General features: G+C 38.6%; 1 protein-coding gene across 1 annotated transcript; it reads left to right on the forward strand.

The window, feature by feature from the left end:
* The first annotated feature begins 15,612 nt into the window (after window positions 1–15,612).
* On the forward strand, window positions 15,613–36,141 carry LOC140841259 (cytochrome P450 71AP13-like). The gene is made up of 2 exons (XM_073208538.1): window positions 15,613–16,590; window positions 35,418–36,141. The coding sequence occupies exons 1-2, from the start codon at window positions 15,664–15,666 to the stop codon at window positions 36,033–36,035; spliced, it is 1,545 nt and encodes a 514-aa protein (XP_073064639.1). The 5' UTR covers window positions 15,613–15,663; the 3' UTR covers window positions 36,036–36,141.
* Window positions 36,142–72,089: the final 35,948 nt, after the last annotated feature.

Consider the following 72,089-nt stretch of genomic DNA (forward strand, 5'->3'; position numbering starts at 1 on the left):
TATTTTTATTTGAAAGGGGAGATGTGTGGGAAACAAATTCATTTATTAGAAAAAATAATAAATTAAATTAAAAAATATAGAATTTTAAATGAAAATTGGTGTAAGAGAAGAAGTGGATGTCCATGGCATGAATAATACCCGAATTTTTTTATTATAAAAAGATAATGGTTTAATTCGATGATATTTAAAAATAGGTAAGTTAAGAAAGTAGGTGTGAGAGACGTGAATGACTTATCAACAAATTTGATATCAGAGAACTCTCGATTTAATATTAGTTACGGTTTGTTCGACTCCACCGACATGGGTAATGCCTCAAAATTATTGAGGTGTTCACATATATCAATTTCTTTTCCATATTTATTTATTGGGAAATTAATTTTATAGATCTATTAAGTTATTCAATGTTGACTTTTGGTTTATCAGGTTTTCAAAATTAGGTTGTAGTACACAATCTTTTGATTTTCTATTATTTTGCTCTAATTAATAACGTGCAATCGGACAAATCAGTAATTTTTAATATCGTATCTATAAATTTTCAATATGTAATAAACATTTTTATTTGAATTAAAATAAAAAGAATTTATTGAACCAAAAATTATTTTCCCATATTTAAATTATTTTCAAACATTTATTTGAACACATCACATCACTAATTAAATTGAGATATGACATGTTGTCTCAACTCATAAATCAACATAAACAAGATTCAGCCTCCTTGATAATTAACCCTATTACCTTTGCTTCTGATCAATAATGAGGGGGAGTGGTAGCATTTACAAATTTCATATTTGACATAAATTGGGCAAAATCGGATGTTATCTATGCCAAACCGTTTACCTTTGCTTCTAATCAATAATGAGGGGGAGTGGTAGCATTTACAAATTTCATATTTGACATCAATTGGGCAAAATCGGATGTTATCTAGGCCAAACCGTTCACTGAATGACCAAATTGATTGCACGAAAATAACAATCAGTTGGATATGAGCTGTTGCGGTATTTTGGCCATATCTCTAAGCTCGGTTATTTGAATGAAACATGTAACGTACCGTATGTTGAACTACTTGAAATTTTGCGGAAAAATAAAATTTTCTTAAATGAGTAATCAACCTTCAAATTTCAATGGAAATAAACTGTTCATCCAAAATATTTACGACAAAAGGTGTCGAGTAAAGTTTGCTAACAAAAGTATTGGTTTAACCATCATAAAACCAATCGTTAAATCATAGTAATTGAAACATTTCATAAAATTTAAAAAAAACATGAGCGGTCCTCGGGTTTAGCCACCCGCTCAGTCCAAGCCAGCTCACTGGTCCCCACCTTTCGTCTCCTCAAACTCCTTCTCACCTGCATCGATCAACTCAAGTGAGTCTAAAGACTCAACACATATAAATTGGAAGTAACGAGTAATACGTAATAAAACAACATACAAGTTTAAAATAGAGCGTACATACTTGGAACTTGAACTTGCAATTAAACTTGAACATACATACATACATAGACGTGCCATCAACATAAAGCTTTTCTTAAACATGCTTGCATACTTGTACATACATAAACTTCATCATTTGCGTAGAGATATGTTTCAAAGCAAGTGACCCATACATAAATATGACTGATCAGACTAAACCACAGTACTGGGCTGACAAGAGAGATCCATTGCCACATACATGAGATCCCCGTTCATGCTTTAACGGGTGGATTGGTCCCTGGTCATGCTTTACCGCTTTCCAATCATTATCTAAACCTGTTCATGCTTTAACGAGGTGGATTGGTCACTGGTCATGTTTTACCGCTTTCCAATCCCATACGTAATTTGGTCACAAGACATTCAGCATACCTCAAAAACTTAAAATATTTTCTTTGCACGTCGAACATACTTACTTGGCATTGAAGGATTCTTGGATCTCGCTTGGGGGCCACTGCTGCAACATACTAACATTAGTTCGAATACTTAACTTGCACAAGTTAGACGTAGGTACTCCAGCTCACCACCAAGTGATTAAGTAGCTTATGACGTTCTAGTTCGTCGGGACTTGACCTCGTTTAATCATCGTGCTAACCATGATCTTGAACCCCAAAGCAAGTCTTAAGGTGAAATTATAATTCACTCCCAAAATTAAGGTACACGGACCCCGTGTCCAGGTCCGGCTCCGGGTCTGTGTAGGTACTAGAAATACACACCGAGTAGAAGGAAGGACACGACCCCGTGCTAGTGTCCGTCTAGGGGTCTGTGTAGGCACTGGAAATGGCACTTCGGAAGAAACAAAGGCACGAACTCCTTGTCAGGGTCCGTGAAGAGGTCCGGGTACCTACTGTAAATGCAAACCCACGAAAATTCAATACCGGTGTTGCTTAATATTCTTAACTCGATTGAATGGACTATGAACTGACACCTCGAGACCCATCCTAGGATGCTAATACATTGATACAACCTGTAAAAACACCCAGAAACAACGACGCCCCTCCTAACACAATACAACTCATAAACACGGAAATTGGACACCAAATCGATTCCCACAACTTCTAATTAATTCAATTGCCTATCGACACTAACCGACACACCAAGAACGATCCCCACATCATCCTCACTATATATAAATGCAGCAGCGATCACCTGTCGATCCTCAACGAAGCCTGCAACTCAAAAACTGCAAGAATGCATCAATAACATATTTTCAGAAAACGCAGTTTGAGCGGTCCCACAAAAAAACACAATAACTCACTCAATGTTTATCCAAATATATCGAATTTTATATCAAATTGAAGGTATAAAAAATTTCTACGTTTCATATGTTGAAAGTTTTTCAAGAAAGGCGACCGAAAAATCGCAGTATTTAAAAGAACATCAAAACGAGTTTTAGATCTAAAAATTTCTTCCAAACACATCCAATAAATTTTCTGCTCCAACTATTACATAACATACACATGTTTTCATACAAAACACATTAAAATTACTACTATGACAAGATCGACGCAGGAAAAACAGAATATACGTGCCTTTAGATAATTAAAAATACCGAAACGTCGATGCCGAAGCGGAAATGGTGCAAGGCTTGATCCGGGACGATCGTGGAACGATTTTCTTGCAATGAAAATGTCGAAAACTCGTTGGAAATAATCAGAGGAATGGGCGGTTGTTGTTCTTGCAAAGAACCCTAGTTTTCTTTTCTAAAAATATTAAAATTCTGAATGAAATAGGTGTGTGTGTGAGTTATCGGTTTCCAGTGTGTGAAAAAGTGTGTGTGGGTGTGAGTGTAGTATTAACGTGTGTGTGTTTTTAATTAGGAGTAATTAGTGCTAATTTAACTAATAAAAATACTAATAAAAAGGTTAACTCACACTAATTTTAAACAAACTCCTCAATTAAATTAAAATGCGCACCTGCTAGACTTTAAAGGTTTTAAAATCCTAAAATCACTAAATAAATAATTTAGGCTTTAATATGTTAAAACTTAATAAATTATTTAAAATGTCACATCTTTAATTTTTAAAAATAAAATACCACATAAAAATATTTGCCAAAATCGTCACCGGTCTCCTTTCCTCGATTTCGCATCGAATAATCGCCTGAAACATGAAACTCGAGAAAATATTTTAACGTGCATCACATAAACATTAAAATAATGAAATTGAATAAATCATGCATCACTAAAATCATTTTAAATTTAAATAAATGATTAATAGTTAAATTAATGCATGGGATTTACGTGTACTGATTTTGGTCTCTACAGTTCCTTCCTCACTTATATAAATTTCATCCTCAAAATTAATCTTACCAAACAACTCTGGGTATCGATTTCTCATATCCTCTTCTGTCTCTCAAGTGGCTTCCTCCACATTTTGATTCAACCACTGAACCTTGACCAACTTGGTTACTTTGTTCCGAAGCATCCGCTCCTGTCTGTCTAGGATTTGGAGCAAGCTGCAACAGCTCGTAGCTCAACACATGCGAAGGATTAGCTAGGTACTTCTTCAACATCAAGACGTGGAACACATTGTGTACACCGGCCAGATTCGATGGTAGGGCTACACGATAGCTAGTGTCCCAACTCCGTTAAGAATTTCAAACGGCCCAATAAATATTGGACTGAGCTTGCCTCTCTTCCCAAATCTCATAACACCCTTCATGGGTGCTATCTTTACAAAAATGTGGTCACCTACGGCAAACTCTAGATCCCTTCTCCTCCTATTAGCATAGCTCTTTTGACGACTCTATGCGGTCTTCATCCTTTCTCGGATCTTGACCACCACATCTGCAGTTTGCTGAACTATTTCTGGACCAAGTTCTGCTCTTTCACCAACTTCATCCCAATGAATCGGTGATCTGCACTTCCTTCCATACAATGCCTCGAAGGGAGCCATACCAATAGATGGTAGGAAATTGTTGTTGTAGGTAAACTCCACTAGAGTAGCTTCGATTCGCAAGCCTCCTGGAAATCGATCATACTGGTTCGCAAAAGGTCCTCCAAAATCTGAATCACTCGCTCAGACTGGCCATCTGTATGAGGGTGAAAAGATGTACTGAATAGCAACTTCGTCCCCATTGTTGCATAAAAACTCTTCCAAAAGACGATGTAAACCCCGGGTCCCTGTCAGACACAATAGTAACTGGGATCCCGTGCAATCGGACTATCTCCCAGATATAGAGCTCCGCATACTGCGTCATGGAGAAAGTCGTCTTCACTGGCAAGAAGTGTGCCGACTTGGTAAGTCGATCCACTATAACCCAAATAGCATTGGATCCTCTGAATGACCTCGGCAAACCGAAAACGAAGTCCATGGTAATATTCTCTCATTTTCACTCGGGGATAGGGAGTGGCTTAAGCATCCATGCTGGTCTCTGATACTCTGCTTTCACCTGCTGACAAGTGAGACATTCAGACACAAACCTACGGATTTGTCTCTTCATACATGGCCACCAATACAAGATCTGCAAGTCTTTGTACATCTTGGTACCTCCTGGATGAATGGAATACGGAGATGCATGTGCCTCTGTCAGAATATCTTCTCTGATCGAATCAACACTAGGCACCCACATTCTACTTCTGTATCTCACAATACCATCAAACACTATGTAAAGTACACTGCCCTTGGTCTCATCCTTCAGTATCTATTTCTGAAACTGCTCATCTGAAGACTGTCCTCTACGGATTCGGTCTAGCAAATAAGACTGGACTGTCAGATTAGACAGCTTAGGAGCCCTGCTCTTAGAATAAACCTCTTACCCAAATCTCTTAATCTCTTACTGAAGAGGTCTCTATACTGACATTTGTGCTACGACTGCAACTTTTCCTCTTAAGGTGTCTGCCACAACATTAGCTTTTCCCGGATGGTAGCTAATTTCACAATCATAGTCTTTTACCAATTCCAACCATCACCTCTGTCTCATATTCAGCTCTTTCTACGTAAAGAAGTACTTGAGGCTCTTGTGATCAGTAAAATATCTGGCATTTCTCGCCATACAAGTAGTGCCTCCAAATCTTCAACGCAAAGACAACAGCGGCTAATTCAAGATCATGGGTCGGGTAGTTCTTCTCGTGCACCTTCAACTGCCCAGAGTCATAAGATGTAACCCGACCCTGCTGCATTAACATTGCGCCTAACCCAAGCTTAGATGCATCGGTGTATAACACAAAGTTTCAATGCCCCGATGGCATGGCTAACACTGGCGCTGATTAAGAGCTTGCTTCAAAGCATCGAAGCTCTTCTGGCACTCGCCACTTCACACGAACTTATCATTCTTCTTAGTCAATGAAGTGAGTGGCACTGGTATCGAAGAAAATCCCTCAATAAATTTTCTGTAGTAGCCTGCTAAGCCTAGGAAACTTCAGACCTCTAACGCATTCTTTAGCTCAAACCTGTCCTTGAATGCTGCTACCTAAGCTGGATCCACCTCAATACCGCTGCTAGATATTATATGACCCAAAACGCTACCTTCTCATCCAGAATTCGCACTTACTGAACTTCGCAAATAGTTTGCGACTCTGCAAAACCCCGAAAAATGTAATCAGATGTTGACTGTGCTCTTCATGGCTCTTCGAGTATATGAGAATGTCTTCAATGAACACTATGACGAACAGACCTAAGTAGGACTGAATTACTCGTTTCATGAAAATCGCTGGAGCATTCGTCAGTCCAAACTGCATCACTAGAAACCCGTAATGCACATATCTGGTTCTGAAGGCTGTCTTATGAACATTTGCATCTTTCACCTTCAGCTGGTGATACCCCGATCGAAGATCTATCTTAGAGAACACTGTGGCTCCCTGCAATTTATCTAACAAGCTCTCGATCCTTGGAAGTGGGAATTTATTCTTGATCGTTACCTTGTTCAGTTCTCGGTAATCGATACACAGCCTCATGCTCCCATATTTCTTCATCACAAAGAGCACTGGTGCGCCCCACGGTGAGAAACTAGGGTGAATGAATTTCTTGTCAAGAAGCTCCTGAATCTGCTGCTTGAGTTCTAAAATCTCAGCTGGAGCTAATAGGTATGGTTTCTTAGAGATTGGCACTGTGCCTGGCATAAGATCAAGTGCAAACTCCACTTCTCTTTCTGGTGGAGGGCCTGTGACATTGTCTGCAAAGACGTCAGGAAAATCTCTGACTACTGGTACTTCAGATATAGACAGAGTGGGTACGTCGGGTGCAGAAATAACACTGGCCAAGAAAGTCTGACATCTTTTTTGAATTAGTCTCTGCGCCTGCATGCAAGAGATCATGCGAGGGAAACTACTCCATCTAGCTGGCTCGAAGAGGAACGGCTCCATACCCAAAGGTCTTACTAACACCGACCTTTTCTGGAAATTAATAAGGACTCTGTTCTTTGTCAGCCAGTCCATTCCCAAAATGATGTCAAATTCTGGTATCGGCAGCACAATCAAATCGGTGTATACTAGGTGGCCCTGCAGATCCAGATCGATGTCTTTGACCACACTAGTAGCTGACAATTCTTCCCCTGATGGGACTGTCACTGAATAGCTCACGTCGAGTCCAATAGACTTGACGTCCAGGTGACTAGCGAATGTCTCTGAAATAAAAGAGTGAGTGGCTCTTGAGTCTATCAGGGCCTTCGTGGCTAGTCTCTTTATGAATATATTTCCTGAGAGATGTTAGCACAACACAGAGCTTATTTCCTCAAAATTCTAAACTTAATCTCAAACATAGAGGAAATTTATATCCCATGACACCCAAAAATATTAGTAGCACACTAATAAACCCAAATGAAATTCAACACATGCATGGCAATTAACATGGTGCTTAATTAAATAAGTTTACCAGTCAAAAATGTCGTGTCTGGGTTCGCCTCCTGAGCATGCATGGCGAACACCCTGCCCTGGGTCGGCTGCCTCCACTGTAGGCAGTCCTTTGGCATGTGATCACAGGCTCCACATTTAAAGCATTTGCCTAATCCGTATAAACAATGCCCCGGGTGTTGGCGATTGCATTTAGGACACACTGGGAAATCACCGGGCTTCTGAGTCGCCCTCTGCTGCTGAATTGGACCCTTGCCCTTTGGCGGTCCCTGATATAGCTTATTCCCTGGCTGCCCCTGGAACGGACTCTTAAATTGAGGTCGATGTTGCTGCTGTTGTGGCTGCTGTGGAGCCTGATAGAGCCTCTTGCCCTGTCTGTCAGCCTCAATATCCCTCTGATCCTGTTCTGCCGCCAAAGCTCTAGAAACGGCAATTGCATATGTAGTAGGACCAGCTACTCGGACATCTCGGATCAAGATCGACCGCAACCCATCCATGAAGTGCCTCAACTTTTCCCGAGCATCATTAGCTATCAGGTGTACAAAGTAACACCCCCTCTCAAACTTTCAGACAAACTTTGCTACATTGTTGTCTCCATGTCGCAGCGCCATGAACTCCCTGGTCAACCTGGATCGTACTTCCTCAGTGAAGTACTTGGAGAAGAACACTTCTTTGAATCCATTCTAGGTCAAAGTCTGCAGATTGACTGATACAGACGCGCTCTCCCACCACAGTCTGACATCCACTACTAGAAGAAACATGGCAAACCTGACTCGGTATGCGTTTGTCAGCTCCATAAAATCAAAAATCACTTCGATGGACTTAATCCATCCTTCAGCTATCATCGGGTCAGTAGTCCCCGAAAACTCCTTTGGGTTCATCCTCCTGAGCCTCTCATACACCGTCTCTGGTCTGGGCCTAGCCCCCGTATCAACTGCAGCCTAGTTCCCCACAAACTGTGCGAAGAACTGAGTCATACCTGCAAGCATCTGTGCTTGCATATCTGGCGGTGGTGGAGGAGGAGCGTCTCTCCCCTCAACTCGAGCTTCTTTATCCTCATCCCTTACTTCATGGTTAACCAAGCGTCTAGGAGACATACTGTTCCAACAATTTACCCAACACGCAAACCCAATGTGAATGAACATAATATCAATAGCATAAGAAGCACGTAACTTGAACTTAAAACATGGACATGCTAAAATCATGGCTTAATTCTTAATACATAACATAATTCAAAACTTTAAAACTTACAGACTTGAGGTGTGGCTTCGTGAGCTTCTAGCAACTGGCAGTAGGCATAACCCTTTACAAGAACACCGCTCTTATACAAACTTTAACGAATCATATTTTAAACAACTTGAAATTTTTCAGAAACTATTCATCCAAAATATTTGCGACAAAAGGTATCGAGTAAAGTTTGCTAACAAAAATATTGGTTTAACCATCATAAAACCAATCGTGAAATCATAGTAATTGAAAAATTTCATAAAACTTAAAAACATGGGCGGTCTTCGGGTTTAGTCTCCCGCTCAGTCAAAGCCAGCTCACTGGTCCACACCTATCGTCTCCTCAAACTCCTCCTCACCTGCATCGATCAACTCTAGTGAGTCTAAAGACTCAACACATATAACTGGAAGTAACGAGTAATACGTAAAAAACCACATGCAACTTTAAAATATAACGTACACACTTGAAACTTGAACTTGCAATTAAACTTGAACATACATACTTACATAGACGTGCCATCAACATAAAGATTTTCTTAAACATGCTTGCATACTTGTACATACATAAAATTCATCATCTTGCGTAGAGATATGTTTCAAAGCAAGTGACCCATACATAAATACGCCTGATCAGACTAAACCACAGTACTGGGCTGACAAGGGAGATCCACTGCCACATACATGAGATCTCCGTTCATGCTTTAACGGGTGGATTGGTCCCTGGTCATGCTTTACCGCTTTCCAATCCTTATCTAAACTCGTTCATGCTTTAACGAGGTGGATTGGTCCCTGGTCATGTTTATCGCTTTCCAATCACATACATAATTTGGTCACCAGACATTCAGCATACCTCAAAAATTTAAAATATTTTCTTTGCACGTCGAACATACTTACTTGGCATTGAGGGATTCGTTGGATCTCTCTTGGGGGCCACTGCTGCAACATAGTAACATGAGTTCGAATACTTAACTTTCACAACATAGACGTAGGCACTCAAGCTCACCACCAAGTGATTAAGTAGCTTATGACATTCTAGTTTGCTCGGTACTTGACCTCGTTTAATCATCGTGCTAACCATGATCTTGAACCCCTAAGTAAGTCTTAAGGTGAAATTATAATTCACTTCCAAATTAAGGTACACGGACCCCGTGCCCAGGTCCGGGTCCGTGTAGGTACTGGAAATACACACCAGAAAGAGAGAAGGACATGAACCTCGTGCTAGTGTCCGTCTAGGCACTGGAAAATGGAACCTCGGAAGAAACAAAGGAAGGGACCCCGTGTCAGGGTCCGTGAAGTGGTCCGGGTACCTACTGTAAATGCAAACCCACGAAAATTAAATACCGGTATTTCTTAATATTCTTAACTCGATTGAACGGACTATAAACCGACACCTCGAGACCCATCCTAGGATGCTACTACATTGATACAACCTGTACAAACACCCCGAAACAACGACACCCCTCCTAACACAATACAACTCATAAACACGGAAATTGGACACCAAATCGATTTCCACGACTTCTAATGAATTCAAGTGCCTATCGACACTAACCGTCACACCAAGAACGATCCCCACATCATCCTCAATATATATAAATGCAACAACAATCACCCGTCGATCCCCAACGAAGCCTGCAACTCAAAAACTACAAGAATGTATCAATAACATATTTTCAGAAAACGCAGTTTGATCAGTCCCACGAAAAACACCATAACACACTCAATTTTTATCCAAATATATCAAATTTTTTATCAATCGAAGGTATCGAAAATTTCTATGTTTCATACGTTGAAAGTTTTTACAGAAAGGCGACCGAAAAATCGCAGTATTTAAAAGAACATCAAAACGAGTTTTAGATCTAAAAATTTCTTCAAAACACATCCAATGAATTTTCTGCTCAAAATAATACATAACATACTGTTGGGATCGACTAGGGGGGTAATCGTTGAGCTACAATAGCTCGGTTCTTGAAATATTGAACATCGATGAATTAAATCGAGTTTGGTGTTCAAACCAAGGGGAAGATACTCGAAATTATCCTTCGTAAAAACCGATTAAATATTTTGTAAACAATTTAAAATATATGCAAGTTGAATGAGTAAAAATATTTTAGTTGAAGCATTTTATCAAACATTTGGTATGCAATATTTTGGTATTTGAAGAACACGTAAAATGCTTCAACAATGCATCTTTAAAACTATGAAATGATAAGTAAATGAAATAAACAAATAGACACGAAATTTTTTTATGGATGTTCGGAGATTTAAATACTCATACGTCACCCCTTCTTCCATTTGGGAAGAATTCACTAGAAGACTTTGATTTATACAACACTTTGTACAAACCCATTCAACTAGGACTTTCCTACTATCTAAACTGAACTCCTAGCACTCAAGATTGTAGGCAGCACCTCACAATCAGCATATTGTTTAATATCTCATATGCAAAGACTACATACACAAGTTTTACGTCTTTGTACAAGACTCACTCAACTAATCTTTGAACTTCAACTCTCTTGTATATGTGTGAGTGATCGTGTGTGAGGAATTTATCAGTTACAGTTTACATCTCAAATGTATCCTCACACAAGGGCTTGTGCTCTCAACTAGCTGATATATTCATGCTAAGTGCCAATGCTTTGAATCCTCTTCAAAAGCTCTTGTTTGATCTTCAATAGGTTGTATTTATAAGCCCCAACAATGATATATACGATAGACACAAGAATATGACCGTTTGGAAAGTTTCTGTACTGTTTCTGAAATTGCAACAGTCAAATTCAGCTTGCTGGGCATTTTCCCGACTGGTCAACTCTACTGGTCGTTCAGTTCAACTGGTCAGCAGCTGGTTCAATTCAGTTCAGTTGGTCAGCAGCTGGTTCAGTTCTGGTGTGCTGAAATCAGCCTAGCTAATTTCAGTTTGAGCGGAACCAGTAGCTTCATTGTCATTTATCAGCATCGTAAGCTTCGATTCAGACTTTGACTTCTGAATATGATTTGTAGATCTTTGTCTTATATTTCCAACGCATACTGAATCGCTTCATTTCAATAACCGAGCTGAGAGATATGACCAAAATACCGCAGCTGCTCAAACCCAACTGATTGCTGTTTTCGTGTGATCAGTTCGGTAATTGAGCGATCAGATAGACCATGATAACATCCGATTTTGTCCAACAGACGTGAAATACGACTTGTTCCAAATTGCGTTTTCTTATCAGTATAGTTGGCGGATTGTCATTTGAATCATCCAGTTGGGAGATATCAAAACACCGAAACTCGCCAAAAATTCAGTTTGTACAGAATTCGGTTTCTGTTTGCTTCTTGTGTTAACAACTTCACACTTGAGTAAATATGTTAGAAACATAATAATAAGTTTTGTTAACATCAAAATCAATATTGGGAACTTGAAAAGTTCCAACACATACACATGTTTTCATACAAAACACATTAAAATTACTACTATGACAAGATCGACGCAGGAAAAACAGAATATACGTATCTTTAGATAATTAAAAATATCGAAACGGCGATACAGAAGCAGAAACGGTGCGAGGCTTGATCCGGGACGATCGTGGAACAATTTTTTGCAACGAAAATGTCGAAAACTCGTTGGAAATAATCAGAAGAAGGGGCGGTTGTTGTTCTTGCAAAGAAACCTAGTTTTCTCCTCTCAAAAATAATAAAATTCTGAATGAAATAGGTGTGTGTATGCGAGTTATCGGTTTCTAGTGTGTGAAAAAGTGTGTGTGGGTGTGAGTGTAGTATTAACGTGTGTGTGTTTAATTAGGAGTAATTAGTGCTAATTTAACTAATAAAAAGGTTAACTCACAATAATTTTAAACAAACTCCTCAATTAAAATAAAATGCACACATGCTAGACTTTTAAAGGTTTAAAATCCTAAAATTACTAAATAAATAATTTAATCTTTAAAATGATAAAACTTAATATATTATTTAAAATGCCCAATCCTTAACTTAAAAAATAAAATATCACATAAAAATATTTTCCAACATCGTCACCGGTCTCCTTTCCTCGATTTCGCATTGAATAATCGTCTGAAACATGAAACTCGAGAAAATATTTTAACGTGCATCACATAAACATTGAAATAATAAAATTTAATAAATCATGCATCACTAAAATCATTTTAAATTTAAATAAATGATTTAATAGTTAAATAAATGCATGAGATTTACGTATACTGATTTTGGCTTTACCAAACGATTCAGTATGTTTGAGAAGATAAGACAATGATCTAAAAATTATCTTCAGAAGTCAAAATTTTAATCGAAACTTAAAATATCACTACAAGAAAAAACGCGAAAGACAACGGTTTTTCACCGTTGTCGTAGGTCAAAAAAACTGTTGTTAAAGCCAGTGTTGTTAAATGGTGCGCTCAAAGACAACAGTGAAAAACCGTTGTCGTAGACATCAAAGACAACGGTGAAAAACCGTTGTCGTAGGTATTGTAAAACCGTTGTTAAAGGCACTGTGGTTAAAAGGGTGTGCTCAAACGTAGAATAAAACAAAAGTTGTGCCATTTAGCGTTGGTTTGTAATATATCCGCCGTCGCTAATTAGCGACGGTATTTTTACATTTTCCGTCGCTATTTGTTTTCGTAAATTAAAAAAAAATTTACGCTTATAGTTTGATACTCATAACAAAATAAACTAACAATCTTACTAAATTAATATATGTTTAATTTTTAACTTAAAATTTAAGTTTAAGGAAAATCATAAACAAAACATGAAAGAAAAATGAGAAGAGAACTAATTAATTTTAACTTAAAATTTAAGTTTAAAAAAAATCGTACACAAAAAGGGTAAGAAAAATGAGAAGAGAACTAAGTAAGAAAATGACTTACGGGTGTGAAGAAAATGGTCATGGACGATATTTATAGACATTTGTGCGACGGTATTTAAGTAAACTGTCGCTACTAGCGACGTCTTTAGATTACACCGTCGTCGATTTAAATCGGCGACGGGTTTATATAAACCATCGCTAAATTGTGCGAATTTAGCGACGGTATTTTATAAACCGTCGCTAAATATTAACAGATTTTTTTAAAAAAATTTGGAACTACGACAACGTTTTTTAAAAAACCGTTGTCTTTAACTAAATAAAACAACAAGAAACGACAACGCTTTAAAAAACCGTTGTCGTAGTTAAAAAATCATCCAAAAGACAACGGTTTACAAAAACTGTTGTCTTTGACCCTTGACAGAATTTTATATAGACAACGGTTTTGGAAAAAAACGTTGTTGTAGCCCAAAAAAATCATCCGAAAGACAACGGTTTTTAAAAACCGTTGTCGTAGCCTAAAAAAAACCGCTCATAGACAACGATTTTTAAAACCGTTGTAGCAAAAAAAAAAACTCTTAGACAACAGTTTTTAAAAACCGTTGTCGTAGCCCAAAAAAAAAGCGCTCATAGACAACGGTTTTTAAAAACCGTTGTCGTAGGCATATCAAAGACAACGGTTTTTAAAAACCGTTGTCTATAAGCGAGTTTTTTTAGTCTACGACAACGGTTTTTGTTAAAACCGTTGTTAAAAAAAAAAGACAACGGTTTTAATAAAAACCGTTGTCGTATGACTGTTGTTGATTTGTATTTTTCTTGTAGTGTATCGATAAACGACGAAGAAGCTACTGGTTTTGAACAAACTGAAATCAGCCTCAGCACACCAGTTGAACCGCTGACCAGTTCCAACCTCTAAACGACCAGTTTAAGCTCGGGAAAATGTCCAGCAAGGAGAATTTGAATGTTGCAATTTCAGAAACAGTACAAAAACTTTCCAAACGGTCATATTCTTGTGTCAAACGTATATATCATTGTTGAGGCATATAAATACAACATCTTGAAGATCAAATAAGAGCATTTGAAGGTGATTCAAAACAAGGACAATTAGCATGAAGAAATCTGCTAGTTGAGAGCACAAGCTCTTGTGTGAGGATACATTTGAGATGTACACTATAATTGATATAATATTCCTCAAACACAATCACTCACACATATACAAGAGAGTTGAACTTCAAATTTTAGTTGAGTGAGTATTCACACAAAGACATTAAAGATTGTGTTTATATTCTTTGAATAAGATAAGTTAAATATTATAAGAATTGTGAGGTTTCGTCCTACAATCGAGAGTATGTTAGGATTTTCAATTAGGCAAAAGATAAGTTCTAAGTTAAAATAACTTTGTATAAGGTGTTGTATAAATCAAAGCCTTCTAGTGGATCTTTCCCAAAGAGAAGAAGGGGCGACATAGGAGTTTTTAATCTCCGAACATCCATAAACAAATTCACGTATATTTATTTATTGCATTTACTTATAATTTCCGTTGCTTTTAAAGATGCATTGTTGAAGCATTTTATGTGTTCTTCAAACACCAAAATATTTCAGATCAAATGTTTGATAAAATATTTTCAACCAAATATTTTTACTCATTCAACTTGCATATATTTTAAATGTATTTACAAAAATGTTTAATCGATTTCTACGAAAGATTATTTTGAATGTCTTCCACTTGATTTGATAATCAAACTGGATTTAATTCATTGATGTTCAATATTTCAAGAACAGATCTATTGTAGCACAACAATGATTCCCCTAATCGATCCTGTCAATTTTTTTATATATAATTTTGAAAAATTTTCGTTCTATAAATTTGTTTGATAATTTGGACCACCTTGTGCTTCATATATACTTGTTATAGGAAGGTTCACTCTATCTATTGAACTACACGTATATTTTGGATTATATATTTTATATTTTATTAATATATTGTTGCAAATATTATAAAAGTTTCATAAAAACTATTAACCATCACCTTTTATTTTATTTTATTTTATTTTATTCTATCCACACACACACACATATATATATATATATATATATATATATATATATATATATATATATATTCAGTAAGATCAAAATTTTCTATTTAAAAATGTAACAGTAGAACAAATCAGTGTTGGAATTGGCTATCAGATCAGAGATCGAAATCAAGGCTCGTGGCACAATCAAGATTGCAGAACATGTGATATTTTCTGGTCCAATAATTGATATACAATATATTATATATACCACTCAGACTTAAATTCAAATAATTTACATAAAAGATAGAATCTGTTAGTTTGAAATTAAATGAACATAAAATCTCGGAAAACAACAGAGAAATGGATTCTCTCCAGCAATGGCTAGAACAAAGCTCCATCTTCCAACCTTCCACACTAATCCCATCCATCTTACTTCTCATACTTTTAATCTATCTTTCAAACAAGAAATTCAATACCGAAAACGTGAAACTTCCCCCAAACCCTCCAAAGCTCCCCATAATAGGCAACCTCCATCAACTCAGCAAACACCCCCACCTCTCTCTCTACTCTTTATCAAAGAAATATGGTCCCATTTTTCATCTTCAGCTTGGAGAAATCCCCACTGTAATCATTTCGTCGGCCGAGATGGCGAAAGAAGTTCTCAAAACGCAGGATCTTGCTCTCGGAAACCGGCCTCAGATATTCGGGGCCAAGCATCTTTTCTACAACTGCACGGATATGGCATTTGCGCCATATGGCCCGTACTGGAGGCATGTAAGGAAGATATGCATATTTGAGATCTTGAGTGCCAAAAGGGTCCAATCCTATGAGTTTGTAAGGGAGCAAGAAGTTGCTAAACTGATTCATCGTATCAAAGAATCGTCGTATCCTCAGACGTTAAACCTGACAAAGCTGCTGAATATGTATGCTAACGATGTTCTTTGCCGGGTTGTGTTTGGGAAAGATTTCTCAGCAGGTGGGGAATATGAGAGGCTTGGGTTTCAAGAAATGCTTGAAGAGTATCAAGAACTGCTCGGAGGGTTTGATGTCGGTGATTTCTTTCCTTCGATGGAGTTTGTTCACACTTTGACTGGCAATAAATCCAGGCTTCTGCGTGCTTTTAGGAGATTTGATGAGTTCTTTGATGGGGTTATCGAGGATCATTTGAACTCCAACAATATGAGAGATCACAAGGATTTTGTGGATATCTTGCTTGAAGTACAGAAGGATAATATTCAATATTGTGAGATTCCTCTAACCTTGGATAATGTCAAGGCAATCCTCTTGGTAAGTCATGCAAACTTCTTATTTTTCTTCGGAAAATATTTATATGAATTATTATAACTCGAACAATTATTTAGCTTATTATCTTTCATATGGTCTGAAAAACCCAATCTGCCTGAAATAAGCTTTTGCAACAAAAAAGATTTTCTAGAGATAAGTGGCTGCAAGAAATTAAAAGGGATTGAATGGGTTGCCATCACATATATTACATATTATTTTATTTCGGTGGGTGTTGGGGTATGATGTGTTTTGACCAACCGTCAATGTCAGTATTTACATAAATCTAACATTGCCTGTGTTGTCTATAATTAAATTTCAAGAGCTAGAAATTCAAATATATATTTATTAAACTCTAACATTGCCTATTGTCTGTAGTTAAATTAAGTTCATCTTTTCCATATAAAACTATGTGTTAGATGACTGATTCTGTAACGTACCGTACTTTTACTACTTGAAATTTGCGGAAAATTAAAAATTTTCTAAAAAAATAAAACATCCGTACGGTCGTCACCCAACATTCATAAAATATCTTTAAAATAATCCATCATCAAATAAAAGTTTGCTAAAAGAACGCTGTCTCAAAACGTCTCACATTCAAATCATAACATCAGAGTATTTTAAAAGTTTGCATAAACATAAACTTGCGGTCCTCGGGTTTAGCCTGCCGCTCAGCCCAAGCCTGCCCCTTGGTCGCCACCTCCTGTCTCCTGCTCATCGTACTCACCTGCATCGATCAAGTCTAGTGAGTCTAAAGACTCAACACGTATAAACTGGAATAACGAGTACTACATAATAAAAATCGCATGCATCTTAAAAATAGAGCGTACGTAACTTGAAACTTGACTTGCATAATAAAACTGAACATACGTACATACATACTTAGACGTGCCATCAACATAAACTTTCTTAAACATACTGCATACGTAAACATACATAACTTCATCATTTTTTTGCGTAGAGGATGTTTCAAAGCAAGTGACCTGTGACACCCCGATCCTCTTTTAAAATAAATACGCAGCGGAAATAAAATTTTCTCTTTAAAATATACGGAAGGAGTTTCAAAATACATTTCATCAAATATCTTTACAAAATAAATACATGATCATTTAAATGACATAACAAAAACAAAACATCATTCCTATGATCATGCCAAAATCCTCCTTCCAACGGTGTATGCATATGACCCCCGATCTACAGTCAACGTCCCGAGGCACCACTCTGATCTGCATCACATGAAAATAACTGAAATGAGAATAAATCTCAGCAAGTGGAACTCTTATATAACAATGAACAATAACTCTGTAAAACATCTCTTTGAAATCATAAATACCATCAACTCTGAACTGTAAACTCTGAATATCAATAACATAGCAATAGCATAAAAATATGATGGTATTTCTCTTTTGCTCTGGGGATTGATATCAATAGTATCTCTGCTCTGGGGTGCTCGTATCCCAAATCGATATAAATACCGATAACTCTGAGGGATATAAGCCTATAGGCGATGATCATCTAATATTGCATGCAATCTCTGACTATGTATTTATCAATCCGAAAACATTTAAACTCTTCTCTGGTTTTAACAATCACTTTGAACTCTATATATCTCTTTGTATTCCCTTTAATCAATAATGAGACATACAATGCCTCCAATACATATAACAATACATACTATGGATCAAATGAAAGGGAATAACACAATAAACTCTTTGAAACACATACATATATAATCATGTGAGCAAAAGGAATGAATTTCCACTTACAAACCACAACAAACACCTCAACTTAGCTCTTGATCACCACCTACAACAAATAATCCACAAATAACACCAATATCAACTAAATATCCAAGATTACAAGATAAATAATCCATAAATCCACATAAACAACCAACCTAAACAACTCTTAATTTACAACCTTAACAGAATCGCACCAAAAGCTTACCCAAGCTTCCTAGCACCAAGGAGAACGTCGATCTCAAGTCGAAATTCCAAACAAACGCCTGAATCGAAGATAGGAAAGGAAAGAAATGACTAAAAACCCTAGAAATGGAGAGAAAAGTCGAGAATGGAGGAGAAAAGAAAGGGAAAGTATGGCCAACCACTCCAAAAAGTAGCTTAAAAACTCGCCCATACCTTCACCGCGGGTGCGCTCCTCTAAGCACCGCGGGTGCGCTGAGCTTTCGGCAGTCCACAAAATTCCTGAACCACAGACACCGCGGGTGCGGCACTGCAAGCACCGCGGGTGCGCTGATGCTACGGCCCTCCAACACAAAAACTGCACAGTACACCGCGGGGGCACTCCAGTTAAGAGCGCGGGTGCACTCAAGCCACGGCCAAGCACTATTCCCATGCAACTAAAATCGATCCGGAACTCTGAAACGAACAACCAACATCAACTAACACCTCAAGACAATAAAACTAACAATACTATAGCCCATAAACACAACTCTAAACCTCTAATCAAATAACTCAAATAACAAACGAAACTTAAATCGTACCGTACACCGGGCTCGGCTATTACAATCTCCCCCCCTTAAGGGAATTTCGTCCGCGAAATTGACGTCACGGCACGAACAACTCAGGATAATTCTCTCTCATCTCATTCTCTGGTTCCCACGTAGCCTCCTCTATCAAATGGTTCCTCCAAAGAACTTTGACAATGCCGATCTCTTTGTTCCTCAGAACTCTAACTGTGCGATCCAAAATCTGAATCGGAATCTCTTGATATGTCAAATTCGGCGTCAAGTCCAATGGCTCATGGCGTAGAACATGGGAAGGATCTGCAACATACTTCCTGAGCATCGAAACGTGAAACACATTATGAACTCTGTCAAGATCTGGAGGTAGGGCTAATCTGTAGGCTCGATCGCCAACTCTGTCCAATATCTCGAATGGACCAATAAATCTAGGACTCAACTTGCCCTTCTTACCAAATCTCATCACACCTTTGAGAGGTGCTATCTTCAGAAACACATGGTCGCCAACCTCGAACTGCAAAGGTCTGCGACGAACATCTGCATAGCTCTTTTGTCTGGACTGGGCAGTCTTCATCCTTTCTCTGATAACAGCAACAACATCAGCAGTCTGCTGGACCAACTCTGGTCCCAACATCTTCCTCTCACCAACCTCGTCCCAATACAAGGGAGACCTGCACTTCCTGCCATAAAGTGCCTCATACGGTGTCATGCCAATCGTCGCCTGGTAGCTATTATTATAAGTGAACTCAACCAAAGGCAACAAAGAATCCCAGCTACCTGGAAAGTCAATAGTACACGCTCTGAGCATATCCTCAAGAATCTGAATGACTCTTTCTGACTGACCATCACTCTGAGGATGATAGGCTGTACTGAACGCTAATCGCGAACCCATAGCTCTGTGCAAACTCTTCCAAAACTCTGAAGTAAATCTAGGGTCACGATCAGACACGATCGACACAGGGACACCATGAAGTCTGACAATCTCTGCTATGTAGTCCTCGGCATACTGGTTCATCGAATACGTCGTCTTGACTGGAAGAAAGTGCGCTGACTTAGTCAATCTATCAACGATAACCCAAATAGAATTGAAACCTCTCCGCACTCTGGGAAGACCAGTCACGAAATCCATCGTAATATGCTCCCACTTCCACTGAGGAATCGGCAACGACAACAATGTCCCAGCAGGTCTCTGGTGCTCAATCTTCACCTGCTGACAAGTAAGGCACTGAGAAATGAACACGGCAACATCCTTCTTCATACCTGGCCACCAGTAGAGTCGACGAAGATCCTGATACATCTTCGTACTGCCTGGATGAATCGAATACGGCGCGGTATGAGCCTCTGTCAGAATATCTCTACGAATATCATCGCCAACAGGAACACAAATACGACCTCTAAAAGTCACCAAACCATCACCATTCAAGGCGAACTCTGAATTACCTCTAATCTCTGCTCTATCTCTCAACTCTGACAACTGAACATCAGTCGACTGCTCTCTACGGATCCTGTCCGTCAATGAAGATCGAATAACTAACGCTGAAAGACGAGCAATGGTACCTAGAATCACCAGATCAATATCCTCTCTCTGCAAATCCATCAGCAACGGTCTCTGAATCAAAGAACTCAATGAAACACTCGACTTGCGGCTTAAAGCATCAGCCACAACATTCGCCTTCCCTGGGTGATAACTGATAGTCACATCGTAATCTTTGACCAGCTCTAACCACCTCCTCTGCCGCATATTGAGCTCTTTCTGCGAGAACAGATACTTCAAACTCTTGTGGTCTGTGAAGATCTCACACTTTTCGCCATACAAGTAGTGTCTCCAAATCTTCAAGGCGAAAACCACAGCTGCTAGCTCCAAATCGTGCGTCGGATAATTCTTCTCATAATCCTTCAACTGGCGAGAAGCATAGGCAATGACCTTACCTCTCTGCATCAACACTGCACCGAGACCCTTCTTCGACGCATCGGTAAAGACCACAAAATCCTCTGAACCACTGGGCAATGCGAGAATAGGAGCTGACGTCAATCTATCCTTCAACTCCTGAAATGCGCTCTGGCAATCTATAGACCACTCGAACTTCACAGTCTTCCTTGTCAGATTGGACAATGGCAGGGCAATCTTGGAAAAATCCGAAATGAAACGACGATAATAACCCGCCAAACCAAGGAAACTGCGTACCTCTGAAACAGTCGTAGGAATAGGCCACTTCTGAATCGCCTCTATCTTCATCGGATCAACAGCAATGCCATCCCTCGAAACGACATGGCCTAGAAAAGAAATCTGATCCAGCCAAAACTCACACTTCTTCAACTTAGCAAACAACCTCCGCTCTCTCAGCAACTGGAGAACAACTCTGAGATGCTCTGAATGAAGCTCTCTGGTCTTGGAATAGATCAAGATATCGTCGATAAAGACAATGACGAAGCTATCCAAATACGGCTTGAACACACGGTTCATCAGGTCCATGAAAACAGAAGGGGCATTGGTCAAACCAAAAGACATCACGAGAAACTCAAAGTGACCATACCTGGTCCTGAAAGCCGTCTTAGGGATATCAGACTCCCTAACCTTCAACTGATAGTAGCCAGACCGAAGATCAATCTTCGAGAAAACAGTGGCACCCTGGAGTTGGTCAAATAGATCGTCAATCCGTGGCAACGGATACTTGTTCTTGATCGTCACTTTGTTGAGCTCTCTGTAATCGATACACAGACGCAAAGACCCGTCCTTCTTCTTAACAAATAGAACCGGAGCTCCCCAAGGCGAAGAACTCGGACGAATGAAACCCTTATCTAGAAGATCCTGCAACTGCGTCTTCAACTCTTTCATCTCGGTAGGAGCCATCCTATACGGAGCCTTAGAAATAGGAACCGTACCTGGAGCAAGATCAATAACAAACTCTACATCTCTATCCGGCGGCAAACCCGGAACATCATCCTCAAACACATCAGCAAACTCCCTCACCACATCAATATCATCAATATTCAACTTAATCAGTCTATCCATATCCACAACAGATGCTAGAAAAACATCACAACCTCTACACAATAGCCTCTCAGCATCAAGACACGAAATAAAAGGAAGGACCAGCGAAGTACCTGAGCTGGCGAGAACTCCTCCCTGGCCATCATCTGCAAAAGTCACCGTCTTAGCAACGCAGTCAATAACAGCACGATAGGTCGACAGCCAATCCATGCCAAGAATAACATCAAAGGCAACCATCGGGATCACAATCAAATCAGCAAAGACCTCTCGATCAACAAAACGAACGGGGCACGCATACACTATGGAAGTCGGGCACAAAACATCTCCCGAAGGCAAAACAACACTAAGCTGGAGGGGAATAACAGAAGGAACTATACCCAAAGATCACAAAAACAATTCAGACATAAAAGAATGAGTAGCACCAGTATCAATCAAAGTAGTAGCTACTCTGCCTGAAATTAAAATGGAACTAGAGATTACAGAAGAATTACGATTAATACCTTCCTTAGTCATCGAAAAGATACGACCCTGCACCTTCTCCTGGCTAGCTCCCTTAGGACAATCTCTGGAAATATGGCCTGGCATGCCACAACGATAGCAAGAACGAGTGCCAAATCTACACTCTCCACGATGAGGTCTGCCACACTTGGGACACAAAGATCTCTCAGAATCAGACGGAGCAACTGGCACTGACGGTGGCCTAGGACTCTGATCCACCTTGCCCTTCCCCTTGAATCGATCTCTGCCACGCTGACCTGAACTCTGGCCTCTTTGAACACTAGCCTGGTGCCTCGCCTGTCTCTCCCTGGCGATATCCTTCTCGTCCTGCTCTGCTAGCAACGCCTTGGACACAATCTCCTTGAAAGTCACAGCCTTGACATATTGATATCACGCCTGATCTCCGCTCTAAGGCGTCGAATGAAGTGAGCGCCTTTATCTTTATCACTAGTAGCAATGTACGGAGCAAAAAGACAACCCTCCTCGAACCTGAGAATATACTCGTCCACATTCAAGCTCCCCTGACGAAGCTCCAAGAACTCTGTAACCTTCCTCGCTCGCAGTGCATCAGGAAAGTACTTGTCGTAGAAAAGCTCAGTAAACTCAGACCACTTCAAAGTAGAAACATCAATGCCAACCTTGGTCGCATTCCACCACAAACGTGCAGCTTTAACCAGCATGAAAACAGCACAACTGATACGGTCTCTGTCCTCATAGTGGAGATGATCAAAAATCGCCTCCAAAGCCTTGACCCACTCTACTGCAGCTAAAGGATCGGAGCTGCCTGGAAACTCGGGTGGATCCATCCTCTTAAACGCAGAAAAGATAGCATCAGAACCAACTGCAGCTGGAGCAACCTGCCCTCTACCTTGGCCTCTGCCCTGGCCTGCTCCTTGCAGTCTAAGCAACTGCTGGATCTGCTCACTGTGAACCTTAGCCTGCTCCTTCAGTAACTTGCCGAACTCGTCGACAACTCTCGAGGACGAACTATCCTCCCCCTCTGACGCCTTACGCTTAGGAGGCATCCTCTACTCTACAATGCTCACAAGACACCAATCAATACAAAACAATAGATAGATGCAAAGAAAACATACCCGGACAGTTGAAAGTAGACGAAGTCATATGCATTGGTCCGAAGAACACCGCTCTGATACCACTAAATGTGACACCCCGATCCTCTTTTAAAATAAATACGCAGCGGAAATAAAATTTTCTCTTTAAAATATATGGAAGGAGTTTCAAAATACATTTCATCAAATATCTTTACAAAATAAATACATGATCATTTAAATGACATAACAAAAACAAAACATCATTCCTATGATCATGCCAAAATCCTCCTTCCAACGGTGTATGCATATGACCCCCGATCTACAGTCAACGTCCCGAGGCACCACTCTGATCTGCATCACATGAAAATAACTGAAATGAGAATAAATCTCAGCAAGTGGAACTCTTATATAACAATGAACAATAACTCTGTAAAACATCTCTTTGAAATCATAAATACCATCAACTCTGAACTGTAAACTCTGAATATCAATAACATAGCAATAGCATAAAAATATGATGGTATTTCTCTTTTGCTCTGGGGATTGATATCAATAGTATCTCTGCTCTGGGGTGCTCGTATCCCAAATCGATATAAATACCGATAACTCTGAGGGATATAAGCCTATAGGCGATGATCATCTAATATTGCATACAATCTCTGACTATGTATTTATCAATCCGAAAACATTTAAACTCTTCTCTGGTTTTAACAATCACTTTGAACTCTATATATCTCTTTGTATTCCCTTTAATCAATAATGAGACATACAATGCCTCCAATACATATAACAATACATACTATGGATCAAATGAAAGGGAATAACACAATAAACTCTTTGAAACACATACATATATAATCATGTGAGCAAAAGGAATGAATTTCCACTTACAAACCACAACAAACACCTCAACTTAGCTCTTGATCACCACCTACAACAAATAATCCACAAATAACACCAATATCAACTAAATATCCAAGATTACAAGCTAAATAATCCATAAATCCACATAAACAACCAACCTAAACAACTCTTAATTTACAACCTTAACAGAATCGCACCAAAAGCTTACCCAAGCTTCCTAGCACCAAGGAGAACGTCGATCTCAAGTCGAAATTCCAAACAAACGCCTGAATCGAAGATAGGAAAGGAAAGAAATGACTAAAAACCCTAGAAATGGAGAGAAAAGTCGAGAATGGAGGAGAAAAGAAAGGGAAAGTATGGCCAACCACTCCAAAAAGTAGCTTAAAAACTCGCCCATACCTTCACCGCGGGTGCGCTCCTCTAAGCACCGCGGGTGCGCTGAGATTTCGGCAGTCCACAAAATTCCTGAACCACAGACACCGCGGGTGCGGCACTGCAAGCACCGCGGGTGCGCTGATGCTACGGCCCTCCAACACAAAAACTGCACAGTACACCGCGGGGGCACTCCAGTTAAGAGCGCGGGTGCACTCAAGCCACGGCCAAGCACTATTCCCATGCAACTAAAATCGATCCGGAACTCTGAAACGAACAACCAACATCAACTAACACCTCAAGACAGTAAAACTAACAATACTATAGCCCATAAACACAACTCTAAACCTCTAATCAAATAACTCAAATAACAAACGAAACTTAAATCGTACCGTACACCGGGCTCGGCTATTACATGACCCATAGCATAAAAGAGCCTGATCAGACTATACCACAGTACTGGGCTGACAGAGACGTATCCACTGCCGCATACATAAGATCCCTGTTCATAATTTAACAGGCCAATTGATCCACGTTCATAATTTAACGCTTCACAACCACGATCTAACCCGTTCATAATTTAACGGGCGGATTGGTCCCCGTTCATAATTTAACGCTTTCCAATCCTAACATAATTTGGTCACAAGACATTTAGCATACCTCAAAAACTTAAAATATTTTCTTGCACGTCACACATACTTACTTGGCGTTAAGGGATTCGCTGGATGTCGATCGGGATAGTTGCTGCAACGTACTAACATGAATTCAAAGGCTTAACATGCATAACTTAGACATAGAAATCATACTTACTCTCAAGCTCAATCATTTCTTAGGACATTCTATAGCTTCCCATGATACGACCTTGATAACACTTGCACTAAACCATGACATCAAACTTCGAAAACCAATACAACATATTTCCCAAAAAGTGTGTACACGGACCCCTAGCCGGGTCCGTGTACGGGTCCGTCTACCTACTGTAAGGTACGTGTCGTGAAAATGAAGGGGCACGGACCCCGTGCTTGGGTCCGGATGGGGGGTCCGTGTAGGCTCTGGAAGAAGACATCGACTGAAACACGTAGACACGGACCCCGTGTGAGGGTCCGGGTGGGGGTCCGTGTACGTACTGCCTAGACGCACTAAGTGGAAAGCAAAGGCACGGACCCCGTGCTCGGGTCCGTGTCCGGGTCCGTGTGGCCACTGTACGTCGAAACCTGCTAGAAAACTTATACACTGCCTACACACCCAAATTGACACTTGAATATAATGGTTCAACCCCTTAAGACCCTTCTTAGGACACCATAACATTGCATCAAAACTTATGCAAACACCTCAAAATACGACGTCCACTATACAACACAATGCAACACCAATTATGCAATTGACATCAATCGATTTCCCACGACTTTAAACTAATTCAAATGCCTAACGACATACATCAACACCTTAAAAACACCACAAACCTCAATACTAGCATATTCGCACGCAGCAACGATCGCCCGTCGGTTTCCAACGAAGCCTGCAACATAAAACTTCAAGAAACGTATCAACACAAATTTTCTGAAAATTTCAGTTTGCGCAGCCGCACGGAAAATATCATAACTCACTCATTTTTCGTCCAAAAATCTCGAATTATATATCAAATCGAAGGCGTCGAAAAGTTCTACAATTTTCGAGTTGAAAGTTTTCTCAAATTATGAACAGAAAAATCGCAGTTTTGACATGAACAGTAAAAACGAGTTTTAGATCTAAAAATTTTCCTTCGAGATTGATCCGATCCATGATCCGCTCAAACTACTATCATCATACATAACTTTTACGCATAAAAACAACGCAATTCGATATATGACTTGATCGACACAGCAAGAACAGAATATACGTGCCTTTATGATGATAACGTTACCGAAAGACGACACCGAAGCGGAGATGGAGAGAGACTTGATCCGGGACGAACGTGGCACCGTTTTTCTCGAAATAAAAATCACGAAAACCTTGCTGGAATTTGAAGAGGGGTGGGCGGCTGCTAGGCTAAGGAAGAACCCTAGTTTTCTTTCTCTCAAAAATAATAAAACTAGAATGAATGAAGTGTGTGTGATTGTGCGTGTATAGGTGTGTGTAAAAGTGTGTGTGTGCGTGAGTTAGAGTAATTAATTAGGGGTGAAGTGCTTAATTAAAATAATTACCAAACAAATTTTAAAACTGCTAGTCTCCCCTAATTAATAATATCTCTACAATTAAAATACTTGCACAAGAGATAAATCCTTAAAAGCTTTAACCCAAAAATTTACCAAATAACTAATTTAGGCTTTTAAAAATACTAACTCTTCATAATTCAATTAAAATGCCCCAATCTCAACAAAAAAATATAAAATACCACATAAAAATGCCAAAAATCGTCACCGGGTCTCTTCCTCAATCCCGCATCGAATGAACGCCTAAAACATGAAACTCGAAAGACATTTTAACGTGCATTACATAAACGTAATTAAATTAAAAATAATGCATTTAAATAATTATGCATGACTAAACTCCTTTAAAATAAATTAAATGCTTTACTAATTTAAATAAATGCATGGGTTTTACGTGTACGAAATTGGGCTCTACAGTTCCTCCCCCACTTATAAAAATTTCGTCCTCGAAATTAAGCCTTACCGAACAATTCCGGGTAGCGAAGTCTCATATCTGTCTCTGACTCCCAAGTGGCCTCTTCCACTGATTGGTTTAACCACCGAACTTTGACTAGCTTAGTCACTTTGTTCCGGAGTCTGCGCTCCTGTCTGTCGAGGATTTGAGTCGGTCTCTCCTCATAAGACATATCTGGAGCATGCTGCAAAGGCTCATAACTCAGAATGTGCGAAGGATTAGCCAAATATTTCCTTAGCATCGAGACGTGGAACACATTGTGCACCCCGGCTAGATTCGGCGGAAGGGCTACACGATAGGCTAATGTCCCAACTCTGTCAAGAATCTCGAATGGTCCAATAAACCTCGGACTCAACTTGCCTTTTTTTTCCAAATCTCATCACACCCTTCATGGGTGCTATCTTGACGAAAACGTGATCACCCACTGAAAATTCGAGATCTCTCCTCCTCTTATCAGCATAACTCTTCTGACGGCTTTGGGCAGTCTTCATTCTCTCACGAATCTTGACCACCACGTCTGCAGTCTGCTGAACTATTTCGGGACCTAGATCTGATCTCTCACCCACTTCATCCCAATGAACTGGTGATCTGCACTTCCGACCATACAACGCCTCATAGGGAGCCATACCAATAGATGCTTGGAAGCTGTTGTTGTATGTGAACTCCACTAGAGGTAGTCTAGACTCCCATGTTCCCTGAAAATCAATCATGCAAGCTCTTAGCAAGTCTTCTAAAATCTGTATCACTCGCTCAGATTGGCCATCTGTCTGCGGGTGAAAAGCTGTACTAAAAAGCAACTTCGTCCCCATAGCTGCATGTAAGCTCTTCCAGAAGGACGATGTAAACCTCGGGTCCCTGTCGGACACAATAGAGACTGGGAAACCATGCAACCGGACGATCTCCCGGATATAAAGATCCGCATACTGCGTCATGGAGAAAGTCGTCTTCACCGGTAGGAAATGCGCTGATTTAGTGAGTCGGTCCACTATGACCCAAATAGAATTCGATCCTCTGACTGACCTTGGCAACCCAACAACAAAATCCATAGTAATGTTCTCCCACTTCCACTCGGGGATGGGGAGTGACTTAACCAATCCTGCTGGTCTCTGATGTTCAGCTTTTACTTGCTGGCAAGTGAGACATTCTGATACAAATCTACGGATGTCTCGCTTCATTCCTGGCCACCAATACAGAATCTGGAGGTCCTTATACATCTTGGTACCCCCCGGGTGGATAGAATATGGAGATGCGTGTGCCTCTGTCAAAATATCCTGTCTGATCGAACCAACACTAGGCACCCACATCCTACCTCTGTATCTCACAATGCCGTCTGAAACTGTATAAAGAACACTGCCCTTGGCCTCATCTTTCAGTCTCCATTTCTGTAACTGTTCGTCTGAAGACTGTCCTGCTCGGATATGGTCTAGCAAATCAGATTTGACTGTCAGATTAGACAGCCTAGGTGCTCTGCCCTCACGATAAATCTCTAGACCAAACTTCTGAATTTCAGATTGAAGCGGTCTCTGAACTGACAATTGTGCTATGACTGCCACCTTTCTGCTCAAAGCGTCTGCCACGACGTTAGCTTTTCCCGGATGGTAGCTAATCTCGCAATCATAGTCTTTCACAAGTTCTAACCACCGTCTCTGCCTCATATTCAGCTCTTTCTGCGTGAAGAAATATTTGAGAATTTTGTGATCGGTGAAAATCTGACACTTCTCGGCGTATAGGTAATGTCTCCAAATCTTCAATGCAAAGACAACGGCGGCTAATTCCAAATCGTGAGTCGGGTAGTTCTTCTCATGCACCTTTAACTGTCTGGAAGCATAAGCTATGACTCGATCCTGCTGCGTCAATACTGCGCCTAATCCGAGCTTAGATGCATCGATATACAGCACAAACTCGCCTTCTCCTGTCGGCATGGCTAGCACTGGCGCTGAAATAAGAGCTTGCTTCAGAGTATCAAAGCTCTTCTGACATTCATCACTCCACACGAATTTAGCATTCTTCTTGGTGAGTGAAGTGAGTGGTACTGCTATGGATGAAAATCCCTTAATAAACTTACGGTAGTAGCCTGCTAAACCCAAAAAGCTGCGGATTTCAGATGCATTCTTCGGCTCAACCCATTCCTTGACAGCCGCTACTTTCGCTGGATCCACCTCGATTCCACTGCTAGATACTATATGCCCCAAAAATGCCACCTTTTCTAACCAAAATTCACACTTACTGAATTTCGCAAATAACTTGCGACTCTGCAATGTCTGTAATACTGTCCTCATGTGCTGGTTGTGCTCCTCATGGCTCTTCGAGTATATTAGAATGTCGTCAATGAATACTATGACGAATTGATCGAGGAACGGCTGAAATACTCGGTTCATGAGATCCATGAAAATCGCTGGAGCATTTGTCAATCCAAATGGCATCACCAAGAACTCGTAATGCCCATATCTGGTCCTGAAAGCTGTCTTGTGGACATCTGCATCCTTCACTTTCAGCTGATGGTACCCTGATCGAAGATCTATCTTAGAGAACACGGTGGCTCCCTGCAATTGATCGAACAAGTCTTCGATTCTAGGCAAAGGGTATTTGTTCTTGATCGTTACCTTGTTCAGCTCACGGTAATCGATGCACAGCCTCATGCTCCCATCCTTCTTCTTTACAAAGAGCACTGGTGCGCCCCACGGTGAGAAACTAGGGCGGATAAACCCTTTGTCGAGGAGCTCCTGAATCTGCTGTTTGAGCTCTAACATCTCGGCTGGAGCTAATCTGTATGGCGCCTTGGAGATTGGCGCTGTGCCCGGCACGAGCTCGATTGCAAACTCCACCTCTCTCTCTGGTGGAAGACCGGTGACATCATCAGGAAAGACGTCTGGAAATTCTTTGACTACTGGCACCTCTGATAAGGATGGAGTGGACCCGTCAGGCGCTGAAATAATACTAGCCAAGAAGGCCTGACATCCCTTGGAGATCAACCTCTCCGCCTGCATGCACGAAATCATGCGAGGAAAGCTTCTCCATCTGGCTGGCTCAAAAAGAAATTGCTCCATGCCCGGCGGTCTAACCAAAACTGACCTCTTCTGAAAGTCAATTAAGACTCTGTTCTTTGTCAGCCAGTCCATTCCCAGAATGATATCAAACTCTGGCATTGGCAATAGGATTAAATCTGCGTATACTAGGTGGCCATGCAGTTCTAGATCAATATCTCTGATCACAGTGGTAGCCAACAGCTCTTCCCCTGACGGGACTGTCACTGAAAAGTTCACGTCTAGGCCTATGGACTTGAGGTCCAAATGATTAGCAAACGTCTCCGATATGAAGGAGTGAGTGGCTCCTGAGTCTATTAGTGCAGTTGTGGATAGTCTCTTAATGAAAATGTTCCCTGAGATGCGTTAGAACAACAAACTAACTTATAACCCAATTATTCTATCATAAACCTTAAGCAACAAAAGACGCCCAATAATCCAACTAAAACACTAGTAATCCCGATTAAAATTAAACAGGCCATGCAAGGAATTTAATACTGAGCTTAGGTAGAAAAGTTTACCGGTAAGTAAAGTAGTGTCTGGGTCTGCTTCTTGAGCATGCATGGCGAATACCCTGCCCTGGGTTGGTTGCTTCCACTGTGGGCACTCTTTCAGCATATGATCTGTAGCTCCACACTTGAAGCACCTGCCTGATCCATACAAGCACTGCCCCGGGTGCTGACGGTTGCATTAGGACACACAGGGAAGGCAACGGGCTTCTGAGGCGCCCCTTGCTGCTGAACTGGACCCTTGCCCTTAGGCAGTCCATGATATGGCTTCTTTGCTGGCGGTCCCTGAAACGGCCTCTTAAACTGAGGCCTCTGATTCTGCTGCTGCGGTGGAGCCTGGTAGGTCCTCTTGCCCTGCCTATCTGCCTCAATATCTCGCTGGTCCTGCTCTGCCGCCAATGCTCTAGATACGGCGACTGTATAAGAAGTGGGACCAGCTACTCTCACGTCACGGCGCAAGATCGGCCGCAAACCATTTAAGAAGTGCCTCAACTTCGCCTGGACATCATTAGCAATGAGGGGCACGAAGTGACATCCCCTCTCAAACTTCCTAACAAATTCTGCCACGCTACTGTCTCCTTGTCGCAGCGTCATAAACTCGTTGGTGAGTCTGGTTCGTACTTCCTCAGTGAAGTACTTGGAGTAGAAGACTTCCTTGAAACCATTCCATGGCAGTACTTGCAGATTGACTGCCACAGATGCACTTTCCCACCATAACCTAGCGTCTCCAGTTAATAAGAAGGTGGCACAACGGACTCTGTCAGCATCCGCCAGCTCCATAAAGTCGAAAATCACTTCGATGGACTTGATCCACCCCTCAGCTATCATCGGGTCAGTGGTACCCGAAAACTCCTTCGGACTCATCCTCCGAAACCTCTCATATACCGCCTCTGGTTGGGGCCTCGCCCCTGCGCCTGCTGCTGCCTGGTTCCCCGCAAACTGTGCGAAGAACTGTGTCATACCAGCAAGCATCTGAGCCTGCATATCTGGTGGTGGAGGTGGTGGAGGATTGGCTCTTTCCTCCTCTCGGTGCTCCCTGTCCTCAGTCCTATCTTCTTGGTTAACCATACGTCTAGGAGGCATACTGTTCCAATGAATTACCCAACACGTAAACCCAACATGCATGAACATAATATCAATATCATAAGATGCACGTAAATCGAATTTAAAACATAGACATGCTGAAATCATGACTTAATGCATAGTACATGGCATAACTCAAAACTTTAAAACTTACAGACTTGAGGTGTGACTTCGAGAGCTTCTTGCGACTGGCAGTAGGCGTAACCCTTTACAAGAACACCGCTCTGATACCAACTGTAACGTACCGTACTTTTACTACTTGAAATTTGCGGAAAATTAAAAATTTTCTAAAAAAATAAAACATCCGTACGGTCGTCACCCAACATTCATAAAATATCTTTAAAATAATCTATTATCAAATAAAAGTTTGCTAAAAGAACGCTGTCTCAAAACGTCTCACATTCAAATCATAACATCAGAGTATTTTAAAAGTTTGCATAAACATAAACTTGCGGTCCTCGGGTTTAGCCTGCCGCTCAGCCCAAGCCTGCCCCTTGGTCGCCACCTCCTGTCTCCTGCTCATCGTACTCACCTGCATCGATCAAGTCTAGTGAGTCTAAAGACTCAACACGTATAAACTGGAATAACGAGTACTACATAATAAAAATCGCATGCATCTTAAAAATAGAGCGTACGTAACTTGAAACTTGACTTGCATAATAAAACTGAACATACGTACATACATACTTAGACGTGCCATCAACATAAACTTTCTTAAACATACTGCATACGTAAACATACATAACTTCATCATTTTTTTGCGTAGAGGATGTTTCAAAGCAAGTGACCCATAGCATAAAAGAGCCTGATCAGACTATACCACAGTACTGGGCTGACAGGGACGTATCCACTGCCGCATACATAAGATCCCTGTTCATAATTTAACAGGCCAGTTGATCCACGTTCATAATTTAACGCTTCACAACCACGATCTAACCCGTTCATAATTTAACGGACGGATTGGTCGCCGTTCATAATTTAACGCTTTCCAATCCTAACATAATTTGGTCACAAGACATTTAGCATACCTCAAAAACTTAAAATATTTTCTTGCACGTCACACATACTTACTTGGCGTTGAGAGATTCGCTGGATGTCGATCGGGATAGTTGCTGCAACGTACTAACATGAATTCAAAGGCTTAACATGCATAACTTAGACATAGAAATCATACTTACTCTCAAGCTCAATCATTTCTTAGGACATTCTATAGCTTCCCATGATACGACCTTGATAACACTTGCACTAAACCATGACATCAAACTTCGAAAACCAATACAACATATTTCCCAAAAAGTGTGTACACGGACCCCTAGCCGGGTCCGTGTACGGGTCCGTCTACCTACTGTAAGGTACGTGTCGTGAAAATGAAGGGGCACGGACCCCGTGCTTGGGTCCGGATGGGGGGTCCGTGTAGGCTCTGGAAGAAGACATCGACTGAAACACGTAGACACGGACCCCGTGTGAGGGTCCGGGTGGGGGTCCGTGTACGTACTGCCTAGACGCACTAAGTGGAAAGCAAAGGCACGGACCCCGTGCTCGGGTCCGTGTCCGGGTCCGTGTGGCCACTGTACGTCGAAACCTGCGAGAAAACTTATACACTGCCTACACACCCAAATTGACACTTGAATATAATGGTTCAACCCCTTAAGACCCTTCTTAGGACACCATAACATTGCATCAAAACTTATGCAAACACCTCAAAATACGACGTCCACTATACAACACAATGCAACACCAATTACGCAATTGACATCAATCGATTTCCCACGACTTTAAACTAATTCAAATGCCTAACGACATACATCAACACCTTAAAAACACCACAAACCTCAATACTAGCATATTCGCACGCAGCAACGATCGCCCGTCGGTTTCCAACGAAGCCTGCAACATAAAACTTCAAGAAACGTATCAACACAAATTTTCTGAAAATTTCAGTTTGCGCAGCCGCACGGAAAATATCATAACTCACTCATTTTTCGTCCAAAAATCTCGAATTATATATCAAATCGAAGGCGTCGAAAAGTTCTACAATTTTTGAGTTGAAAGTTTTCTCAAATTATTTACAGAAAAATCGCAGTTTTGACATGAACAGTAAAAACGAGTTTTAGATCTAAAAATTTTCCTTCGAGATTGATTCGATCCATGATCCGCTCAAACTACTATCATCATACATAACTTTTACGCATAAAAACAACGCAATTCGATATATGACTTGATCGACACAGCAAGAACAGAATATACGTGCCTTTATGATGATAACATTACCGAAAGACGACACCGAAGCGGAGATGGAGAGAGACTTGATCCGAGACGAACGTGGCACCGTTTTTCTCGAAATAAAAATCACGAAAACCTTGCTGGAATTTGAAGAGGGGTGGGCGGCTGCTAGGCTAAGGAAGAACCCTAGTTTTCTTTCTCTCAAAAATAATAAAACTAGAATGAATGAAGTGTGTGTGATTGTGCGTGTATAGGTGTGTGTAAAAGTGTGTGTGTGCGTGAGTTAGAGTAATTAATTAGGGGTGAAGTGCTTAATTAAAATAATTACCAAACAAATTTTAAAACTGCTAGTCTCCCCTAATTAATAATATCTCTACAATTAAAATACTTGCACAAGAGATAAATCCTTAAAAGCTTTAACCCAAAAATTTACCAAATAACTAATTTAGGCTTTTAAAAATACTAACTCTTCATAATTCAATTAAAATGCCCCAATCTCAACAAAAAAATATAAAATACCACCTAAAAATGCCAAAAATCGTCACCGGGTCTCTTCCTCAATCCCGCCTCGAATGAACGCCTGAAACATGAAACTCGAAAGACATTTTAACGTGCATTACATAAACGTAATTAAATTAAAAATAATGCATTTAAATAATTATGCATGACTAAACTCCTTTAAAATAAATTAAATACTTTACTAATTTAAATAAATGCATGGGTTTTACGTGTACGAAATTGGGCTCTACAGATTCACTTTAATCGTAATCATCAGTATTTGAGAGTTAAAAAAAAATAGCTGCGTTGTGTTATGAAAACTACAAACGACGACCAATCCAGCTGCCCGCCTGATGAATCCTTCAAGAACTTAAAAATTTTTATTTTCTAGGCCTTTAAATTAAAATTTAGCAGAAAATACTAAGAAAAATCATATTTGAGATTTTAAAGCTAAAATTATTAAGCTGTTCACAAATTTAAAAAGAAAAGAATTAAAACATTACGTCGAACATTTTTTTTACAATGAAATGTTGAAATCAAGTACTCTTGATTTTTCGACCCTTGATCTTCTTCTTAATAGTATATTGCATGTAGGACATGTTTGCTGCAGGAACAGACACAACCTTCATAACCCTCGATTGGGGAATGACAGAACTAATCACTCACCCAAAAATCCTGAAAAAACTGCAGTCCGAGGTTCGAAGTAAACTCGGTGACCGTAAATTCGTGTCGGAATCTGATATAACACAAATGAACTACATGAAAGCCGTTATCAAAGAAATCTTCAGGCTACACCCTCCTGCACCAGTACTACTCCCCAGAGAATCCATGGAAGAAGTCTCCGTTGGTGGGTACACAATCCCTGAAAAGACGAGAATTTACATCAATGCTTGGGCCATAGGGAGGAGCCAAGAATCCTGGAAAGACCCTGATAGATTTGATCCTGAAAGATTCATGGATAATGAAATTGATTTTAGAGGGAAAGATTTTGAGTTGATACCTTTTGGTGCGGGGAGAAGAAGCTGTCCTGCGATTGCATTTGGTTCTGCGACAGTTGAGCTTGCACTGGCGCAGCTGGTTCACAGCTTTGATTGGGAGCTTCCGCAAAGAGTCCAGCCGGCGGATCTTGATATGACTGAAGTTTTTGGGATTACGATGCATAGGATTTCTCCATTAATGGTGGTTGCGAAGCCAATTTTTAATGAAATTTGAAACCCACACAGGGAATTGGCTTTTCATTCAGTACTCCATATTTCCTTTACATTAACGAACTATGAAACCTAATAAAACATATTTTGGCCCATTTTAGTTCTTGAAATATATGTGTTGAATATATTATGATCATATGTATCATGTATGTGTTAATCTCAGTGTATGCAAAGAAGCACTCGATCGTGTAAAAGGATGTACAGCTTCAAATAAAATCTTTTAACAATAACTTTCTCAACTTCATGATATTTTTCAAGGCAAAAGTTCTGTTACATTTATTGTAAAGCTCTAAAATTTCCTGCAAAAAGATCCAGTGAAAGATGAAAAAATCTGATGAGGAGGAGGTCAAACTATAAAAGGGTTTAATTAACTTCACATTAAAGTACCCTTCAAATACAAAGGAAAGTTTCTGATGCTACAAAAAAAGGAAAGTTAATTTAACAAAGCAGTGGTTAGGTCTACTTGGTGACAAGAGTATTATGATGGATTTGTTTAACAGCGCTAAGAGTTGGAACATTTCATGTTCGCAATCTTGATTTTGATGTTAACAAAAGTTGTTATTGTATTTCTAACATATTTACTCAATTGTGAAGTTATTAACAAAAGAAGCAAACCGAAACTGAATTCTGCACAAACTGAATTTCTGTCAAGCTTAGGTATTTTGTTGATATCTCTCAACTGGATGATTCAAATGACAATCCGTTAACTTTACTGATAGGAAAACTCAATTTCGAACAAATCGTATATCACGTTAGTTGGGCAAATTCGGATGTTATAATGGTCTAACGGATCGCTGTATCTCCGAACTGATTACACGAAAACAGCAATCAGTTGGGTTTGAGCAGTTGCGGTATTTTCGTCATATCTCTAAGCTCGGTTATCGAAATGAAGCAATTCAGTATGCGTTGAAAAGATAAGACGATGATCTATAAATCATCTTCAGAAGTCAAAGTCTGAATAGAAGCTTAAGATGCTGATAAGCGTCACGTCAGTAAAAAATTACTAGAATTTCAAAAAAAAAAGGAAAAAAGAGAACGAACTAACACTAAAATTTGACAATATGGAGAAAAAAGAATCGGGAAGAGAAAAATATAAAAGACCAGAAATACAAATTTTTTCTTAAAACAATTACTTAAATAACCTTTATTGGCATTATTTTTAAAACAGAATATTTACATAATATGAGTTTTCACTTGATTGAATGTGACGAACATCAATATATTTATTCTTCTCAAGCTCCTTGGTAAATGCGAAGAACTTAGGAGGAATATGTTTAGTTCTGTCGCTTTTTTATGTATCATTCTTTTATTAGAGCAACACATGTAACATTATCTTCATATAGTATCACATGCTTCTCGTCGAATAATAATCCACATGAGATTTAGATATGTTGGGTCATTGATTTTAACCACACACATTCACGGCTTGCTTCATGTAGTGCAATAATCTCGGCATGATTTGATGAAGTTGTTACGAGTGTTTGTTTTTGTGACGTCCCGAAAATTTGAGATCCACATGAACCACGTGCGTGCAAGTTATTAAATTCCTTATTTATTTTATTAATGGTTTTAATGCATGCTTAATTCATTGATTTGGGTTTTAGTTCACGATTTAAGAATTTGCATTATTTTAATATTTATGTTTAATTGATGCACGTTAAAATGCTTTTCGAGTTTCATGTTTTAGGCGATTATTCGATGCGGGATCGAGGAAAATGACCGGCGACGATTTTTGGCAAATTTTATTGCGGCATTTTATTTTAAGTTAAGAATGAGACATTTTAAATGATTTATTTAGTTTTTAGCATTTTAAAAGCCTAATTTAATTATTAGGTAATTTTATGATTTTAAACTTTTAGAGATATGACACTTGTGCATTTTAATTAAAATTTGTGTTAGTATTTTTAATTAGTTTTTAATTACTAATTAAGAAATTTATTTTTCCTAATTAAACTTCCCTAATCCCCTCCTTACTACCAAACTCACGCACACCGCTATAAACACACACACATCCACGTTAAAACACACAACACATACATACACATTTCACATTCATATTTATAGAGGAAAACCTAGGGTTCTAAAGCAAGAGCAGCAGCCGCCCCTCCTCTAAATATTTCTAGCAAATTTAGTGAGTTTATTTCAAGAATTAGTGCCACGTTCTTCCGGGTTCAACCCTCGCATCCATCCCGCTTCGGTGTCGTCATTCGGTAACGTTAAAGATTTAAAGGCACATATATTCTGTTATGTCTACATCGATCTCGTCATATTATGTGTTGTGTTATTTTTATGCGTAAAATTTCATGTGTGACGTTCGTCGTTTGAGCGGAAATTGGTTTGGATCAGTTTTGAAATAATTTTAGATCTGAAAACTCGTTTTTACTGTCTTTTTAAATACTGCGATTTTTCGGTCGTGATTTTGAGAAAACTTTCCACACGAAAATTGTATAAATTTTGATACCTTCGATTTGACCATAAATTCTAAATATTTGGATAAAAATTGAGTGAGTTATGACGTTTTTCGTGGAACTGCTCAAACTGTGTTTTTCAGAAAAATTTATATTGATGAGTTCTTGAGATTTTATTGTTGCAGGCCCTGTTGGGGATCGACGGGTGATCGTTGCTGCGTCTAGGTATGCTTAATATGATGTTGGGGTGTTATTTGATATGTCTTTTAGTGTCGATAGGCACTCGAGTACATTAGAAGTCGTAGGAAACGATTTGGTGTCAATTGCCACGTTTTGATTTGTATGTGTCGTAGGGTGAACGTCGTTCTTTGGGTAGTTGTACGAATTTTCATGCTAGGATGGGTCTCGGGGTGTCGGCCCATGGTCTGTATGATCGAGTTTAGAATGTTAAGCAGCACTTGTTCAGAATTTTCGTGAGTTCGCGTCCAACGAGGGTACACGGACCCTGGCACGGGGTACGTGCCTTTGTTCTCTTCTCGGTGTCAACTTTGCGAGGCCACACGGACCCCTACACAGACCCTAGCACGGGGTCCGTGCCCTTCACTCTTCTCGGTAGGTCTTGTAGCGAACCTACATAGGCCCGTAACCAGACCTAGGCACGGGGTCCGTGCACTTCATGTTTTGGGAAAAACTTAATTGTTGGCTTTGGGATTTCTTGTGATGGTTTAGTACATTGATTTAAATGAGGTCAATTCCTGAGAGTTTTAGAACGTCTTAAGTTATTTATGGAGTTTGGTGGTGAGCATGTGTACCTACGTCTAAGCCATGCAAGTTAAGTATTTTAAATTCATTTAGTATGTGCAGCAACGGACCCAATCGAAGTCCAACAAATCCCTCAACGCCAAGTAAGTATGTTGACGTGCAAGAAAATATTTTAAGTTTTTTAGGTATGCCAAATTTCTTGTGACCAAATTATGTTTAAGATTGGAAAGCGTTAAATTATGAACGGGGACCAATCCGCCCGTTAAATTATGAACGTGTTTAGATCGAGATTGGAAAGCGTTAAATCATGAACGTGGACCAATCAGCCCGTTAATTTATGAATGGGGATCTCATGTATGTGGCAGTGGATACGTCCCTGTCATCCCAGTACTGTGGTTTAGTCTGATCAGGCGAATCATGTTATGGGTCACTTGCATTGAAACATATCTTTACGCAAAATGATGAAGCTATGTATGTTCAGGTATGTTCAAGTTTGCAGGCATGTTTAAGAAAAGTTTATGTTGATGGCACGTCTAAGTATGTATGCACGTATGTTCAGGTTTTGATATGCAAGTCAAGTTTTAAGTATGTATGTTCTATTTTAAAGTTGCATGTTATCTTATTATGTAGTACTTGTTATTTCCAGTTTATACGTGTTGAGTCTTTAGACTCACTAGACTTGATCGATGCAGGTGATGATGTTTATGAAGAGGCTGGAGGTGGAGACCAAGGAGCAAGCTTGGACTGAGCGGGAGGCTAAACCCGTGGACCGTCATGTTTTAAGTCTTATGAAAACATTTAATACTTTTTTCAAACTTTAAACTTCAAACCTTTGTTGAAACAACTTGCGAGACGTACAGTTTATTTCTTTTATCGAATTTTGAATGTTCACGTTTATTTAAGAAAATTTTAATTTTTCTGCAAATTTTAAGTAATAAAAAGTATGGTACGTTACAGTTTCTGTGAACGCCAATAAATTACAGTACCTCCACGAATAAATACATATCCAGTTTGAGAACGTGTCTTGTGTGGATCAGATAAGTATCCAGCATCGGCATAACCAATTATACTTGGATTAGTATATTCTGATTACAAAAGTCTCAAGTCTGTCGTTCCTCGTATATAACAGAATATATGTTTAATTCCGTTCCAGTGTCTCTTTTGGATATGTGCTAAATCTTGCTAAATTTACGGCAAAAGATATATCAGGCTTTGTACAATTTGTAAGAAACATAAGGGCACCGATAGCACTAATTAGATATGGTACTTCTGGACCAAGAATATCATCATCATCTTCACATGGACGGAATGGATATTTTTCTATTTTAATGATCTAACAACCATTAGAGTACTTAAAGATTTGATTTATCCATATTAAAATGTTTAGGGATCTTTTCTGTATAATTTTTCTGGTGAACAAATATTCCACATTCTTTTGTTCAATTTTTAAACCCAGACAATACTTGATTTTTCCAAGATATTTCATTTCAAATTATTCCTTCAAGTATGACAAAACTTCTTGAATTTCCTTATTCGTTCCCATGATGTTTAAATCATCAACATATACAGCAATAATTACGCATCCGGATGTTGTTTTTTAATTAAAACACAAGAGCATATTGAATTATTTCATATCCCTTTTTCATCAAGTAATCACTTAGCCGATTATATCACATTCGGCCGGATTTCTTTAACCCACATAATGATTTTTGTAATTTCACAGAATAACATATAAGTAAGCTGTAACAACATCCATACGACGCATTTCTAAATTTTCAGATACCGCCAAGCTAATCAAATACCGAAATGTAATTGCATCCATCACGGGAGAATACGTTTCTTCATAATCAATCACAGGCCTTAGAGAAAAATCTTGTGAAACAACTCGAGCTTTATATCTTACTATTTCATTTTTCTCATTTCTCTTTCGAATAAAAACCTATTTGTATCCAACAGGTTTTACACATTCAGGTGTAAGGACTATAGGTCCAAAAACATTACGTTTATTTAACGAATCCAATTTAACCTGGATGACATCTTTCCATTTTATCCAATCCTGCCGAATTTTACATTCACCAAAAGATTTTGGTTCATGATCTTCATTATCATTTATGATGTCGATTGTCACATTATAAGAAAATATATCATCAATTTCTTCTATATCTTTTCGGTTCCATATTTTTCCAGTATTAATATAATTGATAGAGATTTCACGTTTCTCGTCAGTTTGTGGTTCTGACAGAACATTTTCATCATCATGTGTTTCTTCAGGAATATCAGTATCTATTTTGTGTTCATCATGTGTTTCTTCGGGAACATCATTCTCTATTTTGTGATCATCGTGTTTCTTTATGAATTTTCTTTTTCGAGGATTTTTATCATTGAAACCAAATGGCCTTCAACGCTTCAGGCGTTTTATGACATCATGAGTTTTTTTAATTTGTTTCTTTGGAATTTCAATTCGAGCAGGAGCATTTACAGCATGTATATGATTTAGTTAACCTTTTTGCATCTGTAAATACATATGCTATTTGATTTGCTATTCTTTGCAAGTGCACAATTTGTTGTACATCTTTTTCATATTGTTTTGTTCATGGATCCAGATGTAACAATGATGATACATAACATGTAATTTCCTTTTTGGTATGTTTCTTGTCTCCTCCTAACATTGGGAAGATTTCCTCATTAAAATGACAATCAGCAAAACATTCTGTGAACACGTCGTCTGTCTGAGGTTCAAGATATCGAATGATTGATGGACTATCATAACCGATATAAATTCCAATTTTTCTTTGAGGTCCCATTTTCTTTCGTTGAGGTGGTGCAATCAGCACATATACTATACATCCAAAAATTCTCAGATGAGAAATGTCTGGTTCTTTACCAAATACAAGCTGCAATGGGGAGTATTTATGGTATGCACTTGGTTTGATGCGAATTAATGCAGCGGCATGTAAAATTGCATGTCTCTATATAGAAATAGGTAGATTTATTTTCATAATCATTGGTCTAGCAATCAGTTACAGACGTTGAATCAATGATTCAGCCAATCCATTCTATGTATGCACATGAGCAACATGATGCTCAATAGTGATTCCCATAGACATACAATAATCATTGAAAGTCTGGGGAGTGAGTTCATCGGCATTATCAAGTCTAATTTTCTTGATTGTATAATCGGGAAATTGATTCTTCAATTTTATTATTTTAGCAAGTAATCTTGCAAATGCAACATTTCGAGTTGACAATAAACATACATGTCACCATCTGCTGGAGGCATCAATCAATACCATAAATTATTTAAATGGTCCACATGGTGGATGAATTGATCCACAAATATCACCTTGAATACGTTCAAGAAACATTAGTGATTCAGTTTGGATTTTGGCTGGTGATGGTCTTATAATAAGTTTTCCAAGAGAACATGCTTTACATTGAATTATTATTCTGAAAGATCTTCTGGTCTTTCAGCGGATGACCATGTGTATTTTCTATAATTTTTCGCATCATTGTTGAACCAGGATGTCCTAATCGATCATGCCATTTGGTTCATATTGAAGAATTATCAACTACCATGTTTGATTCAATGAGACTTATATGTGTATAATGTAATCCAGTAGGGAGCATTGATAGTTTTTCGATCACATATTTCTTTCTTGATTTATATGTGGTAAGACACATATATTTCTCATTCCCTTCATTCATTGTTTGAGTATCGTACCCATGAGAATATATCATTAAAACTCAACAAATTTCTTTTCGATTGTGGTGAATACAAAACATAATTGATCAAAAATTTTGTACCCTTAGGTAACAAAAATTATGCTTTACCACAACCTTTAATCAAGTCCATAGGATGGACCTGATATTTTATTCACCATTGTTTTTGTTGGTTTTAGTTCCAAGAATATCTTTGATCTCGGAGGATAGTGTGCGTTGTACACTATCAGATATGCAAACTTCAGCTTTGCTCATAACATTTTCCATATTTGAACTTCAAAAAAAAATATGCAATGAAATAAAATTACTTACAATACATTTATAAAAATAAAATACAATACATTACTTATGTAAAAATATAACACACGATAAAACATTATCATATGAGTACATGGAAAAATAACATATTTATTCCACCAACAAATTGATCATTGTCCGGGAAATCAATCAGAAAATCTCAAGCATCAAAATGAGTTGAATCACTCAAAGATTCATTGTGTTGAGTGAAGTTGTTCTCCTTTTCTTTCCCATTTATTGATTCTTTATAAAGTTTACAAAGGTGCTTAAGGGCTCGACAAATACGGGACCAATGTCCTGGAGTACCACATCTAAAAAAGAACTTTCAAATCTTTTTGAGTGATTCTCATTAACACATATTCTCATGATTTCTTTTCCGTGGATGGTTTGGATACTCTTTTGAGATGAGTTATAGAAATAAATATCTCGATTATTTTCAAAACAACGGACGCGTCCACGATCACGACCACTTCCAAGTCCACATCCACGACCTCGATTTCGTCCTCGACGAAAATTTTGTCTATAACTTTGATTTTGGTTTCCAGATTTAAATTCATTTTTGTTTACAAAATTTACTTCAAGAAATACTGTTGAACCAGTGGGTCGTGCCTGATGATTTCTCATTAACAGCTCGTTATTCTTTTCCGTCACAAGGAAACATGCGATAAGTTCTGAATATCTCAAAAATCCACGCACTCTATATTTTTGTTGTAGAGTTATATTTGATGCGTGAAAAGTGGAAAATATTTTTTCAAGAATTTCCAATTCAGTAATCTCGTGCCCACAAAATTTCAATTGCGAGATTATTCTTTACATCACCGAGTTGTAATCACTGACTTTTTTAAAATCTTGGAATCTCAACGTATTTCATTTATCCCTAGCGGTCGGAAGTATAACTTCCCTAATATTTTCGAATCTTTCTTTTAATCTCTTCCACAAAGCCATGGGATCTTTTTCAATTAGATATTCACATTTTAATACCTCATCGAGATGTTGACGCAAAAATATCATGGCTTTTGCCTTTTCTTGTGATGTGGATATGTCATTTTCTTTTACGGTCTCATTTAGACCTAATGACTCAAGATGAATGTCTACATCAAGAATCCATGGCATATAATTTTTCCCCGTAATATCAAGTGCAATGAATTCGAGCTTTTCCAAGTTTGACATGGTGGTACTAAAAAAAATTGTAATGCATTTTATTAGTTAATTAATATTGCAATACAAATTAATGGATAAACAACAAGTACAAGCATTCGTAAAAATAAAGAAAATACACGAAGAGGATATTCTCCGATAAATACAAGACTCGTGAGTATGATAACAAAAATAACTAAAAATAACCTTGAGAAAATCATCTTCTTCTTTTTTCGAAAATTTGACGAAGAATAATTGATTAGAGAAGAAGAGAAAGTTGGAGTGATTGAATGTGTTTATGAGATCATATTTATATGGCAAAAACAAGCCGTTTTGTTATCGTTTATGACCGTTGGTATACAAAAAAAATAAATGTATGTATTTGTATAATTTTATGGTAATAATATAATGTATATAATATTAGTCATGTTTAAATAATTATGTATATCATATCACATTTTTATAATGATTTGCCATAAGGTATTTTGTTTAAAACCTTATAGGCTTTTATACTTGTCATATCTCTTATCGGAAGTGTGGTATGTCGTCTTAACATCCCCCCAAGATTTATAACAAGTTTTTGGAAAAATTTATTTTTAATATTTTTTATCTTTATTATAAAAATAACATTATATTATATATTAAATATATACAAAAGAAATAAATAAACAGTAAAATAAATATTATTACTTTTGTTATCTTTTTCTTCTGTTTTGGAGCTTGGAAAATTATAGATGATTTTTAGATCTTCGTGCTGATAACGTAATATGAAAAAGTAAAAATTTATGTTAAAAAGTAAAAATCTCAAACTCTCAAAATTTACCAAACTACACACTTTATAAAATTTTTCTCTCTACTCAATTGTGATTTTCTTCACAAATGAGAGATCTATTTATAGAATTTATTTACAAATAATCCAAAAATAAATTCATAATTACATACATCATCACACACTAATTTTCAATATTTACAACTCTTATTTTCAATATTCAAATATTCAATACACATATTTTAAATATTAATTTTCAACAATATGGAACAAAAAAATTTCAGAATAAATTTAAACTCCAAAATAAAATATTATTTTCATTGATAAATTTTACCCATGCAATAAATGGTTTTTAAAATTATTTATTTTTATTCTTTCATTTTTAATTGTCCAATAAATTTTTATTTAGAATTATAAATTTATAATTTTTTATCTCGTTTTCTCTTATTTTGATTGTATTCATGATTAGCCCAATTAATAAAAAAAATAATACTTAAAATATAATAAAAAACACAAACATTTTTAACCTGGTTCGGTCCAAAAGACCTACGTCCTTGGGGCCACGCTGAACTATTAATTGAAGCTACTAATATAAAATGTCATGATCATACAAGAACTTATTTAAATAAAAAAACTCCCTCTTTTCTAGTGACGCATCTATGACGAAGACATTCAGTATATTTCACTTAGCCATCATCATTTTTTTTTTAATATCCATCAACTCGAACTCTCTTCGAAACCTGAGGAATGAATCACAAGTCTTTGAGTATGTGTGTACCACCAGCAAGTTGAAATCTCGAAATCAGAATTAATAAGGTAGAACTTATCGAAAATTGTCTCATGGCTTGCCGTGACACGGATTGAAAAATATAAATTTTCTTTACTAAATTTGCATACAACCAACTCTTAAAGATTTGAAAATATAAGCTCATCGTCCTTCCTCGACCATATATGGCGATTCTCGGCCATCTTCATATTGAATAAACACTTTATTATATAGAAGACAACATCATATCTAAGATAAATATTATCTTTTTTAATCTAGCATCATATCTTCTCATATCAATCAAGATAACATCTTTCAATATATTCATAATATCTTCAACAATCACAAGATATATACAAACAAATATCTTCTTTAATTATTTCAAAAAGCTTCAAATCAATAATTTAAATTTTCTTGAAAGGATAATCTAAAAAATAAAACCAACAATTAAAATCTAACTTATATTTTATGAACAATAATTTTCCCTACAAGTTTATTTACAAAATATTATTAATGATAAGTCAAAAGATCAATAATGAAAAAAATTAAGATATTGCAGACAAAATTACATGCATTTAGGTAAAATTTTCTACCCCTTAAATCATAAGCTAATTACCCCCTTAAAGCGCATTTAATTAGTTTTCTGGAAGGGTACTTTAGCTATGTTTGAACAATTTTATGGGTTTACATAATAAATTGTACATGAAACTATTATCTAATAAACAACCCAATAAAGTGATCTACTTAATTGTCGGTTTATGAAATATTAAAATAAATCGGTATGATCAATCTTATGTGTAAAAAAATAGCTCAATTAAGTTTTCTGCGATAAATCGATGACTTCTTATGTCATATATATGGTTATAGTCCCTCATATATAATGAATAATACATAATATACAGTAGACATTCTAGACTTCTCTCATGCTCCCATATCATAAAAGAATAATGCGGTCAATTATTTTTTGTCTCGGAAGATCATAATGTTAAGATATAATTTTAAATTTTAAATTTTTATATAAACTAAACTAAATCGACTCAATTGAAGTGATACATGCAAATCATTCAACAAATGTATTTGATTTCTAGCTTACAACTGGACTTTACTGATCCATATCAAGGAATGATCCGGTGATCTTACAACATAACGATACTAATTTAACTGTGTCGAATTACTTGAAGCTAATCATCAATTGAGATGAATACATTCTTTTAGTGCAATATTCAGTTAGCATTGAACTTATTCTCATTTTATCGGCAAGCACATACAAGATAATAGAGTATTTACTTCCTTCCTTATTCAGCTAGTGTCCAAGATAATTTAATTGACTATTAAGTGTTGGAACATTTCATGTTCACAATCTTGATTTTGATGTTAACAAAACTTGTTTTGTATTTCTAACATTTTTACTCATGTGTGAAGTTGCAAACACAAGAAGCAAACTGAAACCGAATTCTGCACAAACTGAATTTCTGGCAAGCTTTGGTTTTTTAATTATATCTCTCAACTGGATAATCCAAATGACAACCCGCCAAATTTTTTGATCAGAAAACCCAATTTGCAACAAGTCTTATTTCACGTCAGTTGAGAAAAATCTGATGTTATCATGGTCTAAATGATCGCTGAATTACCAGACTGATCACACGAAAAAAACAATCAGTTGGGTATGAGCAGTTGGGGTATTTTGGTCATATCTCTCAGTTCAGTTATCGAAATGAGACGATTCATTATGCGTTGGAAAGATAAGACAAATATCTACAGATCATCTTCAGAAGTCAAAGTCTGAATCGAAGCTTAAGATGTTGATAAATGACGATAAAACTACTGGTTCTGCATAAACTGAAATCAGTTAGGCTGATTTCAGCACATCAACTGAAACTGAACAAGACCAACTGAACTGAACCAACTGCTGACCAACTGAACCAGACCAGCTGAAGTGAACCAGCTGCTTATCAACTGAACCAGAACAATTGAACCGAACCAACAGAACTTAACCAGTTGCTGATGAACTGAACCAGAGCAGCTAAACCAGCTGAACTGAATCGAACCGAACCAGCAGCTGATCAACTGAACTGAACCGAACTAGTTGAATTGAATGACCAGTTGAGTTGACCAGAGTTGACCAGTCGGGAAAATGCCTAGCAAGACGAATTTTATCGTTGCAATTTCAGAAACAGTACAGAAACTTTCCAAACGGTCATATTCTTGTGTCTAACGTATATATCATTGTTGGGGCTTATAAATACAACATCTAGAAGATCAAACAAAAGCTTTTGAAGTGGATTCAAAGCACGGGAAGTTAACATGAAGAAATCAGCTAGTTGAGAGCACAAGCACTTGTGTGAGGATATATTTGAGATGTATAGTGTAAAAGATAAATTCCTCACACACAATCACTCACACATATACAAGAGAGTTGAACTTCAAAGATTAGTTGAGTGAGTCTTTACACAAAGACGTAAAACAATGTGTTTGTAGTATTTGCATATGAGACATTAATCAATATGCTGATTGTGAGGTGCTGCCTACAAACTTGAGTGCTAGGAGTTCGGTTTAGGCAGTGGGTAAGTCCTAGCTGAGTTGGTTTGTACAAAGAGTTGTATAAATTAAGGTCTTCTAGTGAATCCTTCCCAAGGGAAAGAAGGGGTGACGTAGGAGCATTTGAAGTCTCTAAACATCCATAAACAAATTCGTATCTATTTTTTTATTGCATTTACTTATCACTTTCCAGAGTTTTAAAAATGCATTGTTGAAGCATTTTATGTGTCCTTCAAATAAAATATTGCACACTAAGTGTTTGATAAAATGCTTCAACCAAAATATTTTTACTCATTCAACTTGCATAATTTTTAAATGCTTTACAAAATATTAATCGGTTTCTACGAAGGATTATTTCGAGTATCTTACGTTTGGTTTGAACACCAAACTCGATTTAATCCATCGGTGTTCCATATTTCAAGAACCGAGCTATTGTAGCTCAACAATTACCCTTCTAATCGACCCTATCAATTGGTATCAGAGCGGGTTGTTCTTGAAAGAGTATTGAAATTTATTTTGATGTTTAAAATTCGAAAATTTCAGATTTTTAAACATATATATGCAAAACTGAATTTTCGTACAGCATGTAGCAACCGTGGGAAAAATGGCATATCTCCTTGCTCGAGTCTCCAAATGACAAACCACTTTTTATGTTGCAAAGTAGACTTGTAGAGGTTTACAACGGTATAAAATATGCAGCCTAGTTATACTCGAGAAATACAATTTATTCGTTCAAGGCAGAGCATATGTGCTGCAGCAGAAAATGAGTCATGAAGAAAATTGTTGAGTTATCCCTCTTTTTTTTTATAATTTTCAAAAATATAGGAGGAGAACTCATTGTAATTTTATTGAAGAGATTATTTTTAAAAAATTGATGGGGAGAAAATTTTGTTTAAAATATTACGAAAATATGACTTTTTGATTCACATGAAAAGGAAGAGAAATATGTTAGTCGAATTGATTGTTTATCCAAGTTTTGTGAAAATCAAAAAGAGGGAGATTGTTAGAACATTTCATGTTCGCAATCTTGATTTTGATGTTAACAAAACTTGTTATTGTATTTCTAACATATATACTCATGTGTGAAGTTGCAAACACAAGAAGCAAATTGAAACCGAATTCTGCACAAACTGAATTTTTGGCAAGTTTTGGTGTTTTATTTATATCTCTCAACTGGATAACCCAAATGACAATCAGCCATCTTTGAAGAACAGAAACCTCAATTTGAAACAAGTCGTATTTCACGCCAGTTGGGCAAAATCGGATGTTATCATGGTCTAATTGATCACTGAATTATCGAATTGATCACACGAAAACAGCAATAAGTTAGGTTTGAGAAATTGCGGTATTTTGGTCATATCTCTCAACTCGGTTATCGAAATGAAGCGATTCAGTATGCGTTGGAAAGATAAGACCAAGATCTACAAATAATTGTAAAATTCAAATTCTGAATCAAAGCTTAAGATGCTGATAAATGACGATAAGGATATTGGTTCTACACAAACTGAAATCAGTTAGGCTGATTTCAGCATACCAACTGAAACTGAACTAGACCAACCGAACTGACCAACTGCTGACCAACCGAACCAGACCAGCTGATCTGAACCAGCTGCTGATCAACTGAACCAGGTGAACTGAACTGAACTGAACTGAACCAGCTGCTGATCAACTGAACCAGAGCAACTGAACCAGCTGAACTAAATCGAACCGAACCAGCAGCTGATCAACTGAACTGAACCGAACCAGTTGCTGACCAGTTGAGTTGACCAGAGTTGACCAGTCGGGAAAATGCCTAGCAAGACGAATTTGACCGTTGCAATTTCAGAAACAGTACAGAAACTTTCCAAACGGTCATATTCTTGTGTCTAACGTATATATCATTGTTGGGGCTTATAAATACAACATCTTGAAGATCAAACAAGAGCTTTTGAAGTGGATTCAAAGCATGGGAAGTTAACATGAAGAAATCAGCTAGTTGAGAGCACAAGCCCTTGTGTGAGGATATATTTGAGATGTATAGTGTAAAAGATAAATTCCTCACACACAATCACTCACACATATACAAGAGAGTTGAATTTCAAATATTAGTTGAGTGAGTCTTTACACAAAGACGTAAAACAATGTGTTTGTAGTATTTGCATATGAGACATTAAACAATGATAGGATCGATTGATGTATCAAGAGTGTTTAGAAGGGGGTTGAATAAACACTCATAATTAAAACTGATCTTTTCGAATTTTCAGTTCAGTTTGGTGAAAAACTGATTCTCGGAATCTTGTTGGTCAATGACAATCAGTTAAACTGAAGTAGTTGCGGAAACTAACTGACTGAAAGATAGAATACAAAACTGAAATAAAATACGCAAGGATTATTTCTGGATGTTCGGAGATTTCAATTACTCCTACGTCACCCTTCTATCTCAAGGATAGGATTTCCACTAAAAGGCTTTGATCGAATACAAGATTTGTACTGACCCACTTCAGTTTGGACTTATCACTGCCAAAAACTGAAACTCTTAGTATTTACAATATGTTCTCAGTGCGTAACTGATCTTAGCACTATCGAATTTACCGATTATTACAAAGTGCTCGTGAGCTCAAATTGTAGCCTTGACTGGTACGAATAAATCAAGTAAGAGTGAGCTAAGATTTTGGCAGAATAACAGCAAGCTTTGAATTATGTAATCTCGTTGTTATTAAGCTGTTCTTCTGTCATATTTATAAGCTTCCCTTCCAACGGTAACTTGAGATATATTTGAATCTTTGTATCCGTTGATTGTCACTTCATCATTTCTTGGTAATTGTTTGCTTCATTTATTGTAATGCGGCGTCTTAACTTCAATGCGTTGTTCTAAGATGTATTGATTGAAGTGCGGCATTTCATATTCAGTTGCAATCTTCTATTTCTCTTTGTCGGTTGAATTTTCTTTCCCGAGAAATTTTTGAAGGATGCTTAGCTTAAAGGCATACGGCCGAGTGTTATATATGTCAGTTGACGAGGAGAATAACTGAATTGCGTTTCAGTTGCGTAGATTGGTTTACTAGATTCAGTTGCTGAGTTCAGTTTACTCTATCAGTTGCTGAGTTCAGTTTTACTCGATCAGTTGCTTTGTATTTTCAGTTGGTTCATATTTTTGTCAAACGCCGGAATTTAGTTTCCAACAATTCCCCCCTTTATGGTGTTTGACAAAAATAAGTAAATAGTGATTGGATGTCTGAACTCATTGTAGATAAAATAAGAGAAATAATAACTGAATAATGGACTACACAAATCTGTAGAGATTTTTCTTCAACGAGAAGATTTCTTTTGTTGTTCTAGAATTTTTTTGATCTCTTCCCCTTTTTTGTCGAACACATCCATCTTCATAGATGATCTTCGAATGTTAGTGGAAAGAATTTTGACGTCTGATGAGATACTTTATACAGCAGTTTGAAAAGAAGTCTGCAGCAATTCTATTTTATTGGAAACAGAAGTTTCCAATCGCTCAACTCGTTTGCTGATTATATCCTGAGTTGTAAATAGACTTTGAGCTAGACCTCTGTTATTTTTAATTTCATCCACAGTTCGGGTAAGAACCTCCATGTTGGCTTGAATGGCTTTCAGTTTTGCTGCATCAAATTCAATTGAAGAATCCAGTTTGACAGTATGAGAAAATTGTATGGATTGAATTTTCTTGATTTCGGTAAGCATCTGCTGCATATTCTGTATTTCCTCAAGGACAAGGTCCATATCTGTGGATTGATGAGGAGGTGACTGAGATGTCCGTGGTTCATGTGAGATTTGATCAAAGACCACCATGGTCCTATCAGATAGTATCATATCAGGAACAGTCTGTGCTGGAACATCTGTTTCAGTCACTGTGACTTGGACTGAAGGAGATGAGGGTTGATGTTGATCAGCAATTGGCGTTTCTTGCTGAATCAGATCTTCAGTAAGAGGGTCATGAACTGATACATTTGTTTGATAGTCCTCTGTTATTTGTGTGGGTTCATCAGTTGGAGAAATTAGCAAAGCTTCCATATTCTCAGCAGTCTGTTGATTTGGTAATTGAGTAGGCACCATTGTTTGCTCCTTTGGTTCAAAATCAGCAGGCTGAACTGGTGCTTCTGTTGGGATAGGAACCTATTGAGTAATTTGATCAGTTGAATGATCAACTGCTTCAGGAATGGATACAATAATAATAGATTCTGTCACCACTGCTTGAATAATTTCATCAATGTTGGCAAAATTCAACTCAGCTTCAGAGTACAGCTGATGTTCCAAAGCAGATGATTGTGGCACATCCTGAACTGTTTCTTCAGTTGTAACGATAGTTTGTTCTGAGGGTGGCTCTTTCTACTGAGAGGAGGGTTCTTCTCCTTCTTCTTCAGAGGCTTCATCAGGAAGAACTAACTCCTGATCCATTTCCCACATTTTGATCTGAGCTTGCAGGCTAGTAAGATCTGTATCTAGCTGAGTGATCATAGCTCGATCATTGTAAGCAGTTGGATTGGTGGGAATGTAGTTGGCCTTCAATTCTTCAAGCAGTTGAGATAGCTTCTTAGCTCGAATTTGGTCAAAAAAATAGGTTTTTCTCTCCAAAGTCTGAACAATTGTGGCGGCTTTGACCACTTTGAGGACAATTGCTTCAAGTTTGATAAATTCGTTCAGCTGGGATTTCTTTTTCAGTTGCTTAGCAAAAATTTGAGTTCTATAAGCGGTCCAGGCATCATAGGATTGAAGTTTTGATGCTGCAAAATTATTAACCTGTTCCCAAACAAGGTCAATATGAGTTTGAATGGAATTGGATGGCCTGGGCTCTTCAATTAATTTGCCCTTGCCTTTTTCAGTACTGAGGATATGAGGAATTTCCAATCCAGTGCGAGTAGTATCCACCAGTTCTGTAATCCTTATACCTTTGGTTCTGGCAGGTGCGCGAACAGCAGGACGATTGATATGGATTAAAGGAGCTTTGATCCTAACTGTTTCTTTTGTTGCATCAGTTGAGATTTCTGGTGGGATGTACTGTAGGGGAACTTCTTTGATAGGCTGTTGGGCATTCAAAGATGTCAGCCTTTCAGTAGGAATAGATTCTGTTGTGGTTTGTAATTTTGTCCTTTGTGTTCTTGGTTTCTTCCCAATTTTTGGAGAGGGCGTCTTCTCGGAATCAGATTCACTGATAATCAATTTTCTTTTAACTGCCTTCAGTTGAGCCAATGTCTTGGCCTGTTTAACTGCTTTGGAGCAGCCTGTTGCGTCCCAATCTCCTTCTTGATCTTCACAAACTGATCAGGAGAGATATCGATTTTAGTTTTGGGTGGCAGAACATTCTTCCCATTAAAAATTTTGAATTTAGATAGTCGCTCGGAATCATCAGCCACCAATCCTTTGACTTTCATAAAATAGCTTAGCGGCACTGCAAATCCTTTGGATTGCTTGATGGAGGAAAACATATTTTTCAAGATACTGATAATGAGTTGCTTCCAATTGAATTTTCTTTCAGTCATAATAACTGTAATAGCTTGAAATTTTCCAAAGTAAGGGCAGCAAATGATCCTGCCTTGGCCAATAGCCCTTTGGCTACGATATCAGCCAGCAACTGAACCTCATGCTTCAGTTCCTTCTTAGGATCAGAAACTTTAATTTTCCGTCCATCAGCAGAAAGTGTAGTTTGCATTTCTTCAATATCTGATGCTTTAACATCAGCAAGTTGTACTAATCCATCAGAAGGTAAGTAAAAGATTTCTCCGAAAGAATCCTCAGAAATGGTCACCAACTGACCATTGACAGAGGAAATAATGCTTCCATCAAGATTGATATATCTATTTGAGTAGAAATCCTGGAGTTCTTTTGGGTAAATTTCCTGCGAGGATTGTCCCAAAAACATCCTGAGACCAGCAGATTCAATCTTCAGAAAGACGTTCTTAACATTAGCTTCTTGAACTGATAAAACCGAGTCAAATTCAATAGCTATAGCGTTCATCATGTGAGCTGGGATTTGATTCGCCATTGCTGAGAGTAAGGAAACCTGAAATTTTGCGAAATATAAGTTCTGAGTGTATGAGTTTGCTCTGAGAGATGATGTACGCGTAAGAAATAAAAACTGAATCAAAGCTGGGAATCGTTTATATGTATGTGACTATTTAAATTCTGGACACGTGTCAGTCCATTAAAAATTTGAGTAAAAATGTGTGTACGTGTGCTGTGAGCGTGTGTGCGAAAAATGAACGGTTTAAAATAGGCCACGTTACGAAATTACAGTCACATCAGTTGATTTGGAATATAATAAGTTTTTAATTTGTTAACTTATATGAGAAGATTTGTAATATATCCACTTGAACAATCAGTTGGGAAACTGATTCATTTCTGTTGAGAATTCACAAACAATTGTCTTCTCAGTTAACCTCTTAAAAACTGATATTCCCCCTTAATCGGTGCATAAAATAATTAAAGTGACGATATAAATTTAAAGATCAGAAAGATTGTTGTTTGCTGAAATATTGATGGCCCTTCAGCTTCCATTATTTCCACCTATAAATAGAAGTAACACAGTTAGTTTCAGTCATATTAGTGAAAATATTCCAGACAAAAAGAATGACAGATGCGAGTAGCTTGATTGCTTTGCCGTTTGCTCTGGAGACTAGGAAGGCCGATATAGAATATGAAGTCTTCTATAAGAGTCTTCACTACTGAAAAAAGTTACAGAAGCTTGAGTTCCTGTATAATACTGGAGAGGCTACCACTCCTAAACTGGTGGCAGAGTTGAGAAAAGTGCGGGAGCAATTGAACATAGCTTTGTGGGTGGATGTCTTTAAGGATGGTCATATCTATCAGCTAATGCTTCGAAAGGAGCTGAAAATCCTTAAGCGCATAGCTGATTCTCAGAGCTTTGTGAAGACATCTACTGGACCTTTATCAGCTTGGTTGAAGATGTGGATAATTGTTGTAGAGGAAAAATATGATGATGTAATTCATTCAAATGTTTATGGTTGAATGAAGTATTTCTATGTGCTTAACTTTGTTCTTCTCTTTCTGAAAATGATAAGTTTCATCAGTTGTTATATATGAATTGCGAATTTAAACAGATGAGCTGATGAAAGGCTAACTAATATAAGTTGACTATGAACTGAAGTCAGTTAAGCATTAAGTAATAGATGACAGACTGATATCAGTTGATAATTAACAACCGATAAATAAAAAGTCTGGGTAAAATAAGAAAAGCGCTTCGGTTGACTTGAGACTCTTTGGTTTCTTCAACATTTAATGTCACCTATCTCTAAATAAGACGAGAGAGATAAAATGTGAGACAATAACAGTTCAATATGTCCGACTCAAGTAATTCTGATGCTTGCAGCAGTACGCACGTTCATGTTACTGAACAATCAAGGCTTTATTTCGAAGAGTTGAAGAAGAAGATTGAAGAATATGTTTTCAAGAAAGTGATGTCAACATGGTTCAAAATTCATGATTTGCAGAGGATAAGTAGTAGTGGTGTTGCTCCATCTCGTACTCAAGCAGCAACAACAAGAAGATATATTAATCGTTTTGAAGTTAGGAATGTTACAGACCTAGTTGATGACAATGTTCTGTTACATGCAATGCTATGGAAAGAATGGCATGTGTGATAGGATCGGTTATTGACTAAGGAGTGTTTAGAAGGGGGGGTTGAATAAACACTCCTATGAATTTAAAAGTTCTTTGAAAAAGGTAATTCGGTTTTATTACAAACTGAACTAAATATCCCGTCGGTCAATAACAATCAGTTAAACTGAATAAGCAGTTGCGGAAAATAAACTGATTGAAAGATAGAATATCTAACTGAAAATGAAAGGCTGCAGTAAAGACAACACAATATGTTTCTGGATGTTCGGAGATTTGAATAACTCCTACGTCACCCCTTCTATCTCAAGGATAGGATATTCACTAAAAGACTTTGATCGAGTACAACACTTGTACAGACCCACTTCTGTCAGGACTTATCTATTGCCTAAACTGAAACTCTTAGTATAATACAATGATCTCTGTAAGTAACTGAACTTTAGCACTTGTTGAATTATCAATATTACAGAGTGCTAGTTTGCTCAATTTGTAGCCTTGATTGCTACGAATAAGTCTAATAAGAGTGAGCTGAGATTTTGAGAGAGTAATAGCAAGTTTGAGCTTGATAGATCGTTGTTGTGTTCAACTGCTCTTTAGTCATATTTATAGACTTGTCTTTCAACGGTAGCTTTCAATTTATGTATCCATTGATTGCTTCTTCAATATTTCTTTGGGCAATGTTCTCTTCATTGATTGTGATACGGCGTCTTAAATGCAATAGCCGAAACACATTGTTCTATGCCGTAGTGATCGAGGTGCGACTTTCCATATTCAGTTGCTGATATGATCTTTCCCGAGGTATCTTCAGTTGAGAGATTTTAATATTTTCGGCTGAATGTTTTAACTGATCAGTTCTCAACTGATCAGTTTCCGTTAACTGATTTCAGTTGATAAGTCCAGTTGCCGAATCTGCTTTTGCGTATTAGATGATTTAATCGATTGATTTATGTTTTTGTCAAACTCCAGAATTTAGTTTCCAACAATTTCCCCCTTTATGGTGTTTGACAAAACCAAGAGATTTAACTCAGCTCTTTGTTGATAATAGATTACGCAACTGAATCATAGAATAGCTTGGTTCCTTGTAGATAATATAAGGTCTGAGAAAATGATATCAGTTGATAATAATAATCTGATTAATTCTTCAACTAATTCTTCAGCACAACTGAATCATAAAATAACTGGACAAATGATATCAGTTGCTTCAGCTGCTTTCTCCCTTTTTGTCAAATACCTTCATTCTGTCTGAGAGTTTTCTAACATCGATGGATAGAAGTTTTACATCTGAGGAGATACTGGTGGCCATAGTGGTGAAAGAAGTCTGCAGTAATTCTATTTTCTTTGAAATGGAGGTTTCCAGTCGTCCAATTCTTTGACTGTTTACATCCTGATTTGTAGAGAAAGAGTTGATGAGTCCCTTCTTAATATCTGTTACAGTTTGGATAAGAGAGTCCATATTGGCTTGAAGTTTATTCATTTTCTCTAAGTTGAATGCATGTGAATGGTCCAGCTTTAGAGTGTGAGATAGTTGTGTGTTTTGAATTTTGGAGATGGTAGAGATCATTTGCTCCATATTATTCTGTAGATGCTGAACTTCTTCCAAAATAAGTGCAACATCTGAAGAAGATGAAGGAGGAGACTGATAAGATGTTCCTGGTTCTTTAGAGATGTGCTCAAAAATGACCAAAGTTTGATCAGTTGAGACTGATTCAATAACATTTTGAACTGAAATATCAGTTTCAGTTATTTCTCCTTGAACTGGAATATCATCAGCAGTGATATCATCTAAATCCTGAGGTGGTGAAGAAGGATTCTGTTCAGCAGATGATGAAAGCACTGAAGTTGGTGCCTCTACAGGATGATTGATTAAAGTGTCTGCCTCATTAGTGGGGTGAACCGGATCAGTAGATAGATCAGTTTGTACAGATTCAATAGTAACCTCCGGATTGATTTGATCAGCAAAGTGATCAACTGTGGAAAATTCCTGAACAACTGACTGAATAATTTCATCAATGTTTCCCAATTTCAGCTCAGCCTCAGAATACATCTTAGGAATATTAGTTGTAGGTGCTGTGTCAGATGAAGATGGAGCAATTGATGAAATACCTTCTGGTTCAGATGAGGAACCAGCAAGATCCGTGACTGGGTTTCCATCTGAATGATCAGCTGGAGCTTATTCAGCAATTTTTTGAGACATCTCTGGGATGATCAGCTCTTGACCCATTTCCCAGTCTTTAATTTCTTCTTGTAGTGTTATCAGATCTGTTTCCAATTGAGCATAGACTGCTTTGTCGTTGAATGCAGTTGGACTAAGGGTATTAAAGTTTTGCCTGAGTTCAGCAACTATTTGCTGCAACTTTTGTTCCCGATGTAAGTTAAAGAAATATTTCTTCCTTTGCAAAGCTTGTTGAATAGAGGAGGCCTTAACTGTTTTGAGCACTAATCGTTCTAGATCAATAAATCTTTTCAACTTTGATTTATTGCGCAGTTCCTTAGCAAAAACATTAACTCTGAAATTGACCCATTTCTCAAAAACTTGGTGCTTCTCTGCTGCAAATGTATTGACTTCTTGCCAGATAAGGTCAATATGAGTCTGAATTGCATTTGAGGGCCTGGGTTTTTCTTGAAGTTTACTCTTGCCCTTAGAGTCACTTAAAATGTGTGGAATAGTTAATCCTGATGTAGTTGCGTCAATATTTTATCTGAGTATTATTCCGGTGGGTCTGGCAAATGGTAAAGAAGAGTAAGGTGAGATACTAATCAGTGGTGCTTTGACCCCTGGAAGTTTTGATGATTTGCTGGATGCAGTGATGTTTGGCAGTAATGAGGATAACGGTAACTGATCCTCAGTTAAGGATGCAACTGAAACTTCCTTTGAGAAAACATCCTGGATTGGCTGTTGAGTTCCTGTATCCATTACCTGATCAGTGGATGTGGGTTTAACACGATCAATTGATTTGGTCTTTAGTGTCCTTGGTTTCTTGACAATTTGAAGAGGTAGAGTCTTCTGACTATCTGAATCACTGAGAGTCAGTTTGTGTTTTGACTCTTTCTTCATTGTCAAGTTTTTGGCAACTTTGACTGATTTGGGAGCAGTCTGCTCCATCCCAATTTCCTTTTTGATCTTGATGAATTTCTCAGGGGAAAGATCTAATTTGGTTTTGGATGGTAGAATGTTTTTAGCATGGAATACCTTGAATCTTGTTAATCGGTCAGAATCATCAGCAATTAACCCTTGGTTTTTCAGCAAATAACTGAGCTGGACAGCAAAACCTTTGGATTGCTTAGCAGAAGAGAACATGTTCTTCAAAATAGTGAATATAAGATGTTTCCAGTTGATTCGTCGTCCAGTCATGATTACGGTGATGAGTTGAAACTTTTCCAGAGTCAGAGCAGCAAACGACCCAGCCTTCGCCAAAAGCCCTTTGGCTACAATATCTGCCAGCAGTTGCACCTCGTGCTTTAACTCCTTCTTGGGATCGGAAACTTTGATTTTCCGTCCATCTGCAGAGAGTAAAGTTTGCATTTCTTCGATTTCCGATGCCTTGATCTCAGAAATTTGTGCTAACCCATCAGAAGGCAGTGAAAACAAATTTCCAAAATAATCTTCAGAGATGATCATTAGTTTGTTATTGATGGTAGCAGCAATGTTTTCATCAGAATTGATGAATCCTGTTGAATAGAAGTCGTGAAGCTCTTTGGGATAAACTTCCTGAGCGTAGAGACCCAGAAAGGATTTTAAGCCTGCTGATTCCAGTTGCTGAAATACTTTATTTACATCAGCGTCGGTAATGGTCATAATTGAGTTGAAGTTGATAGCCATGGCGTTCAAAAGATGTGCTGGAATCTAGTTTGCCATTTGAAAGTATTAGAAATTCTGATATTTCTCAGGATAAAAATTAGGAGAAGTGAGAGTTCTTTAGAAAGATAAGATTCTCGTAAAGGAAAACTGAGATGAAGCGGGAAATAGTACTAATGTTTATGATTGTTTGAATTCTTGGACACGTGTCAGTCCAGTAAAATGTTGAGTAAAAATATGTGTACGTGTACTGTAATTTTGTGTGTAAAATAATGAGCGGTTAAAAATGTGTACACGTTATAAACTGAAATTCATCATGAATTAGCAGACAGTCATGTCATTTGATGTGGAATATAATAGGTTTAATTATTTAACTTTGATGAGAAGATTAGTTGAATAATCAACTGAACGATCAGTTAGGAAAAACTGATTCCTTTCAGTTGAGAATTCACTAACAACTGTCTTCTCAGTTAACTTTTTAAGCCTTCATTCCCCCTAAATAAATGCATTAAATAAAATAATCCTGATTAAGTAAATCCCAAGGCTTTTAATCGTCTTTTAAAGGAGTGTCCTTTCATCTTCTTTGACCTGGCCTATAAATAAGAGTAGAGAAGTTAGTCACAAGTATCAGCAAAAAAAAAATACTCAAAGATGGCAGAAGCAAGTAGTTCAAACGTTGATCCTTTTTCGCTGGAAGCACAGAAAGCTGCTATAGAAGACAAAGTGTTCTATGCTAGTCTTCCCTACTGGGAAGAATTACTGGAGCTCGAGCTCCTGTATAACTCAGGAAGGATTACTTCGTTCAGGCGGATGGCTTAACTGAGAGAAGTGCGAGAGCACTTAAAGATTTCTGCAGAGGTGGATGCCTTCAAGGAAGGCCATCTCTATGAGCTGATGCTGCGCAAGGAGTTGGAGACTCTTAACAGCATCGCTTCTTCACATGGTTTCTGCAAAACTTCGTCCTCAGCACTAGCTGTTTGGATGAATATGTGGATAGCTAGTGTGAAGGAAACTTATGATAATGTAATCCTTTCAAATATTTATGGATGAATAAAATATTTATTGCATCGTTTTGTTCTATTGCTGCACACAATTATCTGTTATATAATCTAATGAAATGCTAACAGTCATCAGTTTTGATAAGTAAACAAATGAACTGATGAAAAACTAATAAGTTGATAATGAAACAACTAATAAAATTCAAACTGTTATCAGTTGACAATGATCAACTGATATCTTATGTGACACCCCGATCCTCTTTTAAAATAAATACGCAGCGGAAATAAAATTTTCTCTTTAAAATATACGGAAGGAGTTTCAAAATACATTTCATCAAATATCTTTACAAAATAAATACATGATCATTTAAATGACATAACAAAAACAAAATATCATTCCTATGATCATGCCAAAATCCTCCTTCCAACGGTGTATGCATATGACCCCCGATCTACAGTCAACGTCCCGAGGCACCACTCTGATCTGCATCACATGAAAATAACTGAAATGAGAATAAATCTCAGCAAGTGGAACTCTTATATAACAATGAACAATAACTCTGTAAAACATCTCTTTGAAATCATAAATACCATCAACTCTGAACTGTAAACTCTGAATATCAATAACATAGCAATAGCATAAAAATATGATGGTATTTCTCTTTTGCTCTGGGGATTGATATCAATAGTATCTCTGCTCTGGGGTGCTCGTATCCCAAATCGATATAAATACCGATAACTCTGAGGGATATAAGCCTATAGGCGATGATCATCTAATATTGCATGCAATCTCTGACTATGTATTTATCAATCCGAAAACATTTAAACTCTTCTCTGGTTTTAACAATCACTTTGAACTCTATATATCTCTTTGTATTCCCTTTAATCAATAATGAGACATACAATGCCTCCAATACATATAACAATACATACTATGGATCAAATGAAAGGGAATAACACAATAAACTCTTTGAAACACATACATATAAAATCATGTGAGCAAAAGGAATGAATTTCCACTTACAAACCACAACAAACACCTCAACTTAGCTCTTGATCACCACCTACAACAAATAATCCACAAATAACACCAATATCAACTAAATATCCAAGATTACAAGCTAAATAATCCATAAATCCCCATAAACAACCCACCTAAACAACTCTTAATTTACAACTTTAACAGAATCGCACCAAAAGCTTACCCAAGCTTCCTAGCACCAAGGAGAACGTCGAACTCAAGTCGAAATTCCAAACAAACGCCTGAATCGAAGATAGGAAAGGAAAGAAATGACTGAAAACCCTAGAAATGGAGAGAATTTCGAAATGAAAAGAGGAAAGAATGAAGTCAAATCCATCAAAAAGGTACTATAAATCTCGACCATACCTCTACTGTTCATCACCGCGGGTGCGCCAACACAAAGGCCGCGGGTGCGCTGAGCTTTCGGCAGTCCACAAAAATCCTGAACCACAGACACCGCGGGTGCGGTACTGCAAGCACCGCGGGTGCGCTACACACCGCGGGTGCGGTCACTGCATCACCGCGGGTGCGGTGATGCTACGGCCCTCCAACACAAAAACTGGAACAGTACACCGCGGGGGCACTCCAGTTAAGAGCGCGGGTGCACTCAAGCCACGGCCAAGCACTATTCCCATGCAACTAAAATCGATCCGGAACTCTGAAACGAACAACCAACATCAACTAACACCTCAAGACAATAAAACTAACAATACTATAGCCCAAAAATACAACTCTGAACATCTAATCAAATATCCCAAATAACAAACGAAACTTAAATCGTACCGTACACCGGGCTCGGCTATTACAATCTCCCCCCCTTAAGGGAATTTCGTCCGCGAAATTGACGTCACGGCACGAACAACTCAGGATACTTCTCTCTCATCTCATCCTCTGGTTCCCACGTAGCCTCCTCTAACAAATGGTTCCTCCAAAGAACTTTGACAATGCCGATCTCTTTGTTCCTCAGAACTCTAACTGTGCGATCCAAAATCTGAATCGGAATCTCTTGATATGTCAAATTCGGCGTCAAGTCCAATGGCTCATGGCGTAGAACATGGGAAGGATCTGTAACATACTTCCTGAGCATCGAAACGTGAAACACATTATGAACTCTGTCAAGATCTGGAGGTAGGGCTAATCTGTAGGCTCGATCGCCAACTCTGTCCAATATCTCGAATGGACCAATAAATCTAGGACTCAACTTGCCTTCTTACCAAATCTCATCACACCCTTGAGAGGTGCTATCTTCAGAAACACGTGGTCGCCAACCTCGAACTGCAAAGGTCTGCGACGAACATCTGCATAGCTCTTCTGTCTGGACTGGGCAGTCTTCATCCTTTCTCTGATAACAGCAACAACATCAGCAGTCTGCTGGACCAACTCTGGTCCCAACATCTTCCTCTCACCAACCTCGTCCCAATACAAGGGAGACCTGCACTTCCTGCCATAAAGTGCCTCATACGGTGCCATGCCAATCGTCGCCTGGTAGCTATTATTGTAAGTGAACTCAGCCAAAGGCAACAAAGAATCCCAGCTACCTGGAAAGTCTATAGTACAAGCTCTGAGCATATCCTCAAGAATCTGAATGACTCTCTCTGACTGACCATCACTCTGAGGATGATAGGCTGTACTGAACGCTAATCGCGAACCCATAGCTCTGTGCAAACTCTTCCAAAACTCTGAAGTAAATCTGGGGTCACGATCAGACACGATCGACACAGAGACACCATGAAGTCTGACAATCTCTGCTATGTAGTCCTCGGCATACTGGTTCATCGAATACGTCGTCTTGACTGGAAGAAAGTGCGCTGACTTAGTCAATCTATCAACGATAACCCAAATAGAATTGAAACCTCTCCGCACTCTGGGAAGACCAGTCACGAAATCCATCGTAATATGCTCCCACTTCCACTGAGGAATCGGCAACGACAACAATGTCCCAGCAGGTCTCTGGTGCTCAATCTTCACCTGCTGACAAGTAAGGCACTGAGAAATGAACACGGCAACATCCTTCTTCATACCTGGCCACCAGTAGAGTCGACGAAGATCCTGATACATCTTCGTACTGCCTGGATGAATCGAATACGGCGTGGTATGAGCCTCTGTCAGAATATCTCTACGAATATCATCGCCAACAGGAACACAAATACGACCTCTGAAAGTCACCAAACCATCACCATTCAAGGCAAACTCTGAATTACCTCTAATCTCTGCTCTATCTCTCAACTCTGTCAACTGAACATCAGTCGACTGCTCTCTACGAATCCTGTCCGTCAATGAAGATCGAATAACTAACGCTGAAAGACGAGCAATGGTGCCTGGAATCACCAGATCAATATCCTCTCTCTGCAAATCCATCAGTAACGGTCTCTGAATCAAAGAACTCAATGAAACACTCGACTTGCGGCTTAAAGCATCAGCCACAACATTCGCCTTCCCTGGGTGATAACTGATAGTTACATCGTAATCCTTGACAAGCTCTAACCACCTCCTCTGCCGCATATTGAGCTCTTTCTGCGAGAACAGATACTTCAAACTCTTGTGGTCTGTGAAGATCTCACACTTTTCGCCATACAGATAATGTCTCCAAATCTTAAGGGCGAAAACCACAGCTGCAAGCTCCAAATCGTGCGTCGGATAATTCTTCTCATAATCCTTCAACTGGCGAGAAGCATAGGCAATGACCTTACCTCTCTGCATCAACACTGCACCGAGACCCTTCTTCGACGCATCGGTAAAGACCACAAAATCCTCTGAACCACTGGGCAATGCGAGAATAGGAGCTGACGTCAATCTATCCTTCAACTCCTGAAATGCGCTCTGGCAATCTATAGACCACTCGAACTTCACAGTCTTCCTTGTCAGATTGGACAATGGCAGGGCAATCTTGGAAAAATCCGAAATAAAACGACGATAATAACCCGCCAAACCAAGGAAACTGCGTACCTCTGAAACAGTCGTAGGAATAGGCCACTTCTGAATCGCCTCTATCTTCATCGGATCAACAGCAATGCCATCCCTCGAAACGACATGGCCTAGAAAAGAAATCTGATCCAGCCAAAACTCACACTTCTTCAACTTAGCAAACAACCTCCGCTCTCTCAGCAACTGGAGAACAACTCTGAGATGCTCTGAATGAAGCTCTCTGGTCTTGGAATAGATCAAGATATCGTCGATAAAGACAATGACGAAGCTATCCAAATACGGCTTGAACACACGGTTCATCAGGTCCATGAAAACAGAAGGGGCATTGGTCAAACCAAAAGACATCACGAGAAACTCATAGTGACCATACCTGGTCCTGAAAGCCGTCTTAGGGATATCAGACTCCCTAACCTTCAACTGATAGTAGCCAGACCGAAGATCAATCTTCGAGAAAACAGTGGCACCCTGGAGTTGGTCAAATAGATCGTCAATCCGTGGCAACGGATACTTGTTCTTGATCGTCACTTTGTTGAGCTCTCTGTAATCGATACACAGACGCAAAGACCCGTCCTTCTTCTTAACAAATAGAACCGGAGCTCCCCAAGGCGAAGAACTCGGACGAATGAAACCCTTATCTAGAAGATCCTGCAACTGCGTCTTCAACTCTTTCATCTCGGTAGGAGCCATCCTATACGGAGCCTTAGAAATAGGAACCGTACCTGGAGCAAGATCAATAACAAACTCTACATCTCTATCCGGCGGCAAACCCGGAACATCATCCTCAAACACATCCGCAAACTCCCTCACCACATCAATATCATCAATATTCAACTTAATCAGTCTATCCATATCCACAACAGATGCTAGAAAAACATCACAACCTCTACACAATAGCCTCTCAGCATCAAGACACGAAATAAAAGGAAGGACCAGCGAAGTACCTGAGCTGGCGAGAACTCCTCCCTGGCCATCATCTGCAAAAGTCACCGTCTTAGCAACGCAATCAATAACAGCACGATAGGTCGACAGCCAATCCATGCCAAGAATAACATCAAAGGCAACCATCGGGATCACAATCAAATCAGCAAAGACCTCTCGATCAACAAAACGAACGGGGCACGCATACACTATGGAAGTCGGGCACAAAACAGCTCCCGAAGGCAAAACAACACTAAGCTGAAGGGGAATAACAGAAGGAACTATACCCAAAGATCTCAAAAACAATTCAGACATAAAAGAATGAGTAGCACCAGTATCAATCAAAGTAGTAGCTACTCTGCCTGAAATTAAAATGGAACTAGAGATTACAGAAGAATTACGATTAATACCTTCCTTAGTCATCGAAAAGATACGACCCTGCACCTTCTCCTGGCTAGCTCCCCTAGGACAATCTCTGGAAATATGGCCTGGCATGCCACAACGATAACAAGAACGAGTGCCAAATCTACACTCTCCACGATGAGGTCTGCCACACTTGGGACACAAAGATCTCTCAGAATCAGACGGAGCAACTGGCACTGACGGTGGCCTAGGACTCTGATCCACCTTGCCCTTCCCCTTGAATCGATCTCTGCCACGCTGACCTGAACTCTGGCCTCTTTGAACATTAGCCTGGTGCCTCGCCTGTCTCTCCCTGGCGATATCCTTCTCGTCCTGCTCTGCTAGCAACGCCTTGGACACAATCTCCTTGAAAGTCACAGCCTTGGACATATTGATATCACGCCTGATCTCCGCTCTAAGGCCTCGAATGAAGTGAGCACCTTTATCTTTATCACTGGTAGCAATGTACGGAGCAAAAAGGCAACCCTCCTCGAACCTGAGAATATACTCGTCCACATTCAAGCTCCCCTGACGAAGCTCCAAGAACTCGGTGACCTTCCTCGCTCGCAGTGCATCAGGAAAGTACTTGTCGTAGAAAAGCTCAGTAAACTCAGACCACTTCAACGTAGAAACATCAATGCCAACCTTGGTCGCATTCCACCACAAACGTGCAGCTTTAACCAGCATGAAAACAGCACAACTGATACGGTCTCTGTCCTCATAGTGGAGATGATCAAAAATCGCCTCCAAAGCCTTGACCCACTCTACTGCAGCTAAAGGATCGGAGCTGCCTGGAAACTCGGGTGGATCCATCCTCTTAAACGCAGAAAAGATAGCATCAGAACCAACTGCTACTGGAGCAACCTGCCCCCTACCTTGGCCTCTGCCCTGGTCTGCTCCTTGCAGTCTAAGCAACTGCTGGATCTGCTCACTGTGAACCTTAGCCTGCTCCTTCAGTAACTTGCCGAACTCGTCGACAACTCTCGAGGACGAACTATCCTCCCCCTCTGACGCCTTACGCTTAGGAGGCATCCTCTACTCTACAATGCTCACAAGACACCAATCAATTCATAACAATAGATAGATGCAAAGAAAACATATCCGGACAGTTGAAAGTAGACGAAGTCATATGCATTGGTCCGAAGAACACCGCTCTGATACCACTAAATGTGACACCCCGATCCTCTTTTAAAATAAATACGCAGCGGAAATAAAATTTTCTCTTTAAAATATACGGAAGGAGTTTCAAAATACATTTCATCAAATATCTTTACAAAATAAATACATGATCATTTAAATGACATAACAAAAACAAAATATCATTCCTATGATCATGCCAAAATCCTCCTTCCAACGGTGTATGCATATGACCCCCGATCTACAGTCAACGTCCCGAGGCACCACTCTGATCTGCATCACATGAAAATAACTGAAATGAGAATAAATCTCAGCAAGTGGAACTCTTATATAACAATGAACAATAACTCTGTAAAACATCTCTTTGAAATCATAAATACCATCAACTCTGAACTGTAAACTCTGAATATCAATAACATAGCAATAGCATAAAAATATGATGGTATTTCTCTTTTGCTCTGGGGATTGATATCAATAGTATCTCTGCTCTGGGGTGCTCGTATCCCAAATCGATATAAATACCGATAACTCTGAGGGATATAAGCCTATAGGCGATGATCATCTAATATTGCATGCAATCTCTGACTATGTATTTATCAATCCGAAAACATTTAAACTCTTCTCTGGTTTTAACAATCACTTTGAACTCTATATATCTCTTTGTATTCCCTTTAATCAATAATGAGACATACAATGCCTCCAATACATATAACAATACATACTATGGATCAAATGAAAGGGAATAACACAATAAACTCTTTGAAACACATACATATAAAATCATGTGAGCAAAAGGAATGAATTTCCACTTACAAACCACAACAAACACCTCAACTTAGCTCTTGATCACCACCTACAACAAATAATCCACAAATAACACCAATATCAACTAAATATCCAAGATTACAAGCTAAATAATCCATAAATCCCCATAAACAACCCACCTAAACAACTCTTAATTTACAACTTTAACAGAATCGCACCAAAAGCTTACCCAAGCTTCCTAGCACCAAGGAGAACGTCGAACTCAAGTCGAAATTCCAAACAAATGCCTGAATCGAAGATAGGAAAGGAAAGAAATGACTGAAAACCTTAGAAATGGAGAGAATTTCGAAATGAAAAGAGGAAAGAATGAAGTCAAATCCATCAAAAAGGTACTATAAATCTCGACCATACCTCTACTGTTCATCACCGCGGGTGCGCCAACACAAAGGCCGCGGGTGCGCTGAGCTTTCGGCAGTCCACAAAAATCCTGAACCACAGACACCGCGGGTGCGGTACTGCAAGCACCGCGGGTGCGCTACACACCGCGGGTGCGGTCACTGCATCACCGCGGGTGCGGTGATGCTACGGCCCTCCAACACAAAAACTGGAACAGTACACCGCGGGGGCACTCCAGTTAAGAGCGCGGGTGCACTCAAGCCACGGCCAAGCACTATTCCCATGCAACTAAAATCGATCCGGAACTCTGAAACGAACAACCAACATCAACTAACACCTCAAGACAATAAAACTAACAATACTATAGCCCAAAAATACAACTCTGAACATCTAATCAAATATCCCAAATAACAAACGAAACTTAAATCGTACCGTACACCGGGCTCGGCTATTACAATCTCCCCCCCTTAAGGGAATTTCGTCCGCGAAATTGACGTCACGGCACGAACAACTCAGGATACTTCTCTCTCATCTCATCCTCTGGTTCCCACGTAGCCTCCTCTAACAAATGGTTCCTCCAAAGAACTTTGACAATGCCGATCTCTTTGTTCCTCAGAACTCTAACTGTGCGATCCAAAATCTGAATCGGAATCTCTTGATATGTCAAATTCGGCGTCAAGTCCAATGGCTCATGGCGTAGAACATGGGAAGGATCTGTAACATACTTCCTGAGCATCGAAACGTGAAACACATTATGAACTCTGTCAAGATCTGGAGGTAGGGCTAATCTGTAGGCTCGATCGCCAACTCTGTCCAATATCTCGAATGGACCAATAAATCTAGGACTCAACTTGCCTTCTTACCAAATCTCATCACACCCTTGAGAGGTGCTATCTTCAGAAACACGTGGTCGCCAACCTCGAACTGCAAAGGTCTGCGACGAACATCTGCATAGCTCTTCTGTCTGGACTGGGCAGTCTTCATCCTTTCTCTGATAACAGCAACAACATCAGCAGTCTGCTGGACCAACTCTGGTCCCAACATCTTCCTCTCACCAACCTCGTCCCAATACAAGGGAGACCTGCACTTCCTGCCATAAAGTGCCTCATACGGTGCCATGCCAATCGTCGCCTGGTAGCTATTATTGTAAGTGAACTCAGCCAAAGGCAACAAAGAATCCCAGCTACCTGGAAAGTCTATAGTACAAGCTCTGAGCATATCCTCAAGAATCTGAATGACTCTCTCTGACTGACCATCACTCTGAGGATGATAGGCTGTACTGAACGCTAATCGCGAACCCATAGCTCTGTGCAAACTCTTCCAAAACTCTGAAGTAAATCTGGGGTCACGATCAGACACGATCGACACAGAGACACCATGAAGTCTGACAATCTCTGCTATGTAGTCCTCGGCATACTGGTTCATCGAATACGTCGTCTTGACTGGAAGAAAGTGCGCTGACTTAGTCAATCTATCAACGATAACCCAAATAGAATTGAAGTCTTGACTGGAAGAAAGTGCGCTGACTTAGTGCGCTGACTTAGTCAATCTATCATCGAATACGTTGTCTTGACTGGAAGAAAGTGCGCTGACTTAGTGCGCTGACTTAGTCAATCTATCATCGAATACGTCGTCTTGACTGGAAGAAAGTGAAATATTATTCTCAATGTGTTGTGTTCTTATTTTCTGTACTTAATTCTGTTAGTGAAGTTATATTACTAATAATATCTTAAGATAAATCAATTAAACCAAGAATATTTCGGAAATAAGAAAACTTAGCCTCTGGTAATGGTTTTGTGAAGATGTCCGCTGCTTGTTGTTCCGTTGAGACGTATTCTAATCTGATGTTCTTCTTTAGTGCATGATCTCTGATGAAATGATGTCTGACATCTATATACTTAGTCCTGGAGTGAAGAACTGGATTGTATGTAATAGCAATTGTACTCGTGTTATCACAGAATATTGGTGATTCCTTTGCATCAACACCATAATCTTTCAATTGTTGCTGAATCCAGAGTAATTGGGCACAGCAGCTTCGAGCAGCAAGATATTCTGCTTCAGTTGTGGAAGTTGCTATGGATGTTTGCTTTTTACTAAACCAAGAGATCAGTCTGTCTCCAAGAAACTGACATTGTGGGGACCCGGACGCTAATCAAGTTCTTAATCATCATTGGGACTAATTAATCAATTATAAACAGGGTCTAAATTTTTTTTTAAAAAAAATGCGGAACGTAGTGACATACAAGCATATACACATCTCAGTATATAAAATACAATCCAAGTCCTGTACTGCATACATTCAAATTAAACTAAGGTTTAAACAACTAATGTCAAGAGTCCAACCCTATCTCTAGTCCAAGTCCGGAGCCTCCACTCTAATCATGATCTCTCTCATCTCCTGGACCCTGATCCTGTCCCACCTGTTGTCAAGTACACATACAAACAAGACAACAGTCGGATAACTCCGGTGAGAATAAATCCCAGTATAAATCAATGAAACATGCGATCATATAATCAAATATAAAGAATGTAATCAGGTAACATGAATATGTATCATAATCCGAAACATAAACAATATCAAATCAAGCTGTTGACAATACTAGTAGCTACGTCATTTTAAGACTAGACTCAATCCTAGTCTAGGGATCCCGGTTTCCAGATGTGGTATTCCTATATCGAATTCCGTAATAGGAGGAACCGTAATTCTATTACTCGATATAACCCTATCCGGTGTTCCTATATCGACTTCCGTAATAGACGAATTCCCATTCCCTGTTACTCGATATAACCAAACATCCGGTGTCCTGACCTAACCGTCATGGACTGTAGCTCTATCGCTAATATCCTATCTTGAGACATCGTGCAATGTGCCGTTGCGATACCACCACTATCCGGCACTTCTGTCACAAGATAACTTGTATAATACCTGTTATCTAATATCAAGAGAACAAGTACATAAGTCAATTTAATGCAAATATCCATGCAATAAAATAAAGTATGTGATTTAGGGAAACTCAAGTCTAAACCGACTCAAGTCCATCTCCCAATACCACATTGACTTATACCTTTCTTTCGTCGGTTTCTGGCTCAGTCGAAGTCCTGAACTCACAGTCTGTCTGGCAATGACAATATCAATAATCTCATGTCAATATACCATTCAAATTGATAACAATCTGATCAATCTGGATTTAATTCAAAATCAACGGTATAACGGTACAATTTCAGTATCCCCGTCAATACAATATCCTCAGATAATAGTTACAATCCATAACCCATATCCAATACAATCCGTAATCCAATCACAATTTAAATCTGTCCGGTATAGATCAATATACCCCAGAAATTCATAACAATTTCATAATCAGTCTGTTTCCAAATCTGACTTCGATTCTATGATGTCTAACAAGTCAAAAACATCATATATGAATTCTATTCAATTCTGACAATAGCCTAATTTCAAAGCATGTCAAAACGTAGTAAAACTTACGTCAAGTTGTATCCTACGTTGCTAGGAACTTGATATCGAAGTTGGATTACAATTCAGACGGACGGATTTCTCAGAAAAGGCGTAAGGATTTTCAACAACTTTCCTCGACCCTCTTCTCTCGATTCTGATTTCTGAGGAAAGCTTTGCATGTTTCTATATATATATATATATATATATATATATATATATATATATATATATATATATACGGATTTCTCAGAAAAGGCGTAAGGATTTT

This window comes from Primulina eburnea, chromosome 9 (genome assembly GCF_022965805.1).
Source record: "Primulina eburnea isolate SZY01 chromosome 9, ASM2296580v1, whole genome shotgun sequence".
NCBI lineage: Eukaryota > Viridiplantae > Streptophyta > Magnoliopsida > Lamiales > Gesneriaceae > Primulina > Primulina eburnea.

Bases quoted from the DNA above. Each gene is read 5' to 3' on its own strand.
- LOC140841259 (XM_073208538.1), top strand. From the start codon at position 15,664: ATGGATTCTCTCCAGCAATGGCTAGAACAAAGCTCCATCTTCCAACCT. The intron at 16,591-35,417 runs GTAAGTCATGCA...TATTGCATGTAG, and splicing joins ATGTCAAGGCAATCCTCTTG to GACATGTTTGCTGCAGGAAC.